Source organism: Anas acuta, chromosome 13 (genome assembly GCF_963932015.1).
Source record: "Anas acuta chromosome 13, bAnaAcu1.1, whole genome shotgun sequence".
NCBI lineage: Eukaryota > Metazoa > Chordata > Aves > Anseriformes > Anatidae > Anas > Anas acuta.
The window spans coordinates 9,824,608-9,896,696 of NC_088991.1; the positions used below are offsets into that span (position 1 = coordinate 9,824,608).

Below are 72,089 nucleotides of genomic sequence, written 5' to 3' on the forward strand. Positions count from 1 at the left end.
GGGGGGGGGAGGGAAAGGGAGGGGAAAGGAGAGAGAATAAGGAAAGATTTCAAATAATTCTTCCTGACAGTTATTAAAACACAGGTTTCCAAATATTTCTGCACTACATTTTCAACTCCCATTTGCTTTACAAGTCTCAAATACTGACCTCTCTGACCAAATTAGTTGTCTTGTTTTTCTTGTCTTCAGTTGCTGTTGGAGTTGCTTTGCTTACTTTTCCAGACTGAGTACCACTTGGAATTTTAAGTCTGCAGAATTTTTCTACCTACAAACAAAAATCAATCTGTATCTGCTGTATAGCAGATAAGGGCAGCACTGGATCCTTCAACAGTCTCCTGATAATGTGCATTATTTTAGGTGTCTAGGCTAACAGTCTCAATACAGCAGAAGAGAAGAGATGAGATGTCTTTCTCTAGACAGACTCCTCATCAGCCTTTCAAACTCCTACTGGAAAGTCACTGTTTATTCTCTCCTCCTCACCACCTACTCAGGCTTGTTGCGCCTCAGTTGCTGCTGTAAAATTCTCCCCTTGATGCTAATGCATAACTCACATCTGCATTAATCCGAGTACACATGTAGAAGCGGTGAGGGGGGAAATATACCCTCTTGTGAATTTGGAAGCTCCAAGAGCATCTAAAATACGTGTTATCATTTCCTTGAATATACTGGTAAAACATCTCAAACACACCGGATTCAATTCAAGATACTCAGACATCTGAACTATGTGAGTACATTTTCTCCCTGTTTATCTGGTAATGTTCATGCCTATCTGAAAACAAACAGTAAATAACCGCAATACACTTCAGAGAATATTTCTGCACTGGCATACAAAACTAAAATGTGAAATATTGCATACAAACCAGACAACGAAATTTTGCTCAAAATGCCATGAGTCAGACACGTCACATACATTTCCAATAACAGTTGAATATTGCATTGACTCCCAAACATACATAAGGAAATTGCAATTCAAGGGGGAAAAAGAGAAAATTATTTTTCTTCAATAAACTGCAATTAAAGATGTTACAATTTAAAGGTGTTACAAGAAAAAAATGAGAAAGAACTAATGTCACATCTTTTCTTGATTTTGAGACAAAATTATCTCTAGGTGTAAAAACAAAATAACTGTATTTAAAGATAAAATTACTAGACTGAGAAAATCAAATAGAGCCATTGTCACAGGGCAGCTAGGCTCATCCTTTTTTAAAGAGACAATTTTGTAACTAGTAGCAGAAACAGAGGTGTACACATACTTTTCTTGCAGATATTTACTTAGTGACTTGAGGTTTGGTAGAAAATAAATTCCTAATTTCCCACACTCAGAGACTTTTCCCAAGGTATCCACAGTATGAAACTAGATCTTCCTCACTCCGTGTATCTCTTGTATTTTACTAGGTCTGCTAAATCCTAAGCACTGGTATTATTACAAAAAGCAGCACAGCACAGTAGAAATGCAAGTTCACAGCATCCATTGATGTCAGTTTGTCTCTAAAGCAAAAAGGGGAGAGTGGAGAAAAACAAAAGAAAAGAAAACAAAACAAAAAAACAAAGAACAGAAATCTGACAAATATATTCTGTTTACTCAAGTTCACAGAGGATAAAAGATGAGCCCTAGAACCAAAAGAGAATTCAATTCATCACATAAGGCAAATGACCTCATGTGATGAAGTTATATCTGTCATCTTTTTAGGTGCCTTCTTGCACATAATATAGCAGTCACGTGCATGATGATCTTCATCACTGTTCTGAGGACACTGATGGATTACAGAACCGACAAGGTCTTTCTAGGACTTAGACGTGTTAGAAGTATTTCTGCTCCATTTGTGAATAAATCAGAGCAACATCTTCAGTGGAAGGCAGGTGTGTCCTTCCCGAGTCCCTTTTGTGCTGCTCTCTGCATACAGGTGATTTGTAGTCTGCTCACCAGCTTGATTGAAACATGAGACAGTTCCAGATACAGGCTAAAACAAATGTTTGCTGCATGGATATTTTCAGTAGTGAGTAGTTTCTTTCCATGTATCTTAAAAGGTATAAAGTATTGAAAGTAAATAATAAAAAAATAAATAAAAGATCTTAAAGTAGAATAACTCAAAGGTCACAATACCTAAGAGGCAAAATACATGTATGTTTCCAACATGTTTGGAAGTTTTTGTGTGTTTAATTTACTATACAGTTTTAACTTTTCAGATGTTCCCTCTAGGAACAGTTTGTCACTAGAAATGCTCCCCTGTCACCAAAAAGGTACAGCAGACATTAACATAATGTCTGCACCCACCATTAAGAACTGCAGTATTAATGGGATGATTAATACCCAGAAGTGAATGACAAATAAAACTTGTATTGGCCTGAAGCCAGATATTCTAGGAATGATGGAACAGTTGCACAAAGAAAGACTGTAATTTAAAAAGAAGCAGCAATGAATGCCTGGTTGGAAGGAGGGGAGGAAAGAAAAAGGAAGCTAACTACCTTCAGTCCTGAAAATAAAGAGCTATCATTTTATATGGCAGATAATGTAGTAGATCTGGCTTCGATGGGTGTTGCAAAAATGTGGAAAAAGCAGAAGACAAGTGAATGAATCAAAAAACGAATGGGAAAACTGACACACAAACAAGTAGACTTGCTGTTCTTTTCCAGGATGAGTCCTAAATACATTATAACATTTTACACTTAAAATACACCAAGGACTTTTGCGAGAATTAAGGGAAATCACATTTAGGCAGCACACATGAAGTAAAGCTGAGACACATGGCTTTTGATCTGAGGCATTTTGCCTACAGTCATGCTGGGAAAGGCAGAACTAATATACAGGTCTGTGAATTCTTTTACTATCCATTAGACCCCTTCCAACTTGAAGCATAGCATTTCATAGCAATATTCCTGAACCCATTGATTTACACCAGCTTTGCACCCATAACATTTGGTAATACCCTCAGCTCTTTTTGCTCTATTTTCTATCCTCATAATCCTAGCTGAAGAATTTCTCAACCAGATTTTTCATTTTTATACAACCACATTTCCTCACCATCCTCTGCCTTTCCTTAATTTCGCTTTTACCTATTTATATTGGTGCTCTGATTATAAGATTGTTTTACTCATTTTCTGTTTGTCTCTCAATCTAATAGATTAAAAACCCTTAGGCCTTTAATATGACATAGTTTTCTCATGTTCTACATTCTCTAACATTATATACTGATTTTTCTCTGATTTTTATCTCAATAATCTTCTCCTCAATGCATCTCTATCTTCTGCCTGCTTCTCTTGAAAATATAACCTTAATCATTTGAACGAAAGGACAATGCCTCTTTCTTAGATGAATGTATATGCTGGGAAAATTACCCCTGCTTTTATATTAAATTCCCTTCTCTGTATTCTTCTGTAGGAATCAGCTTCCAGCACAAACCCAACATTGTTAAGTGCTAATGCTCACTGTGATTAAGCGGTAGCCATCCTTAGGAGCTCTTGAAAGAGCCAGACACAGTGTGGTCTACTGTTTGAATGAAATATAATGATACATTTAGGAGACAATATGTTAAGATTGTCTTGTCAGTCCAGAGAATATTTGCTGACATGCTGAAGGACTCTAAAAAAACATTGTCATTTCCTATTACACCACATAACAAGGATAAAGGATTATAAAAACAAACAAACAAACAAACAAAACTATTAAAGAATTTCTGCTTTACTAAAAAAAAAAAAAAAAAAAAAAGTCATACCAGTATAAAAATAATACAGCTGAAGGCAAAGATCTCAGATGTGAATTTATCTTTGTTAAATGGGTATTTTACTAGATATATTTTGTTGGAGAAAGTCAAAGACTAAGGTTGGGAATTGTTCAAAACTCCTGAGCACTTCAGATGTGCATTTCATCCTTGGCTTTGCAGAATGTCATACTAATGTAACTGATTTAAGTCTTATATACAGACTCACTCCAGCATCTGAAATGTTAAATGTCAAGTGTAATATCTGTGTAATATTACAGATAGTGTCTTCTGATAAGGACACACCACTATGTGTAGGTACCATAATTCATCTGCCTTCCCTCAGTGGAAAAATATTCTATATTCAAAAGTATATTTTCATGGTTATTTAGGAAACTGTTCAATCATTGTCTTAAATATCAAATATCAGCAGTCTTTGCAAAACATTTTCATAGATGAATCAGACTACAACTTATTAGAAAGAAATCAGACCTTCAAAATATTACATAAGTAGCAAACCCAGAGTGCTCTCTCTCTTTTATTTATTTATTTATTTATTTTATTTATTTTTTATGCATGTCAGGCTCCTTGTTCCAATACTGAAAAGGAATTTGTAAGAGAAGTTTTGTTTGGAAAAGAAATGTCAGAAAAGACATGTATCTACCACTCCCAGGGAATTAGAGGAAAATATGAGATTCATTACCTGGAGGTGACACACTGACTTTTTAAGGAAATTCATCTATTTATTTGCACATTGAAAAAGACTTTTAAGTTGACAGATTGGATTCCTTTGCACTTTCAAGACCCTGAGCTAATCCTCTCATGAGAAGTAAAAGAAGAATTATCATCAAAGCACCTTTCTGCGATGTTTTTTTTTTCTTCTTGACAGACTTTGATTTATTACAATACTGTGTAATGCAGGACTCTTTAATAAGACAGACAGATTTTTCCAATTTAGCAAATTATACTCAAATCTGATTTCTTGGTATGGTTTATTTATTTATTATTGTGCTTACTTTATTATACTAAATTTTGTATGATAGGGCAAGGCACACTGAAGACATGTATAGTGTAAAAGTATATGCACAGTACTTCCAATTCTATAATAATAAAATCACAAAAATACCAGCCTTTCTCTTTGCAATTATTCTCTTAAGCCTTAATAAATAAGGTTATGAGACTACAGGGAATAGAGTAAGGATAAGTCTCTGGTGTAATATTAGGATTGTGATAGTGGAAAACATGAACAAGAAATAATGATTTCTTGAAAGCTTATAAGAAAAAAAAAGGAAGGGGAAAAATATATATATAACTCAGATTCTACCTACACAAAGAATGCTGTATTACTTCCTCAGATAATAAAAGTGCCCCCAAAACAAAATCTGTACAGTTGCCAAAGGCAGGATAAGGAAGATTTGTGTTATCCCTAAAAAGACTGATGATTTTTAGCTCTCCCTCATAATCATTTGTAAAGGACTATGAAGTGGTCTGACAAGAGCTTTTATTATGTATATATGTTTAATCTTAACTTCTTGCCTGACCTATTGTTTACATCTCTCAATTTTTCCAATGGTATTGTCAGGAGCTCCTATTAGGCTGAAGTGTGGTTTTGTTTTCAAACTAGCCATTTCAGTGTATTTCCTTTCATTTTCTGCCTTTTGGAAAGGATTTCAACAGGGTAAAAACATCGAAGTGCTACATGATGTCTTTTCATTGGCGGTCATGACAGACAGAAATGGTAGGGCAAAACTGAACGTTCCCATTTCTGATATGCTCAGCCAAAAGGCCCCTCAGCCAACTTCGGAACTGAATCTCAAGCACAGTGGAATAAAGGACATATACTTCTGCCTTCAGAGGAGACAAAGGGAGGAGGAAAACACTTGATCTGTGCTCAACACGTACAAAGGCTGCACTGCGAATAGCCAAGCAGGACAAGAACACAGCAGGACCCCCTGCGCAGCTGGTACCAACAATTAGTACCTGTTCACATGAACAGATACATAGTGCTTCAGGTAAGGTTAGTTCATGTGAAATGGTCTGACAGGAAGTTTTTATTTTAGTTATTTTTAAATTTTACTATCTTGGCTGACCTTCTTTTTTTTTCATCTTTCACATTTTGCACTGATGTTAATTAAGCTTGTCATCAGCTCACATTCACGACATCTTTCTAGACAAGTTACCCAAAGTTAATTTTTAGCATAATATTCATGCATTCATAATTCAATATTCACATTTTCCAAAATAGTTTAAAGCAAGGTATAAGCAGTAAGAGGATTAGCATTGAATATTCAGATGTAGGTAAAAGAAGGACATCACTGTGCACTGTTAGGAATAGAATCCTCTGTAATTGTTTCCAGAACAAGTCAGTGTTGAGATTTTGTTTATACCTGTAAGGTTTTATATATAACTTTCTCATGTGCATAGAAAACATTCTAGCTCCAATAAGCTTTAGAAGAGGCATGTAAAGCTAGAAATGGCATCTTTTGCTCACAAATGTCAGTGGTAGTCCTTCTCTGACTGAATCTTCTGAATTCAGTGACATCTACTAGTAATCTCAAATGACATAAACTACATTAATCTGAGGACTACCAAAGAGGTTAGAAGGATTCATAGTCCTAAAATGTACTCCCTGCTGTAGAGAAAATTAGAGTTTTCTTTGATACCATTCAGTAGGAATTCAATCCACAACAGGCAGTGCGGTCAGCATGTTTACACGTCATCTTTTCAATGAAGATATGAATTTTACCTCCTTGAGTTAAATTAAGTGTAGCAGGGGCCACACACACCAGAAATGATTCAAAGTAAGAAAAGTTTCATTATGAATATATGTAGTTGTTCAGTGATTAATCTCAAGATGTCACCCAGAAGCCATATAACACACAGTTCAAAAGTCATTGTAAAAAAAAAAAAAAAAAAAAAAAAAGGGAGAGAGACAGAGAAGAGAGGTCTGACTGAACCTGTTTTCTTGATTATGTCCAGTCCAGGGTATTAACAGGTAGACTAGTTTTTTGAAAAAATGTTGTTATTTTTCTATTTTTGTACTGAGTTTTGAAACATTCAGTTAAAAGGAATTAGCACCTTAATAAATAATTGCATACAGCAATGAGAGCCAGGTTATGAGATGTAAATGGCTTAACTTTGCTCTTTTCTGCTTTTATAAATATGAACAAGGGTCTTGGTTAGTTGTTACCCCCTACCAAATGGCATTGAGTTCTGTATCTGTCTGATTCAAGTCAAGCCCAGGTGCCCCAGATAATTTATCCTTGTACTAGGTCTTTAGTCTCTGAAAAATTAATCAATAAATAAATAAATCAAAAAGAACCACTAAGGAGAGACCCAAAAATAATTATGAGATAGCATCAAGCATGGCAGCAGCATTTATATTTGAAACTGATCTGATAAGGAGAAAAATGGGAACACCTGTAACAGCTGAAGTAAAGCTCTGAGGAGTTAAGAAAATTAGAACAGAAGGAAGATGGCAGTATTGATGCTGAACCAAAAGCCCAAGGAAAATCTCTAATCTGCCAGAGTCTGCTTTTCAGAACTTAGAAAACTTTTTTATAAAAAACATAGGATAAAGTGCGCTAACAACAGTACTGCTTTAGCCCATTCTGTTGTATCCTTGAATTGATTTCTTTTAAAAGAATAGCATCCTTCATCCCCCATTTAAACTTAATAAAATAAATGAACCAAGAAACATGGGCCTTTGCAGAAACAAGAGCCCTTCTTGTGCTTGTTAGACAGAAGGTAAGCAAGACAGTTTAATGATCAATTCATTATGAGTATTTCTGTAAGATTTACTATGCAGCAAAAACAATGCGAAGAAGTAAGAAGTTGGGAGTCAGGACAGAAAGGAGAAAAGATGCATAGTCAGAGTATACAAAAGTGAAAAATTAACTAGGTATATATCCAACTTTTATTTTGTATCTTTCATTCAAATCAGGAAAAATAAGCATGGGTTATATTACCTCCTTGCATGGATTTCAAGCTTTTAGAAAATTGACTTTGGAAAGTCATAACTACACTCTAGAAGTCTCTGAGGATATTCCTCTTTTATATCTTTTATTTATCCCTTTTATCTTTAATTATTTAAAATTTCTTTGTAGCTGCTTGAGAAGTCAAATAATTGAGAGATACTGTACCTGGAGAATCCTCTACATCCACTTCTAATGGAATTTTGTTCTCAAGGCTCATTAGGTCCATTCCTTCAAGAGCTCTGATGACCTCACCCAGGACATACGGATAATGTGACATAGTGAGCACTGTAGACAAAAGCTTATTATTAACACTGGCTGTTAAACAAATAATTAAAAAAAAAAAGTGTGTCATTGAATCTGTAAGATCAAGAGCTGTCGTGAAGTAGACAGAAGGGACAGTGCATTACAACCAGTATAAAGGCTAAGTTTGAGTATTGTGAACTAGATGGGCTATTTTCAGAGACAGAACCAATGCTTCCAGCTGTAAATGAAGGAGCTGTCATGACCTCAACAAACAAAATGTGAAAAATTGCCTCTTCTCACTGGACACATTTGGCAGGTCAGGCAGAAAGTGTATACTGCAAAGTGAATGAGGAGGCAAGAGAGAGGTGAAGAACACATGGAAGATATTTATCAAATTGCAAATGGTTGCCTACCACTGACAGACAGGGATACAACAACTATTTCTCTTCCACTGCTCTCAGGCAGATCCCCCAGCAGGCATTTAGTACAATCCTTACCCTGCCCTCCTGATAGAGTAGGAGATTGCTGCACCCATAATTCACAGATACAAAATTGTTTACACGTACTTTCAAAATACATCTGCAAACGATCCAAGGTACAGTAGGGTTGTTCTAGTAGCTGATGCCTGTGAGACCACAAATGACACAAGGTTTGCAGAGGAGAGTTAATATACTTTCTTAGAACAAATGATTCAATAGGAAAAAAATGGACAACTCTGAGGCGCACTTCTAGAGGCACAAACCTTTCTTCAGGTAACAGCAGTTTGAACAGCAGTTATTTGTACTAATAAAGATGTTTCCTATTCCTACAAACCTCTCCTGGCAAATTTTTTTAGAGAACATCTGATTCCCTCCCAACACACACTGCTGTGTTTTAATTCATATCCAGTGTTCCTGATGTGATGAGAAAAAAAAAAAAAAAATCCCAAATCTGTCATATCTGCTACAGTCTTCCTTTGTAACGGTATTCATTATTGCTCAAGTCTGTATAAGGAATAGATAATACATGTTTTGTTTTTTTGACAACTACTCATTTCATCAGGAGTTTAGATGTGTAGAACTGTGTAGACATAGGATTTAAGCAAGCACTGTTTAAATCAAATTTTGTTTTTAAAAGCTTGATTGACAGGACACCATGCCATGTGACTGCTATGCAAATTATAACTTGTATCCACTAGAAAACAAAAAGTAGAAAAAGTTTGAGTTTTCTTTTGGGCATGCCAGAACAGGCAAAAAATGTTTCCTATTTTGAAGAGATTTATTTTAGATGCCAGAAGCAGGACAAATTACTACTGAAAATATAAATCAATAAAAATTTTTGTGTAATTTCTCACTTGTGGAAGCTTTTCTGCTGACCTTTTAAAAGCCACTTTACATGATCTCTACATGGCTTACAGTGACCATGATAACAGCAGTTCAAGTACTGTTTGCTCTGGGGCAGGGTCAAAACTCAACCTTTACTTTCAGAGTACCAGTGAGCTTCTCTAGGAGTGACAGTCGAGATGCCCTTCAGCTGCAGATGATCACCCGGGATGAAGGTGTTCTTAGATTGTGGCTGTGCAGATAGGCTTCCAAAAATCAGCTCAATTGGTACTGAAAGTTATCCTGCAATAGTTTTCAGATTTTGGCCTCTCAAAAACAAACAAGCAAAAGGTCACATACAAAGATATAAAAAGGAGTCAGGCATCCCAGGTATGAACTTGGCCAGAAGAAACAGAACAGAGAAAGTTTTATTCCCATGGTAATTGTATCATCCCCTCCTTTCAAAAGACTTTTCAGGCCAGCCAATGTATCCCTCGCCCTGAGTACCTGTCTCTTACAGATGGGAAGAAGCAACAGCTGAATTACTTGGGTTATGACTGCTCACACAGCCTGCAGGCTCTGACAGTCTATCTGCTTAAGTTATGCAGCTCTGACCTTTCTTGCACTTCAAGGAAGGTGAGGACCTCTGATGTCTCCCAAAATGTCTCGACATCACTACCACAGCAGGTTTTGTGCCAAGGCTTCTAACTAGTGGATGAACCGGAATCTTGTTTCACATTTTCTGAGTAAGTCTGGTTTTGGTTTCCTCTGACAAAGTAAATTTTGATTTTTTTTTTTTTTTTCTTTTATGAACAACAGTGACAACAGAAGCCTCTCAAACTCAACTTTCCAGTAATTTCTGTATCATACCTACTGATACTCTGTAATGGCAGTCTTAGTTCATAAAATAATGAGTTTTTTAGATGTATGTGTGGGTTGAAAGTTCTTGAGACAGACTCCAGTTATGTTGGTTTGTCTCTCCTCTGGTGTTATCCACACCTTCTTTTCCCACACTATATTAGATACAACTTTTAGCATTTGTGCCTCTTTACCCACTGTTACTTCCTCTAAAACATTTGCATCTTTCTGACATATGGCAACAGTGCCTTGGCATATGCTTTTCAAGGGGAGATGTCACCAGTTCTGCAACTACAGGTGGGATGCCATAAAAGCAGCATCCTCCCATAGTGGCACAATTTCCATGCTTGCAGCTGGTGCCTGGCATTGCGGATTACTGAACTGAAGTGACACCAAGGGAAGGATTGATCTTTACACCTTACAAACGATAAAAAGGGAAGAGATGTGGTTAGTTGACAGATTCCTGTTTTAAGCAGCATCCTCTCTTCCAGCTTCAGACTTGTTCACTGGTTTTACCATCATGGCTGCTTTCTTCATGAAAGGAAAGGCAAACCAGTCCCAAAACACTTCTTAAACACATTATTAGAGCTCACACTGATTATCAAGCTAAGAAGAAACCACTTCTCAACTCACCCAGAGGAACTGTAAATGTCTTTTTTGCAAACTCAGGGTAGCATGGTACCCTCAGGAATCAAACACAGTGTAGGCCTCTTAAACTCCCTCTAACTGCAAAGTCAAATTGAATTACGGGGATTTCCGGAAGGTAAGGCACATATGCACAAAGAGTAGGAGAGAGAGTAGGAGCTGCCATGCAATTAGATGACTGGCAGTATGAGCTTCTAGAATAATTTTAGGTTCAGATTCTACCTATGTCACTCAGACTATGAAACACATTTCTGATAAAGGTAAATGCATCACTCCCTTCTAATAATTCTGTAGGATGATGATTTTTAATTTTAACCTCTAGCTATTGAAAGGCAATAAGACTAAGAAACCCACAATACATTTTTAAAGTTAAAAAGTTCTAGAGAGTTCTAAAGTTCTTCAGAGCTAGACACGATTTTTGGAATTTTCCTCAAAATTTAAGTACAGTGCCAGAATTTTTTTTTTTTTTTTTTTTTTTTTTTTTTTTTGTGCTCAAACCTGGCAGTGCTGTCAGACCTCCAGTTTAGGATTCAGACAGAACAGACAACATGAAGTTGTGCACAATGGACAAAGTGGTGCAGTAGCTGAATCAGAGCCAGGAATCTTCCCACTTCTGCCAATCCTACCACCCTGAGAATTCCCCCAGCCCAGAAATTCCCTGCTATTTACAGTAATTTACAGGTGTCTGTGACAGGAAATTTAGCTAATAATAGTGAAAGCAATTCTGTACTTAACTTGTACATGAAATTTGGAAAGAGATTTTTTCACTCCAAAGCTGTTCCCAAAACAAGGCTGAAAAACAACCCAATTATATCATAAACCTGCACTGTCAGTCACACAAAAACAAGGGATGAGTCTAATTAAATCCTTTACATGCACTTTTTTCCCCCATGTCAAACTCAATCATTAATGCCGTAACAACCAGTCATTCTCTTCCAGCTGACAGTGAAGAAATGATTGTACTTGTGGAAGAAAAGAGACTGCAGTGTAGCTTAGAGGTCTGCAATCTACCAGGAGAAAGATTTCAAAGGAGAAAGATGGGGAATTATACCATTCAACCAGGTGATATAATGGGGCTTGTACTCAGTAAATGCTGTAAGGAATATGCCACGTAGACCAAAGAAACAGAGCTGGTCTGAGTTCATATTTTAGGTTCTTTTCTTGATTTGGTAAGATAGTGTATTATTAAATAAATATATCAATATTTAAGTATACATTAAGATTGAAATCTATTTTAAAATTAGGTTTACTTTGTTTAATGATTACCAAAGATGACAAATCATAAAATATAAAACAATACACATTTTTTTTTAGGATTTTCATATAACTTTAAACCTTAAAATTTTCATTTTACATTCACACTAACCCAAGCCTACAATTCATTCAACGTATGTTTTACTGTAGAGTGCTTTAGGAAGAGCAATTTCTTGCCACAGCTCAGGTTCCCAGTCAACTGTAGACATCTTTAAAATATAACTCTTCAGTAAAGACAGGATCCTGGCAAGCTAAGTATTCATATTTGCAGCTGTCACTGCTCTCACAATCACTTCTTCACTTGCAATCTTAGACTGCTAAATCCTTCCCAGATATGCAATCCAGAATACTACAAAAATGACTGGTTTAAATGCTATTTTCTCCACATCCCATTTGGATACAATTAAGTAACTTTAAAATTCACTGAAGATTTATTTTTTTATTTTTTTAGCATGCCTTTCTACAAGCAGTTTTTTTGCGAATCCCTAGCTGATACACTACTATCATTACACTACTAACTGGGGTGATCATAATTTATGAGAAAATGCAACTCTATTATGATGAAAACAAAGATAAACTCCGTTACTCTGTGTTGCTGAATTTAATGACATGGTTATTGTGTACATGTAAGGTGTGTTTACCTGTACTTCCTTCCACAATACAACCCATCAAAGTTTTGACAAGGAAGTGCTTTGCAAATTGCTCTTACGTGGACTTCTTTTAAATCAAATTACCTGAAATTGTTATATGTTCTGTAATGTGGAAAAATACTCTTGCCAAAATCCAAGCAAGTGTTGATCTTAGCAGTTTATCCAAACCTATGTTTAGCAGGACTGTCTTTACCCAAAAAGCTTGAGAATATTTTAATTATTAATGCTCTTCAGAACATTTTGGATGATAATCTAGAGACTTGGGGGCTAAAAGCTTACATGGAATGGTCTCTGTGCTACTACATCTATCACATATACTGGAGAATGCCTTGCTTGAAACTCCACTTTTAAATCCCATTCCACAAAATAAGCAGCAGTGACTTTGATGTGGAAAGAGATGATATCACAGTTAGAAATGGTAGCAGTCAAGAAATACTACTTCATAGATGTGTAACAGAGGTTTCCTAAGTACTCTTCACTGAGGCATGTTTTGTAACTGGCTATAAATTTTATTTATCAAATGTGAGATAGCAGATACTGTTTACTGAACATTTAAAACAAGGCATGTGACTCCCCAGAAAAGCAGGAAACAGCTTTCTCATACCACAGGTATTTTTGAGATTTCTATAGTTGTGCATTATGGCAAATGTGTTTTTTGTTTGTTTGTTTTGGGAGCAGGGGGAATATGATTGTTTGATTTTTGTAATGAAAACTAGAGGTCTCCTCTCATTCTTTGCTTTAAAAATCATTGTATTTTTCAAACGTTTTTGAAACTAACGAACAAAACCCGATTCCCAGGGGATCTGTATCTCATGGCTGAAGGAATCTTAAGCTGAATTATTCTTAGGCTGCAGCATGAGTTCATCCCTTATGACACTAGGCACTGTATCCAGAGAGAAATATCATTAGTGGCTATTTAGATAGCTAATAAGGGCATCATTTTACACTTTTAGGAACAACAAAGCATAAGCCAGCACATACATAAATCTCTTAATTCATATACAACATTTAAAATGCTTATATATTGCCAGCATTTGTTAACAGGGTGTGATAAACGAGTTCAGAAAATTTCAGCAGTGAGAAGAATGGGTTGTTGAAAAGTCTTCATCTCTTCCTCCTAATTAAATGACATCCTTGCAAGCTTGAGCTGATGTTGAGTCTGGCTACAGGTTTATGAAAGTAATAATCAGTCCATAAATTAAAACAGTAAAGGTGTGGAAATAGTACCAAATAAATTCTTATCATTTTTAAGTGACAGGTCAATAGCCTGTTTGGTGGGGGAAAAAAAAAAAAAAAAAAAGTTTGTATTTTTCTATTAATGTACACCAAGATCTCTAAATGGCATGTAAATGGATGTCAAATATGTTTTGCCTTATTTTACAAAGACACATATTATACCTAGGAATCATATGAAATTATGAAGTCAGATTTTCCAACAAGAAATAAATATAGAGGCAATTTATCAGTCCCCACAGGAAATTAGTCACAATATTACTTGTATTTTTCTTATGTATTGTTAATAATCATGCATATTAAAACATTTATGTTATAATTCATGAGATTTAGACACTAAAGAAATTCTGAAAATGGATATACAATTTTAGAAGCTCATAAATATACATGACAAAATCCCCATAAATAGCAACATATCTATCCAGCTAAGAAATGTGCTACTTTAGTGTTTTTATAATCATGCACTAAAATGAGATGAGGTATCTACCAGTAGTTGTTGGGAAATTGGATATATACACACATACCCTTGAATGTCAGAAATGATGGCCAATGGCCAACTAGTGGCACTGGATTGAAAGCCTCTTAAAATCAGTGGAATGAGCCAAACTTCAAAATGCTCAGATTAATTCTTCTGTGACGTTCTAAAAAAGAAAAAAATATATATATAATAACAATAATAATGAGAAAAAGCAGGTATTGGAGTGTTACTATGAAGAGCCACTCAAATTACAAGGTTGGGTTGACTTTGAATTTCTGTCATAGAACTCACCTCATGTATATAGCAGCTGTGTATAAACAGGCTTGAACATACTGAAGTCTTCTTTGTAATTTAAGGCAGTTCTTCCCAATATAAATGAAGAAAAGTTAGCAAAGATATTAGAGATTTCATAAGAAAATCATGTGTTCCTTCATCCCCAAATATTGCAGCTCTGGTGGATTTCTTTAATGAGGCTTTTTAGCATCTTAAATGTTATCATTTTAAGAAGTGATTTCACAATGAAATGGGATGTTTATTTTTTTTCCTAAAAAAAAAAAAAAAGGTTATGCAGAATTTCCAAAACACTATTTCCCTGAAGAAAAATATGCTGCAGAAAATTTCTCTAAAGCTCAACTAGAGCTTTATGAATACTATTTAGTAAGCTTTTAGGTTTTGCTCTAAAATGTGATATTTTCATTAGATCAGAAACAAAAATTACCTGAAAATTACATATTCTCCACCTATGCATTATTTTTGCCTTATTTATATATGTCATGTTAAGACTAATTGAAGGTGTCTGTCAAAAAGAAGTAGAATTCTGTGTCCAGCTGTTTCAGTCAACACAGTCAGGAGCAAGCCTGTGCTACCTGGGTGACCTGCTTTCTGTCTGAGGCCTCAGTCACTTTAGCCATCATCAGAATAACAGAACATGCACAGTGAGTTCACTGAACTGGGAGGTACCCATGAGTAAACCTTCATATACAGTGCTCTAGATACCAGCTCCTTTTATTTTTCCTTATAAGAATAAAACAGACACTTATTAATGTCTTTTTAAATTAAACAAGAACATACTAACAATTTTATCACTTTCTTTTCCTCGTTTATGCATGTATTCACATATGTCACACACACACACAAAAAAAGTAATTTATCAGTCATGCAACAATGGAAACTTCATCATCAGTGGAATCTCAACAGAAAATAGCTTTCTTCTTCTTCTTTCTGTTTCAATGGGTTTTGAAAGTGCAAATTCTCTTACTGTGTTGCCCTGCTAGCACATATCCTTTTGCTTTTCTATGCCTTTTATATAAGATACACTCCTGTTCAGTGCAGAGGTCTGTTCACAGTACACAACGAATGCTTATGAGTGCAAAAGTCAGCAATATGACCCTATGGCACATTGTATAAACCGAACCAAGCAGGCACACAGTTGAAAAACAGTAGGAGGCAGCAATGCAACCTTAGCAGTCCCTACTCATGCTACTCTAATTTCTAGTTCTTGTGTGAGGTTTATTGCTCCTAAATTCTATCTTTGTTGATTTCTGCTTGTAGGGTGGTACAGGTTTATTGCCTGGCATATCTCTGACACCACTCACAGCAACAGCTCTATGCAGACAGAAGGGTTTTTTTCAGGGAAGACAGAAGCCTCTTCAAAGTAATGACTTTGAATCCTTGGTTCTAGTGAAATCCCAATTAGGAGTGCACTGATCTCCTTACTACAGCTAGGACTTCAACCAACCACCATGAGTCACTGTAAAATTCTGTACTTGGTAGACAAGTAATTTAATCAATAAATCCTCTAGAGATTTTTGCTGTTGTTTTGTGTTAGTTTAAGTTAATATGCACAACAACATTGCTGATCAGGGGGTCCTGCAACTCCTATGTTATCTGTACATTTCTGCTCTTAGAGAACTGGTTCAAGCATGCATGTAGCTAAATGATAAACCAGTCTGAGGAAATGATCCATCTGATGATCCACTCAGAAAAATGGCAACAACAACAACAAAACTATCAAAGGTTACAATGAGGAGGATGCCTACTTCTGCCAGTAGAGGTAAGGAATTAGGCTGGAGAGGGAAATAAGTGGCGCCACATCACAGCTTCAGCAGATTGGACGATCACAGTGCTGTTCCTTACCTTATACCATTTCTTCCACATTTTACTTCTTTTTACTTCATGATCTAACAGGTGCCTCTTCCAGAGTTTCTGTCTGTAGATATGACAATTAAGGACAATTAAGAAAATGTGTAAGAAAATAATCAAACTGTGAGCTTGTATTTCACAACAATTCACTGTTCTTAGAGCTGTACATTCTTTAGAATCTCTTCTTGATGAGATACAATGTTAGAACACACAGCAAAATAAAGAAAAGATTCATTTTCTTGCAAAAATGCTCAAGCTAGAACTAGGACCTTATAAAAGTCTTAGAAAAATCCTGCAAGGCACTGAAAAATGTTCTGAGCAGTCTGATTCTAAGGTCATGCACCCAGCATTCTAGAAGACTTTGGTTCAGTCTCTCTTCTAAATTAGGCAACACAGAAAGCTGGACCTGCACTTTCTACAAGCTAGGTAACTGCCCTAAACATTGTTCTCCCAGCTGCCTGGGGAAAGGATGGGCCTTGCTGTTTCGTGCATTGTTCTCCACTAGAAAACTTTTGGTGAAACTCGTACATCACCACAAGAGCTTTTCAGTTTAAATGAATCTTTGCTTTCTGATGAATCTTTTCTTTTCTTGCCACTAAGTCAGGAAGATAAAAAGAGATACCACCGTGTTCTGAAAAACATGAGATGTTTATTGTTCAGGTTTGACAAAGCCTGGCTTGGATGGAAGGTGGAAAAAAATGAACAACTGAAGTGTTTTCACATTTCACAAGGAAAAAGGAGTTTATTCCCCAAACCAGCCGCATCCTCTGCTCTATTTTGGTGGACCCAAGAAAAAATAATAATAAAGGAAATGGAGGGGACAGGTGAGAACTGTTCTTATTCTGGCTTTGAAGCAGAGATAGGAAGCTTATGAGGGACTTGCAAGATGCAATGTTTCTACCCATACTACTACACATGGATCATCTTAGTGACGAAACATGGCCTGTATGAGAGAAAATAACATAGCTTCAGACGGCCAGGGCTTGTGCAAGAAAATGGAAGAAGTATGTAGAGAAAAAAAGGTGGATGAAACTCAAGGCTGGTAACAGAGGTTCCATCACAGCCATTCCATATATCCCTCATAGGAGTCACAGGCAGTGAGCTTGCATGGGGAAGACTGACAGTATTGCACTAAGGCCTTGGATGATTTGAGGCTTGCCATGTTTGATGGCTGGTAACCCTTTTGACTAATGCCTCCTCCAACAGTGTTTGATGAGACTCTTGGGAGGGCTATCTTCTCTAGGTCCTGGGTTCTTGTAAGTCCATGGTGCGATCTGCCTCATGGGTGCTTCTCCTGAATGGTCAAATCAAGGATAACATCACATTTGCCATTCTGAGGAAATGTTTAATGGTTCCCTGAGGCTCTCAGATTACCTATCTTGAAGGCTAAAATGTATCTGCAGTCTGACAGTTATTACTGAAGGAGTAACAGACAGCGAGGGATCATTCAGTTGAATTTTGGAGGAGTATAGAAAAAAAAACAAAACACACACACACAAAAACAAGAATAACACAAGCAGAAGTGGTAGCAGGAACTGTTACTATGTGGCACTTAGAAATCATAGAATCATAGAATATCCTGAGTTGGAAGGGACCCTTAAGGATCATCAAGTCCAACTCTTTGACACCGCACAAGTCTACCCAAAAGTTCAGACCATGTGACTAAGTGCACAGTCCAATCTCTTCTTAAATTCAGTCAGGCTCGGTGCAGTGACCACTTCCCTGGGGAGCCTGTTCCAGTGTGCAACCACTGTCTCTGTGAAGAACCCCCTCCTGATATCAAGCCTAAACTTCCCCTGCCTCAGCTTAACTCCATTCCCGCGGGTCCTGTCGCTGGTGTTAATGGAGAAAAGGTCTCCTGCCTCTCGACACCCCCTTACGAGGAAGTTGTAGACTGCGATGAGGTCTCCCCTCAGCCTCCTCTTCTCCAGGCTGAACAGGCCCAGTGCCCTCAGCCGTTCCTCGTACGTCTTCCCCTCCAGGCCTTTCACCATCTTCATAGCCCTCCTCTGGACACTCTCCAACAGTTTCATGTTCTTTTTATACTGTGGTGCCCAGAACTGCACACAGTACTCGAGGTGAGGCCGCACCAGCGCAGAGTAGAGCGGGACAATCACCTCCCTTGACCTACTAGCGATGCCGTGCTTGATGCACCCCAGGACACGGTTGGCCCTCCTGGCTGCCAGGGCACACTGCCGGCTCATATTCAACTTGCTGTCTACCACGACCCCCAGATCCCTCTCTTCTAGGCTGCTCTCCAGCGTCTCATCGCCCAGTCTGTACGTGCAGCCAGGGTTTCCCCGTCCCAGGTGCAGGACCCGGCACTTGCTCCTATTGAACTTCATGTGGTTGGCGATCGCCCAGCTCTCCAACCTATCCAGATCCCTCTGCAAGGCCTTTCCACCCTCAACAGAGTCCACAACTCCTCCAAGTTTGGTGTCATCAGCAAACTTGCTCAAAATACCTTCTATTCCTACATCCAGATCGTTTATAAAAATATTGAAAAGTACCGGCCCTAAAATGGAGCCTTGAGGGACCCCACTAGTGACCGCCCGCCAGCCTGACGCAGCGCCATGACCCTTCATATCAACAGTCTGACTAATGCATGACTCAAATTAAAAATAATTGTTTGGATAAAAACAAGTTGCATGGAACTTCAGTAACACGTATACAATTTTTTTCTGTACAAACTAGAAGCCATTTATTTCATTAAACCTTATAAATTATTGACCTTTGACCAAAAAGTGGACATAATATATTACCCAGTGGTATACTTCAACCACTATTTTATAGCTGTGACCAAATTTAGATCTTGCTTATAGATTTGCTCTTCTACTAACATATCTTAATATTACAATCAATTCCTCAGAAAAGGCAGTTCAGAGACTTCTGCAAACACCAAGCTGAATTAAATCTTAGTAGTTCTAACCTCAGAGCTTAATTGATTACAGTGAAGATTAAAGCAGACATATTTCAGCTCCAAGATTTATTGGTTACTATACCAGAGATAGGTTTCTATCACACTAGGGTCAATAAAGACTTCATACGCTTGCAAATAGCAAGGAAATACAATATAATTGTATTCAGAGTTAGAGGAATATCAACAAGAAAGAACTGTGAATATGTGTAGCTAGCAGAAAAGGTGTTACAGGTTTAAGAATTGAAAAATGAATTGAAAGCACTACAGAAAAATGATTCTAGATCTATAAATTGCTTCTGATTTAGAGCAAGCATGATGCACACAAATGGGTGAGATATAACCCAGTTCTCATAACAGAACTTAAATTACTTTGTTGTTGAGTTACTGATTAAAATACCATTCCATTTAAATATTAAACAATATAATAACTTGGTACATTATAAATAATAAGGATGACTTTTAGAAACCAGAGAAATATTTAGAGGCTTTATGCTACCTGACCCTTACCGCAATGCATTAGCAACCAAGAAGTAACCTTAATCAGCTCAGCAAATGCTTTCAGGAAAAGCCTGCCTGAAAGGAGTTTTGCAGAAGCAGATGATTAAGTTATTTCTTTGCCAGTCTTTCAGTGGCTAACAGTGGCTTCATCTGCTTCTTGGACCTTTGCAGAAAGTGAATGTTTGAGAAACATTTCTATATACAATTTGAGAATTATCTGTGTTTTGAATATATCAGTATTCACATACAATAAATGCTGCCAACAGGGCTACATTGGCCATTTCCCAATGAGGATATCCCCTACAGAAGATAAAAAATACTTAAGTGCCCATCTGGTTGAAAACAAACTGGGATGACAAGCTGGATGAAATTTAAGGATGTCACATTGTCTGAAATCACACAAGAATAAAATATATGAAAAAAAAAAAAAAAAGCTATAGAAATGAGTATTTTAAAGTAAATGCAGGACTGATACAAGACTGATACAATTGCAGTAAAAAGACCCCAGGAGAAAATGGTTCCCAAAGAAAGCAGCCACAGCTAGTCCCTAATAGTGAAGAACAGTCACATCCAGGACAGGAACATTCTGTCCAAAGAATATCTAATGATGAGAGAACTGGCTCAGAAAGTTGTACGCAAGTCTGTTTATAGTGTTTCACCCATCTTCCTATTTTTCTTGAATTAATTAACATAAAGAACAGTCTTTTATTTTTATTTTTTTTATTTTAAAAATTTTTATTTTATTTTATTTTTAGCCAAATACAGTGTGACAAACCTGTCAGGTCTCACAGAAAGTAATGAGATTAGGAGCAACTACTATGTAGACTTCTCTGAGATCATCACTGGCAGCTATTTTTACCTTTGTCAGAGATTTAAATTCCAATGCATGATATTTAATTTAAAATTCTTAAAACTCATACATCTTTTTTTCCTGTGTTTTTGTTTGGTTTAGAGACTTGCTTTAAGCATATGAAACCTCCTTTTACTGTTGTGCTGTTAAAAACTGTTCTTTCATAGCTATTGCCTACCTGTAGTGCGAAAACAAAGGTTAGCAACACTGATTACAGTTTTTATAGTCACAGGATTCCAATAATAAAAAACGACAGTCCCTGTCCAAAGACATTATAAATTGAGTGAATGATTACAATCTAAATATAAACCAGGGCATCCATGATAATTGCTAATGTTTTCTAAATTAGATTCACACAAGCATATACTTTGTAGGTAGTGTTGAACTCTCTCATAGGAGTGCATCCACCAGAAAACAGAACAGCTCAGAAGATGTGAATGATTCACATGCATCATCAGGAACAACAACAAGATCCCAATGCATTTAGTCATATTTCACTGCCTCCTACATAATTAATTTAATTTATTTGCTATACTCTCAATCCACTTCTCTATTAGTTCCAAAAGAACTGAGGCTTGAAAGTCATTGTTGTATGCTATCTAGTGGTAGATCTAGGTTCCAATGGATAAAGGAATACGTCATGACAGTAAAATATGCAGAGACATGATGTGGTGGGAATTGTTTCAGCTAGCTGTGACCACCCACCTTTTTGCACCAGTTATTCTGGCTCCTTCTTTAGTCAATGAGTCTCTCTGAGGAGAGGAAGAAATGCCCTCTGGCATTGATTGTGTGTTGGTTTTGGATCCTTTAAGTCCCTCTAATTCCCTTTGTCTGAGCATGCTGAATGAAAGGCACACTAGGCACAGAGCCTCTAGTAAAATTTAGGACATTGTAGTCTGGGTCCAAAGGCTTTCATTTACTAGAATCAACCTTATAGACCAGAAATAGTTTTGGAATGGAATGCAAGCAAATTTCATTTTATTTTAGTAATTTTAGTTGCTAATAATACCACAAGTTCAGTTCATTATCAAATATTGCAGTGGGACAACCAAGACTGGGCGTTTGTCAATCTGAATGTGTTATTGCCAAACGAATAACAACACGCCCAGTGCCTGATTTATTTTTCTAGTAATAAACTACATTAAATTACTTCGCCATGCACCTTGACTTTAAAAGCTGTTACAAACTGCATGGTGGCACAGAAAATATGCTTATTTAAATCACAAGTGACACTAAGCAGGGAGGGGCTGCAAGCATATTGGAGGACAGGTTAACAATTCAAAATGATTTTGACGCATTGAGAAAATACTCCATGAAAAAAAAATAAGATGCCATTCAAAAAAGACAGGCGTTTGACCCTTGGGCAGGAAAACCAAACTACGAACATACTGGATAAGGAGCAATTCACTAGACAACAGTCACACTGAAAGGAACCTATGAACTGTAATGTTTCAAAGACTGAAACAATAATTCCAAGCTACTAAAAATAAAAAAATGATAAGGTTAAAAGGAGATGCCTAAATCAGAATATTTTCTATTGGATATGGGACAAAGTCCTCCCACTTCACAGGCTGAGACCACAGTATCAGCTGTTGTTCATTTTGAGAACTATACTTAGGAAAGGTAAGGATAATGGTATGTAATGGTATGAAGTGTAATTGTCTTATTCCTCAGTATGTATATTTCTTTTAATTCAAAAATGTCCAGATTTTTTTTTCTACAAAATGCCATTGCTAACTATATTTCTGAATATTAGAAAAAAATCACCTTCTGAATTATTGTTTCATATTTAATACAAAAGTGGCCAAAAATTAATCTTCTGTCACAACATCCTGGAATTTATTATTGTTTTTAATCAAACTTGAAATAACTGTTACTGCTATATCCATTCTATGCATAAAATAACATTAAAAATGCATGTGAAAATAGTGGAATACTTCATTCCAATTACTGACCTGAAAGGAAATTTTTAATTTCATCCAGACATTAGCTGAGCTGGCCTATCTGAGTCACTTTGTTGTCCAGAGGGAACCACAAAACCATGTCCCTCTTTGGCCAGCTTTCAGTTCCCATTACTTATTGTTGGCTCAAACAGACAAAAGCTAAGGTCGATCAGAAATAAATTATTTCCTGACAGTGAATTTTACTGACATAGATTTTTCTTTTGCAGAAACTCTGAAGTTAGAAGAAAACCAGTTTAGTGCTGAGAAAGCATATGAAATGAAACCACAGATCTTCAGATTTTTCTCTTCGAGGAAAAAAAAAATCTTCCATCATGACTAATGTTACTTATCATCTTCCAGAGCTAGAGGTCTATCTTTAAATCCTTATGCACGCAGACTCGCCCACATGAAGCTTAGATAAACCAACAATGCTAGAGAATCTTTTTTTTTCTTTTCTCTCTCTCTCTCTCTCTTTTTTTTTTTTTTTTTCTTCAAAAAGATCCTATTCTGTATCATCTCTTCATCACCCTGCTGACTCATTAAAACAGAAAAGGTCACGCTATGAATTTGGTTTGAATGTAACAACAGCTTTTGGGGACTTCCAATTCTTTTCCAGTAAGATTCAGATTTTGCAGCTTGAGTGTGAAGGAGAGCTCTACCACTGACTTTCAAAGGTACATTTGCAGATCAGCTTATTATAATTTGCACTGCATTATTAATGCTGAGATGACTGATTAATTCAAAACGTGTGTGCTGGTTCTATCAGAGCATACTGTGCTCTACAGAGCAAATGAAATCGGAGCAGATTGAGAGGGGCAGAACTTGAACAACTTCTTTGCTGACCCCTGCAGGCACAAGCTGATTCTGTCAATTTTTACTTTTGACTACATCTGTTTTGTACACTTTTTGCACAACACAGAGCTCAGGAGGAAATTAAATATGGCCTAAATCTACATTTTAATACAATTCTAATGCACTGCACTATTCCTAGTAATAATCTCCCCCCCACAGAAAGAACTGATGCATGTTATCAAGCATGAATATATTTAATGATTTGAAATGAAATGAGTTCATTAAAATATTCGTTCACCTCAAAATAGTATTAAGCCAGAGGAACAGAGAGGAAATCATTTTGCCAGGTTTTTCAAACAGAATAATAGAAATTTAGGCATCTGATGTAAATTCTGATATTCACATTTCACTTTTCAAAATTTAAAGAAATGTTTATTTTTTCTTTACATTTTGATGAATCCACCCTTTTAGGGTGTATCTGTATCATTTGTACTTACCATAATGAAGATTTATGTTTCCCAAACTTTATGCTGGCTGGGCTTCTTCCCTGGCATCCTCTTCCTGCACTGTTTGCCACTTCTTCCAGCCCTTCTGGGCTGCCTCTCTCCCTCCAACTCTAGAGCCACCCCACTTATTTGCTTCTTTAAATTCATGCCCCTATTTCTGCAGGGAGCAGAGACAATAGTGCTTAATTTTTCTTAGGTATAGTAATAGGCAGACATTTGCTTTTGTCTCCATATTGATATATCCAGATATATTTTCCAGATATATCTCCACATATATCTTCCAAGACTCCTACTGTTCCTTTCTCTACCTTCACATTGCATTTCCTTCCTACTCCTCCTGGCAAATGTGTTTAACTCTGGTTCAGCTCATCACACCTGCGTCTCACCTTACCTTGGGACAACGCACCCGGCCAAGCCCACTGCTGGACTGCTGAGCCCACTCTGTCCCAGTGCACTCTGCACAGTTACCACTACTTAACACCCCCTCCCTAGCAAGCAGCTACATCCACTGGGGAGAGCTCAGTAATCATCATCCTTCGATGATATTACTGTGAGGCCATCATCCTCTGCTGCATCTATTTTATGCAAATTGCAAGTAGATGGATCAAAGTAAACAACTGAACATTTGACAACTTTTTTTGAGTTGTAAAAGATCAAGAGATCTTTTTAATGGAAACTCCTACCCATAATTTAGAGTGGCAGCTAAAAACCAACCAACAAAACCAACAAAAAGTACCTGACGTATTCAGCTTGTTTTGGAAGCCAGATATACAGTTTTACCAGAGGGAAGAACCAGTGTGAATTTCTAATGATATACATTTCCTCTGGGAAAATACATAAAGCAATGTTATTTTTACAACAGGAGGTATGAAATCTTAGAGAATGAAAAAAACTTTTTTTTTTTTGTTACTGTAAGAATCTATATGTTGAAACTGTTTACATCATGAAACTTGGTACCTTTCTGAAGCAGATGAGTAATAAAAGACAAGTGACTGTGATTCCTTTCTCCTTAAGTGATCACAGAACAATTCTTCAATGTACACAGACCTCTGAGAAGTTGGATTTGAAGAGCATTAGTGCCATACAAACAAGAACACATTATTAAGACAAGTGTGCATGACATAAATAGGCAATGGCCTCATTAGCTTCTTGAAACCTGGACTGTTATTTCTCAGACACTTACTCTTTCAATATAAATCACAATTCAGGATAAATCACAACACAAGATAACAAGAGTTTAGTATAATTATTGGTACTATCTGTACGTCAGCAAAGTCTGGGTTGCTACTCCATATGAACTAAATTCATTGGGGAAAAAAGTCCATGTAACTATCTAAACACAGTAAGTCACTGAAGAACAAATGTTATCTTGAAGTACAACTGAAATAGATGGATAAAGATACTAGCCATTGGACAAAAATATTGTAGCTTTAAGTAATTTTAGAATCATTTTTTCCTGTAGCAACAAAAGAAGATTAAAATATTTTTTAAAAATTAAGCTGTGATTACATCTTAGAAAAATGAAGTTTTCATGATTCCGCAGGTATACCTCCATGTGGGTATACCCATATATACATATATGTGAGGAGGACCAGTCAGATCTCAGCTTTCAGTTGGCGTTTTTTACCTGATTATTCTACTTCCTTCCTTTGACATTGCATTGGACTAGACACCACATTCAAGGCAAATATAAAATTACAGCAAAAGAAAACTTCAGTTACTATATTTGGATCCATCCTCACATGAATAAAAATGAAAATTCACTGCTCACAAATCAATCAGTGCCTGAGTCTCTTTGACTGAAGGCAAGATTTCTTGATGTAAGCAAACAAAGGTGAATAAATTTATGGGCTACCTGTAAATCCAAAAGGTATTCATACTGAATTAAAGCTATGAAAAGGAAAATTACTTCTGAAACTCAGGAAATATTTTAATGTGTTCTGTTAAACAAGGACAAGCACACCCATGAAAGCAGTGTTTAGTTACACTTTTTTAACTGGGTGGGCAAACTAATTCTAAGCATCCTTTAGTGCTTAATTTTGCCTTGGCTATAATACAGGAATGGTATTTTGCTTCCCATTGTTTCTATAATTCTAAGATGAACTTAAAAATTACTCAACTTTCACCACTCCTGTCTCAATTAGCACTTTTCTATCATGCAACTTACAGCTTATTTTTTAACATCAGATACTAAAACTGAATATATCACATACTACATTCTCATTCCTTGGTGTTTCATGTGAGTTTTTCTTTGTCAAATCTGTCTTTTTGTCAAGTACTTTTTACAGAAAATACCTGCTCCGAGTTTTCCAATGTGAAACAACTTGTAGGCATGCAACAGACAGCAGGAAGATGCGCACACAGCTGAAAGTACCTTTTAGAACCATTAGATACCTAATGGCATCCTTATGAGCTTAAAACCAGAAAAACAGAACTCAAATGTCTTCTCCAAACTTTATAGTGGCATCTAAAAAAGTGTAATTTCCTTCTTCAGAAATGTGTTTATTTTTCCAAGCAGTATTGCACTTTCCAGATCTATTAGCTACTGGACATGGAAAAATAAATAAATATATAAATTTAAAATAAGGTTAACACTGTAAATTTTCACTAAGTAATTACTTTTGTACATCCTCCTTCTCTGTCGTTACTGCCACGGGTCTTAGTCCTGGTCTATGGCAACGAACTGAAAACATCCACTTAAAGGACCATGGCTTGATCTACAAGGACAAATCAACAGATAAATGCTTTCAGAAATTCAGTTTATTGTGTTCTCTGGGAATATTTCTATTGTCATTTCTATTGTCTTATCTTTTTATATGTGCATTTCTCTAATTGTTCAATTTTAACATCCTCTCTAAGCGTATCAGTCATTATTGTATAGCTCTTCACCTTATGAAAAAAGAACAAGTTCCCAGTCAAGTAGACTCTTACAAAAACAGACAAAAGAAGAAAAAAAAAAAAAAAAAAAAAGGAAAATTACAAGATAGTAAGACAATGCTAGATAAAATAACACAGTTCTGTGAGAACAAACTATATATAGTCTTTGTCCTTGTAAATAGCTGCAATCTCCTTAGGATATTTCCCTTTGTGCCTATTCACTCATACAGATGTAACAAAACAAACATTTTATTTTATTAAACATTTTATTATTATTATTATTATTATTATTATTTAAATCTAACTCCGTATTTAAAGAAGTTGGGAAAAGAGGTGGAGAGAATAACTTATCACATCACTGTTCATTTTCCTGCAGGGCAGGTAAAGAACAAACTGTTTTTCTGTAGATTACAGTCACCAAAAGTTATGTATGTCAGAAGTAGTAAATACATTGAGGTTCCCTGTCTATATTTACATCAAAATTACTAGTTATCTCAGACTATTTTTCATTATTTCTGATATTGCTATTTCAGTATGTTGTTCTTCTGTTCACTAATTAGAACACTATTAGAATTTGACTGCTTTTATTATTACTATTATTTTTTTAAATAACTAAAATCTCATTGACTTTGATGAAAGCAGGAGTAAGTCAATAATGAGGGATTCAGAAAATCCTTATGTCTATCTCAAGAGCTATTCATTACTGGACAGAACTGATGCAATTTGGTGTCATGTTCTGACTAAATTTAGAATTATGCACGACAAATGAGAAAAGGGAAAAAAATAATGACTTCATGAATTTACAGAATATTAAAGAATTAAATACCCTTGAAAAACAACATCCCAGTGCTGTAAATCTCCATCCCACAAAAGTTAAAAAGGAAATTAATGAGAACAATATGCAACTACTCAGGCAAGTGTACCCAAAACAGGTGTATTCATGCATATATATCTGAGTAAATCCTCAAACTGAAGACTTTCTCTTATAAACACACCTAGAAAGTGTTGTTGTGAACAAAATTTCAGTTCAGGAAAGCAGTGGATCAATCATACTGTGCCAATCAGAATGGTGATCTTTGACAAAAATATAGGAAGTTCAGAAACCATCAAAGTTTACAATTCAATTTAAGTATGTAGGTATTATTAAATGATTTCATGAAAAATGTTTTAATTGTCCCAGTAAGTTCTGATGGTTTAATTAAAACTTAGATTGAGAATAGTAATATATCTCAATACTTAGTTTCAACAAGTTGGAGATAGCGATGCACCAAGTGAAATGCTTCTCTAGGCCTTGTCAATAACTTTAGGACACTGGATGTGTTAAATCAGGCAGGCTAGAGGAGATGATGGAAGAGGTGTTACAAGCACTTGTTCACTGACTAAAGCAGCTTTTCTGGCTTTAAACAACCTGATCCAATATACAGAAAACTTTCCTACTGTGACTGAACCAGAATTTTAAACCTACCCTCAAGCATTCAGAATCAGAGGTAACATAAAAAATGCTTTTACCGTAACTGAGGAAAAGAGCATCAAAACTTCAGACCTCTGCCAAAGAAAGCAAACAAATGGAACTCCCAGATCAGAATTATACTCGATGAAATCTCACATTAATGCTTAATCTGTTAAGGCATAGGGTATCTTTTAGGCAAGTAAGCTATTTTTTTTCTGAACTGCAATTTCCCCATGTATAAAATGGGATAGCAATGTTTGCTTACTTGCAGTGGTTGTGGGAATTTGAACCCTGCACAGATCCATGTTTTTCAGATACTAACAAACATCTGTTTGCATGGCAGTGGATGGGGAAGGTATCATTAATCATGAAGAAAAATAATCATAAAGAAGAGATCAACAAGTTCTCTGAATTGTTCTGATAAAGGTTATTAATGATAAAAGCCAATATGGGACTTCAGTCTTCTTACACTTCATTTGGCTTTGGGTGTCTTGCTGACCTGCCTAAACAAGAGGCATCATCACCCTCATCTCCATCTGTATATAGCCTTTTGGGAGGGAGCAATGCTCCAGATTGCATTCGGGGTCCTGCTTGGCATGAATCACCCTCTGCAGATGCTTCTGATCTGCACACACAGCCTAACAACAGCACTTCAGGTGCTTCAGTTGGAAACTACGTTAGGTAGGAAGAATTCAGGCAATAAATCCAGAATTTATGGTAGTTATCCCAATGTAAGGACCAATTTTGTAATCTCCAAAACATTCGCTTCATTCCTAGTAGTACTGATACTTGTTTTGCTGTACAGATGTATGTTCTCGCACTAACATTGCATTACAACCATACACGTTGTGTGTGACAAATCATGCATTGAAAACTCCAGCTTAAGGATGGTTTTTACCCCAGTTTTATCCATGCTGCATGTATATCTCCTAAAGCACGTATATTTGTTCAGATCCATTGTGCCACAAACCTAGGCATATAACATGGATAGTTTTAGTCTGTTTAATAATTTAAAGTAAAGCATGTTTTGAGGACTTGTACAATTGCCTTAACACTACTGTGCTAGGATATGTGTAACAAAGGTTAGAATTTTCTTTATTATCCAGAATGACCCTAAGCATGGGCCATTAGAGAAACTCTTATGTCAGGTTAACAGTGTTTTCCTGCAAAAGCCAATTACTTCAGGCTACAGTTATAACCTATTTAACAGTAATAAGTCAGGGTCACAAGCATTTCCATCTCTTTGTAATTATACTTTAGGAAATGGGTGAGAAGAAATACAAGAAGTGTCACTGATGATATAAAACACCAGAAAGAAAAACATAGATGTAGCTGGTCTAATAGGCATATCATTGGTTGCTAAAAGGAGGATGCCTTTACTATTATAAAACCTTCTGAAGACAGAGATGGAAGGAATAAAAATATTTCAATGGACATTTTAGAAAAACTACTAAAAATAGCTTTCAATTGTTTTCCCCATCTTCAAGCACTTGTTTTGTTCTTCACTGACCTCTCCAGTTTCTTGTTTTTTATTACCTGGCTATTCCAAAAAGAAAGACTTCCTTTTTCTAAACTTGTTAAAAGAAAATAAATTTTGTTTCATCAACTTGTTCCCTTCTTTCCAAAAAGTACATTGGTATAGAGGAGATCACATATTTGCCATACAGTAGAGGCCAGTTAAATCCACTGACCCATTGATTTTTCAGCTATTAGGTAACTATAAAACCTCTGGGTTCGTAGCAACACACAGAAGGAGAAAAGAGTTCTAATCACAGTTTCCTCCAGTGAGATGTCATACTTGGAAATAGATATGATTTGAAGGAATACTGGAAGGAAAAAAGAAAAAATGACACTTCAATCTTTTCTCTTCCTTTCTACTATTGTTCAGGTAATCAGGTAATCACAACATTCCCCAAGGGCAGTTCATCAGCTCTCCCAACTTCTACAGGTTCCTGCAACAGCTTTAAAAAAGAGGCAACCTTTTTTTTTTTTTTTTTTTCTTTTTTTTTTCGAGAGAGAGAGAGAGCAAAAGAGAGGAAGGTTTATGAAGCTACAAAATGTACAAAATGGCAGGAGAACCAAAAGCAGTTGTAGCATTTGAAACTATTTTTACCTTTCTTAACTGACCAGAGGTCAAGTTGCCCTTGGGCCACCAACTTGGACTCACTTAAAGTTTTCTTAAGGCAATTACTATTTCCTTTCTATATCAATAGTGCTGATGCAATACATATGTGAGTTCCCTTATATAGCACTGCACCTATGTGTGATTAGTACCTTTGATTAGTACTCTAATCTAAAATTCCTAAATAATAAAATCTTGGCCTCACCAATATTATTAGATTTGCCACCAATTTTTGAGTCCAGAAGTGTTGCAATAATACATAATATAGGATTTATGGTGTTTTAAAGATACCTGCAAGCCAATGATTTCCATAATGACAGTATGAGCAAAGTTGTAAATATAGCATATATTTAAATAGTACTCGCACAGTTTCTGACTCCATAAGCATTTTAGCAGACAGAAGGAGAATCAGGCTATTTTTTTTAGTTTACCATATATGATTAATTGTGCTCTGAATATATGATGATTATTCATCATAACTTTATCACTCCTTTCACAACTAACTGATTTAATTACATATTCTGTTTTTATCCTTTATTTCTTTTTTTTTCTTACTTTTAAATTAAATATATATGTATATTTTAAACCCATTAATCTAAAATCATCACACAGCTATTAATTATTTATTTAACAGGATTAATTTAAATAATATGTAATATCCCAGAATGCAGATTAGATGATGCAAATATCTCTGTGTTTCTTACATCCTACAAAATACACAACAGCTACTTTACATCAAAGCAGGCTTCCCTGCACTGTAATTCAAATTACTTTGCACATAGCATCCATGCATGATGATATAGTAGAATAGAATTAGAATTTATGAAGTTAATCACAAGGAAGCCATTTAGAGTTTATCATTTACCACTATAACAATTTTTTTTTTCCTTTTTTCCCCCTGAGAGCTGTCAGCATGACATTTTTTTTTTTTTTTTTTTTTTTTTACCTTTTTGCCTTAAGCTGCATGAAAAAGGAAATATATTTATTGTCTATTAGTTAAGGATCTGCTACCTCCAAATTTACCTTGTTTTGCTTTATCACTTTAGATATATTTTTGGGTGTCCAAACCATAGATTTATTTTATACCATCATGAAGGCAACTTCTGGTCTTACTACTCAATTTTTCCCTGACCAGTATGCTCAATTATTTCTTAATCAGGGAATGCATTTCTCCTTCCTATACACAATTTGTTAACTTTGTAGCTTAGACTTTTCTGTGTTCTGCAGATATTAAATCACACACACACACACACACACAGAGTTCATAAATTTTACAAGTAGCCTGTTGTATGTTTCAGTTGAGATGGTTTAATTATGAACAACAGTAATAGAGTTGCCTGTGAATTATTGTTTTTTTTTTTTTTTTCATCAATAGAAATAACTTGGTATGGAAACAGATAACAGAAGAATATGATTCGCTCCACTAAAATAAAAATGGTTAAGTTTGCCTATGCAGTAAAAGCTTTTCAGTCTAACATGTAAATATTAAGCGCATAGATGTGTCATTAATTGAGAAGCAAAAACAAGACAGTGCCTAACTGGTACTGCTATCAATATTACACTGGGTGATTTTAAATCCCGTTTAAAAAAATGGCATTACAATGACTCCAGGATGAAGATAAGTCTGTATTTCATACCCAGATAGAAGGTGATGGCATTTAGAAACAAGACTATACATCCACCCATACCCAGAATAGAAGAAACAGCGACAACTGAACAGAGTTACATTCCAGATACTATTTATTACTGTCAAATGCCCTGCTAGCATCAACTGTTGTGTACTCATATGAAGAGAAAGCACATTCTTTAAATTTTCTCATTTTCAACTGTTTGGAAACAAGCAGAAAAAAACAAACTAACTTAAATGAGAGTGAAAGTTGAATATTTTCCTTAGCCCAAGAGGTTAACTATTGTTTATATATATATATAATATTATATATATATACATATATGCCTATACTCAGCAACCTGTGTTCTATGTTAGAAAGACAGAGCTAATAAATCTGGATGGTGTATATGCAGGGGAAGTTATTTGTCAGATTGGTAAAGGGGTACTGAGGCATCTTTCTCTCTTTCTCTCTCTCTCTCTTTTTTTTTTTTTTTTTTTTAAGTAATTTCTAGTGATATATTAAACTGAAATTCAATTACAAACCAAATATATATTGGCTAATATGAAGATTGGCTGGGCTAGCGAAGAGAAAGAAAGGGAAGATAGATTTGCTGAACACCAAAAAGATTGTCTGTTGTGAAAAGCCTTGCTGCAAAAAGGCTTGTTTCTAAGTTCTTATACTTGAAAATCTAGGTGGCACTTAAGGAGGCAAAGCAGTTGTGGAAACTATATCTTAATATTTTAGAATAAACTCAGAGCTAAGAGAACAACTTTATAATGATTCGTTATGGTACTTAGAGAGAGATACAAGTAAATAAAAATTAAATTCTTCATAACCTCAGAAACATGTGATGTAGTAATATTTGTTATACAGACAATACATTGCATGTATGATCTTCAGTTAAAAACAGGGAAAACTAAATGTATATGAAATATGACATGCCTAAAGAAACTAATAATTACATAAAGCTTAAAATGTCATACTGAAGGGTTTTCTGGGTTTAGAACAAAGAATTTTTTTTCTGGCATAAATGATTTTTAAAATAAAATTTACTTTCTGGGAAAAAAAAAATCAATATATTGTTTTTGGGCAAATATATAGGCCTGAAATAAGAAAGTTTACCATGGAGGTGGAGAAGGTAGGATGGGGGTGGAGGTACGAAAAGAAGTTCATGGTAGTTCATTCTCTTCATGACCTTGTTTGCACACTGAATGTAATAGGTACACTCCATGATAACTGACTCATAAACTTGGCTATTTGGACAGCAACTAATGTCAAAACAAAAGTGAAGAAAACAACCAGGTCCCTCTCCAGCTTTCCTGTAGGCCCACTTTAGGTATAAGAAGGCCACTATAAGGTCTCCCTGTAGAGGCCAAGCAACCCCATATCCCTCAGATTGTCTTTGTAGGAGAAGTGTTCCAGTTCTGTGATCATGTTTGTGGCCCTTCTCTGGACCCCTTCTAACAGGTCATATGTTGGAGCCCCCCAAGCTGAACACAGTACTGCAGGTAGTTAGCCTTAAGGATGCCTGAATGTACAACAGACAAATTCCACAAAATTCATTTCACAATAAAGACAGATACATTAAAATATCATCTGGCATATACAGCTGAGGTTCTGCCAAATTCACTTTGTGTAAATTTAACTTTTGTGTTAAGCCAACCAAAATGAATTATTATCACAGAACAACTGAGAGATGACCAAGAAGTGAAAATAAACATGAGGTTAATTAAATTTTGACTGGTAAGAGAATGGATAATACATTTATTTGTTGGCCATGCTGTTCATACCAGAATAAGAGAAGCATTCAATATATTCCATTTCCAAAAGAAGAACAGAGGTTATAAATTTTAAGACAGTTATGAAGCAGTTCTAGGAACAGTTGGCAGATCATATCAGCATTTAAGTAAAATCATTTGGGAATCTTCTATTATAATGATTTTCTGACATAAAATTCAATTTTGGAAAGAACAAAAATTCTCCCAAAAGATGTTGATTGTCCACTGGAGATGAATAAAAATCTAACATTTTATTGAAAGTCTAATTGACTGGGATATTTTGACAATCTAACTGCCTCAAAATATCTCACTTCGATTAACCAAGTATCAGACACCATTTTGTTATGATATATCTCCTAATGTATACTGCAATTCTGCCTCACCCCGCCCCCCCTTTCTTTTGTAGTTTGTCAGAATGATTAGAAGACATTTTTTCTATGAAGTACTGCATCATTTTCATAACAGTCAAATTCCACTATGTTTCATGGAACCACGTGTCAGAGATGCATTAAATGAAATTGGATCCTATTAGATTAGGAGTAGAAACATTAACTATATCTACATTCTCATCAAGTAATAATTGTATTATGATAAAGGTGGATAAAACTACTTTTACTACTACTCCTACAACTCCGACTACTACTACGCTAATCATTTAGATGTTATGAATACCAGAATATTTAACTTCAGTTAACCTTTGGAGAAGGACTCTTTACTAGTGTAGATAATGGTAGGACAGGGTGGAATAGTCTTAAACTAAAAGAGAATAGATTTAGACTAGACATTAGGAGAAAATTCTTCAGTGTAAGGGTAGTGAGTCACTGAAACAGGTTGCCAAGAGAAGCTGTGGATGCCCCATCCGTGGAGATGTTCAAGGCCAGACTGGATGGGGCTTTGGGCAGCCTGATCTAGTGGGTGGCATCCTGGCATCCTTGCTTATGGCAGGGGGTTGGAGTTAGATGGTTTTTAATGTCCCTTCCACCACAAGCCATTCTATGATTCTATGATACAGAAAATATATACTTCAGTATTTCCAAATGATTTTTTTTCTCTCTCTCTCTTTTTTTTTTTTTTTTTTTTTTTTTTTTTTTTTTTTTTTTTGTGTAGAAATTAGTCTTTTTCTTCCCTTCTTTTAGGCTATTTGTTGCTGAAAGTTAGCATTGTCTGCTGAACAGACAGTGCAAACAATACCAAGTCCAATGGCTTCTAGTACTGCTCCTTACTGATCTTAGACAGAGCTAACAAAAATACCTGACAGACAATATTACCTCAGAAAACATACGGTAACAATGTAGAATCCAAAGTGCCTGGTTACAGCATTTAATTTTACCTGAATTTACCAGCATGAAAGTATCTAGTCTATGGTAACTGCCTGGATTGTGTCTATGGTTAATGAAAAGAAGCAGTGGGAGACCCATCCTTCTGGGTGATTCCTCTCTCTCCTCTCCGTCTCTTTTCCCATGATAGAATGTGTCTCTAAGCCACTCTATGAGATACCTTATTTTCAGTTACATAATTTAAGTCTAGGCATCTTTTGAAATAGCAACTTTTGAAAATGTTGCCCGTTATACCTTTTGATAAAATCATTGTCCTCCCATCAAACCTGAAAAACAAAAGAAAATGGAAAAAAAAAAAAAAAAAGTACTGTTAGGTAGCTAACATAGCTACCATCACAGTCACTTGGATTGAAATTTCCATTTTAATCTACCCAGAGTAACTTCCATGAACTGTCTCTTTCTGTTGTTCCTCTCACTTTGAATTAAATAGCAGTTTCTCTTGAGTGACAACCAAATGCCACGTCCTACAGAGCTGGCTGTATCCACTCATGCAATTGCTAAGTCACCTACCAGAAAGGGATCTAAACACCTCTCCTTTTCTTCTTTTATGTTCCTTAGTCACTTCAAGCTGCAGCTGCAATTCTGCTAAGGTTTAGTTATTTCTCTCCTCCCTCAAATGGTTATCTTTATATCTGTCTTTATTGCTATTTTCTAAGTTTACTTTTTACTGTTGAATTTTGGTCCTGTTTCTTTTTTATACAGTGGTCTTTGCTGAGCCACAGTCTATAACAGCAGCTTTCTTTTCTGCCACTCAGTTCAGCACTGCTTTTGCTTCTTTGTTGAGAGAACAGCCTGACTCTTCTTTCTAGGTTAGCATTCTAATCCATACTGGTGTAATCAGGGGTTAATATTTTGATTTTATGTGAAAAATTTCATATTCTCATGAGAAGAGTATGGTAAGACAAAGGCAGCATTTCAGTGCTATAAAAGAAATTTTACTGGCACTTGTCTTATCCTGTGTCTTTCATTCTCTAAATCTGAGTGATACGCCTGAGATGCTAAGTGTTAGGGATCTCATGCCTTTCCATCTTCTGCACAGAAGGAACTAAATCAGTCAGTCAAAACTATAAAGGGTTCTGGGATTTAGATATGAGCTAAACTCAAATATCACTGAACTTACTAAAACCCCAGAAGGAGCTGCATAATACAACCTGTCAAAATGTCAGTCATTTAACAACTGACCAAAAGAAAATTATACCAGATGTTAATTGCCAGGAAAAGGCAAATTCCCATACTTTCAGGCTCTCTTGTTTAATTGCCTCATTTTAAATCCATAACATGAATTTGTCGGGTTTTTAAAAGGTTAAGATTGCTAGCATGAAATGCAACTAACTACAGATGCTCTGGGAAAGCAAGCATTAGCTGCTTCCAGACATTTTTTTCCAACAATTATGTGCTTGAAACAATGTAATTCCAGTCAAGACAGAATCTACTGATTGTGCTTCTAGTGTCTTTTGTTAAAGAATAACAGCAGCCTTTCTCTCCTCTATCCCTCCTCCCCCCTTTTCTTGCATGAATCAGATTTTTGGCAAAGGGGCTGCACCCTCCTCCTATCTAAATTTTCTTCCCATATGCTGAACAGGATTTAACCTTTTGTACCCATTTATTACATCAGCAGGCCCACATCCGCTGTTGTACATGGGGAAAACAAGCAGTACAACACTGAACAGAATGGTAATTATAGTCCTGGCTCCCACCCCAAGCCTTTCTACAAATGTGCACACACACACACAAAGTCAGAGGAGGGAGAGAAACATTGATAGTGAGAAAGTAGCTACAGTTTAACAGAAGTGACCCACAGAATTCACTTTTTGAACTAATTTCTTCAACGGGAGTTACCTGACTCTCCTCAGGTACACTTGGTGGAGATTTATAATCTGATGAGGCTTAATTTCATACACTAGCGTTACCTATATATTTTTTTTTTTTCATGAGGATGTCATTGTCCCATGAGTGCACAATTCACAGAAGCTGTATCTCTGTTATAATCCGAACTCACAATTTACTTTGCAGTAGATCAAACCAAAGGTCACCTGTTCCATGCAAGAGGCTGCAGCACTACAAACCAGATCACAAGTCAGTTAGAAATTCAGCCAAAGAACTCAGGCTGGCAACCAAGACCCTATAACTGGCTTAACTACTGTAATGGGGTTTTGAAAGAAACAGGGGCAAGATTTCCAGCAGACAATTTTGAGAAACTCTACAGTAAAAAGTCATATTCATAGATGTAGGTTCCTGTTTCAGTTCTCAGCATGACAGCCAAGAAGATGGATATCACATGCATTGACTGCTACTTGAACTGTACTGAGCCACCAGATTTGTAAATTTTATCTTTAATAAATTGGAAATATATAACATGCTGTCTATATCACCTCACAAAAGCCTTTTTATAAAGATTTATATTAACTTACTGCCTTCAGATATAGGGACTAACTAGTTATATTTATTGTAAATTTGCTAATACAAAAGGTTATCTTCCAACATGACTCCAAGCTTGCTGAAATGCTCATATCTGAATTCCTCAACACAACTTTCATTAGTAACTGCTTAGAGAATGAGGGCTTAGTTAGTCTTATGAAATGCTCTGCATCTAGTGCACCAGAGTAGGTGATTCATGTGACTAGCCATCTACCTAACAACGCAGAATTCAAATATTCTATAGGACAATCTCTTTGGGAAATAGGCAACTGCCTTACACAGACATCTCGATAATTTCTAAAAGAAAATAAAAATCAATTGCATCATAAATCGTGTATTTTTGTAATTTGCAAATTGAAGATGTGAAATGTTGTGAATAAATAAGAAAGACAAGGCACTGAAAAAGACCTAAAACTTCATTTTGAGAAAATCATTTTTTCTAACATATTTCTATCTTAGACACCAGGATATCTAAATAATCCTTTAAAAATACAGATTTTAGCCCAAAACTTTCACTCTAATTTCAAATGTTAGCTTGACTATGGAACTAGGCATCTTTATAGAGCTTTCTTATGTTTCTTACCTACTAGTCCTGACAGCTAGATTTCTCTATATTCTGTTATGAGAAGCAAATTAATTATGAACACAAGGAAGACAGCTGTGAATAACCTAATTCACTGCTGTCTGTTATTGTTCTTCAGTAAAGGTGGGAAAAAAGATATTAGGGAAATATTTCAACAGCAACAACAAAAATCTAAAACTGCACCTTATTATTCACAGATATAAAATAAAAACACAAGCTAAAGAAATTAGTTATATTGTCCTAAGCAAAACAGTAAAAGCCTCATGCATGTGTCTTCAGAAATATATAAGTAAATATTCAAATTAATTTGGGTTGATCTGTTGCTAGATAATTCTGCTGCTTTTATACACAAAATAATTGGGAATAAGTTGGTATAGTTATGGACAGAATTTAAATATTAATTTTCTTCATGATGGTATTAATTTTACATTCTAAATAAAAAACAGAACTGTTGATCTTATTTAGGGAACATGCCCTAAAAGTTTTACAAAGTATGACTTTTCAGTGATGAACTAAAGATCTTCCTTTCTACTTTTTTTACTACAAGATTGACCCACTCTATTTTTTTTAACTTTTATTCTCACTATATAGAATATCTTCTGCCTAAAAGAGTTCCATTCACCATCTTTTTTTCAGCCTACCATCAGTGAGTTCTAAGCTAAAAAAACAGTTACAGGTTTCTAACAAGTACATTATACAATTTTAGATGTTTATACTCAGTGATTTAGTACTTCTGCTTGCATTCATCTATCTGCCTAGGTCTTCAATAACCAACAAAAAATAAATCTTCATACCATAGAGCACTTTCACACCCATCTCTTGCTTGTAGCCACTGGGCTATTGCCAAATCAGTATCTCCTTTCTAAATCACATGGTCTCAGAGGTATTACATCTGTTGGATATGGTTTCATCCCCCAAAAACAGGACAATTAAAAGGAATGGTACATCTGCACCCTGTCCAGTCTAAAGGCAAAGATAGCTTTTAAATTAATATTCTATATTAAATTAATATATTATAGCCTGACTATGAAGCTATGAGGTACTTTGGACTGGGTTTCTATTGCTGACTCCTGCTTAAGTTATTATGCTGCTGCAAATAAATAATTTCTTGGACTTCTCTCTCCCATGTCCCAGCTGAATGCCGTAACTGCTAGTCTATAAAATCAGTTTTCCATTCTTCATCTTCCATTCTCATCTGTGGTCCAACAAACGTTTAATTAAACACACATTTAATAGCAATAGCAATTGCACTGGCAATCAGACTTAGTCTGAAGCCACTGGAAACATAAATCTGTCACTGGGGCTCAACTCAGAATAACTTTTAAAAGTGTTTTAGTTTCCTCTTACATACTATCATATCCTTTATCAGGAATGTCTCTAGAAAAAGTATGCAAATCAATCTTGCCACTGGAAATTAATAATGCTGATGTATGCAAATTCATAAGCCTTGTTCATCAGGATCAAACACACAAGCGTGCTCATGTACAAGATGCTGACACGGAGAAACATGTGTATAAATTACTCATTAATGGTGCGGAAAAACAAGAAATTATTTTTAGCCTCTATATAATAATAAGAATAATAAGTACAATCACCCTACAGTCTGTATATGATATCCAGGGTTGCCACATCCCAGGTGCAGAATCTGGCAATTACTCTTCTTGGATTTCTTGCTGTTGGTGATTGCCCAGCCCTCTGATTTGTCAATATCTCTCTACCTTCAAGAGAGTCAACAGCTCCTCACAATTTAGTGTCATGCACAAACTTATTTAGTACACCATAAAGTCCTGCATCCAAGTCATTTATGAAAACTTTAAAGAGAACATCATTATGTTAAGTAACGGTATGCACTTGTTAACAAAAGATAATTATTTATCTTAAATTTTGATATTATTTAATATACTATGAAATGCTTTCCAGTTTAACTACCATAATAAACTACCAATGCATACTAGTCTCAAAAACTTTATTTACTATCAACCTCTCCTGCAAGCTTGTGTTTTTCTGCTAATAGGGCTGTATATTTAATGAAAATCTGGGATGACATTCTGGCCCAGAGAAGTCAACAGGATACATGGTATTGACTGTAACAAGGCCAAGATTTAACTTCCTGTACTTAAGAGTGGAGTCTGCTTAAGATCCATTTTGCATGGACTAATGAAGCTTTCATCAGAATCAATAATATTTGAAGCATATGCTGTCAGTCTGACAACTTGCTATCTTTGAACTGCTTATCAAAACATCAAAGAACTGCTTATCCTTGTTCAATATGTTTAATAGCTATGTGAATTTCTGATAATACATCTTGCAAATTGTTATCTCCTTTCTTCTCATATCAGTGGCATATTAGGCTAACCTCTCAGCCTCCACCAAACAGTTTCTTTTGAATCTGTGACAGGGAAGTGATGGAAAAGAATGCCAAAAAATTGATGCAGTGTTTTGAAAATGTAAAGCTCTGGCCTACTTCTTGTCAGGAATAGGATTTCCCTGTCTTAACTGGGATTATTTCTACAGACTACAAATGTTTGTCAGAAATAGAAGTGATGAGAAACATTGGTTTAATTGGTTCAATACAGCTAAATCTTTGCTAATAAACAACACCAATTTGATTTTCAGTTCAGTAATTTCCCTTACCCACAGAAACTACAGGCTGTACAGACATCAGAAAAGTTAATTTCATCTGTCAATTAAAAAAATAATATAAAAATTCTCTCCTCATTGCAGCTGACACCAGTAAGACTAATCAAGCTGGTAATTTTCTAATCTGTGCTAATGACAACAATGATTAGCTGCAGTCCAGCTGAGTCATCAAATAGTTGATTTATCGTATTTAAAATGAGAACTCAGGAACAGAGGCCTTATAGTTATGTCTAGTCTCCATAGCTAAAGGTTAAACCTGACGTTGGGATTTTGGTGCTTCTTTCGTTCTTCACAGAGAAAAGCTGATGATCTCCATGTTCATTGATGAGAAATATGGAAGTTCCATCCCACAGAGAAAGTTCAGTTCCGCTTGGAATGGGAACTTCATAAATTAAAGCATAAAGGAAATGTTTCACTGATTCCTATCCCATTTTATTCTCTTCCTAATCACCACATAGTGGATACATCCCTTCAGCTGTCTTGTTAAATTTACAGAATCCCAGGTTAATTGGATTTCAAATTTTCATGACACTGAACTACGATTAATAGAAATCACTGCAACTTTAAATTGCAACCTTCTTCCAGTTAGGCAATCCTAATTAGTGCTTCACTTTTGCAGTAGCATGAAAATCTTTATTTTATATCTTGCACAGACTTTTATAATGTTTGTTTGGATAGTTCAATAGTCACAAATTGGTTACATTACCTAATTATATTGGAAGCTTATGGCATTGAACAAAATTTATATAAGAGATCAATGAATTATTAACCTTTTTAGAGGAAAATAAAAGGAAGAACAATGTCATGCATCTTCACCTACCAAATAATCCAAGGAAATGAGATTTCATCCAGTTATTTTAGAGACAGCAACTAATAATGAAACTTATTTTAATTAACAGTAGCCTATCTCTCTCTCAAGAAACAGCACTTTCTGGAGAAATATTACATTTCTTCAAATACTAATGCCAAATGATACAGCTGTCAAGGTGTGGGGTTTTGATTTACATATTTTGAAATTCCGTTGGATTGAGGAGAAATTTATTTTTATTCGTATATTTACTTTTTTTTTTTTTACATGTAGAAATATGGTAGCTTCTTGGGACAAGTGACAGCAGTATCAGGAATAATCCAAACTACATGAATTTTTCCCCGTTTCCTCCTGTTGAAATGAATTTACGAACACATTTTCCCCAGTTTTCCATATGCTAGTAATCTGCAGGAAGTCAATGTCTTTGTGACTAAATTAACTCCATCTTTAAATCTCATTTTTCATCTGCCCAGTCAGAATAGGAGTGTTGCTAATTCAAAACAGAGAATACCCTCCATGAAGAATGTTGAGGCACTAAACTGAAACAGTATTTTGCATTTTTTCAAGATGCAACTTCTCATTTTCATTTTTTTACCACCATGTTTTGCTGCTACAGTGTGTTCTTCACATTGAAGTGCACAGTTATAAAAGGATGTGCAATGAGAACACAATAAGGGCTTTTGCATAAGACAAAGATGTACTGCAGTATTGTAATATGTATATTAGAAGGAAGACAGGTTATGTCTCCACTAACTGTAGAAGCAAGAAATTAAATTATTTACCTAGTTTTACATGTCCAAAGTTCGACAAAGGTAGACAATTCTGCTGAGGTATTTGCATCCCAGTACTACAAAGTACTTGAACATTTGCCAGCCTATAAAAATGTAAAAAACCAAATGGCCTATTTAGATGTTCCAGGGCAGATGCAAGTTTAAGTTCAGTGCTGAGTAATATCATTCCATCCTTGTCTATCCTTAACCCTCAATCTTTACTGTAGCTATTTAATTCCTGTGAAACTAGGCAACCTATTTCTTTGTGTAAGAAAAGAATTGCGTAACAGAAATATTGTCATACTAGGTTGAAGCCAAGCCTACCTACTTCATCATCTCCACCAGCATCCAACACTAGATTACAGAAGGGAAGCAGACAAATATGAAACAACTATCACTCTCCATTTCTCCAGCTATAAATACCTCTACAGGTTGAAGATGAAGGTTCGGTATTACTTGTACATTATCATTATCATTATTATTATTATTAATTACTTTTACTCTGAATACTCCAATTATTAATCTACATATTGCACTGCTTTTTGCACCATAGAGTTCAACACTGTTGGCATATTGCATGGTTAAAAAAAATATATTTAATTTTTCCAGTTTTGCACTGAACTCCTATTTTCCCCATGTGAACTATCCCATTTCTTGTCCTCTTGACCACCCAAGCCAAACAGTTTTGAAAACAGCAACACAGCCATTTAATAAATTGAATTTATAGCACTGAATCAGAATGACTTGTTATCAAAATACCTCGGTGAATAAGACTAATTATCAATATATGTATTCACAGACAGGATTATGTGAATGCTTAAAAGCCTAGTCCCACTTCACTGAATCCACTGATCTGAACTACATGTTTCTATGAAAAGCTTTGAAGATTAAAGTCTAATATGATAACAGTTAAATATTAATCAGCGGCATCCAAAACTTCATTTTTTAAAGAAAAATAATTTCTTAAATTAATTTAATTACTGTTACTAAATACAGTATCAATGGTAACAAGTTAATACCTACCTTCTAGAAATAGTTTATGTAACTGTCCTGCTATTTGAAGAGGTGAGGCCTGGGACCTCAACAAAATATCCTTTTTTCTCTAGATAAAATCCCCGTAGCACAGAGGTAGACACATTCTTCTTAACATTGCTAAAATTAAAGTCTTTTAATGGTATTCCATCCCACTCCAAAAAAAAAAAATTGAGACTCACATAAAAAAGAAAACCTTCCATCTGTCTGTGGCTGAGTAGGAGGCTGAAAAAACTGGATCAATTAAGAAGAATAAAGAAAAACATCTACCAACATAATTGAGGCACTGGCACTATTATCAAGAAGATAATCCAATATTATCTTCTGACTGTCTTCAAAGAAGATGCTTTTGTCTGCAGATATTTTAAAATAACTAAGTGCACTATCAAACTACTAAACCTTTTAAAGTAGGATGCTGAATAAGCCATTTGGGATTAGAATAAGCTACTCTAGGACTCTGTAGCAGTCACAGAACATTCTACATTATGCTCACAATATTTTTTTTCCTCAGAAAGGTTGTGCAATGTACCCTAATGGAGTGGAAATTTGCATACCTAGTAAAGAAGTCTAAGTGAACAGTACTTAAATATTTTTCCTACCAATGATCAACTTCTTTTTTTTTTTTTAAGAGATACAATGCACTACCTGAATGTTCATCTACTGATGTACATGGATTCTCATGGAAATTTATCTTGAATATGTATCATAGCAGTTAGTGTGGCATGACATGGAGCACCAGACATTTTTTAGGCTACTTCCAAGTATACAAAACTTCCCCCAGTTATCAGAATGTATTATAGCATTGTAACATCAAGAAAAATTTCTGGTGATGCTCTTTGAAAATTGTTACTACTGTAAATAAAACACAATTCCATTGAGAACACATCTCTAAAACAACCCCACTGTGACATAAACTTACCCTGTGAATTCTGAGATTACAAGATAGGGAAAAAAAAAACAAAAAAAAACCCACCCTTGAGACAGCAGGGAGAAAAAAAAAAAAAGAAAAAGACTTTATATAGTTTCCAATGCTCTTGGGTGCTCACTAACTAATTAGTGTTCTTAAACTGTTTAATGTACAGAGATCTTCTTCAGGTCAAGCGAAGGGATAAGATGTTCATGCTGACCTCAGCTCTTCAAAAATTGATCTCACTGCTGCTCCAACTTTACAGCCAAGACAAAATGTCATAGTGTTCAAAAGCCACTCAAAAATACTTCATGTACTACTCCAAAAGAACATACTGAGAAAGCAACTGGGCAATTAGGAATATAGGCATTTTTTCTCATAACAATAATCATACATCATTACAGAATCACTGAATAATTCAGGTTAGAAAGTAGCTCAGGAAATCATCTAGCTGACCCCCTCCTGCTTAATGGCTAATTCAGATGATGTAGCTTAGGTCTTTGTCCAGTTTTGTTTTAAAGAATACTTTGGAATATTTTAAACCAGGCTGAGCCAGAGAAAAAAAAATCCTGTGTATGTTAGACAGAGATGGACATGGTTAGTGTATCTATGGAGTTATCTAAAATTTAGCAAACTCAAAAAATATATAATTTTAAATAAAAACAAAGGTTTTTGCTTTATGGCTCAAAATCTGTTTAGTTACACAAGAAATATTGTGGGTATATGAGAGAAATAGAAGAATATCATAATAACAATTCTTCTTTATTAAAAGAGAAAGAAAATGTACTAATTAATCATATAATAGAACAATATGGAATTGAGATAAGAGGATGCATACAAAAGCTATGGAAAAATGTTTTATCAATAAAAATCCTTTCCCTGGCCAACAATGGACTAATTACCCATCTATTTTTGTGTTTTAGCTCCTGAGTGAACCATTAGATTAAATCTACCAAATTTACTATGTTTGGATTCACAGAGCAAAGAATCTTTGAGCCTGTGGATGAAAGTGAATTAAAAATATATATACCATAAGTCTAAGTAATGTGCTGATGTATTTGTAGAAAGCAGTTATGTGCCCTCTATATTAATATTTTACATCTAATTTTAGTTAAATGTAATTATGCTAAAACAAACAAACAAACATCATTTAGTACTTAGAAAATCTTCTAAATTTGAAAAGCCATATATAAATTTTGCGTACATTTGCTAGCACTAGCCAAACAGCTGGATGTCTGATGAAAGGGCTAACATAGGTATTTTCAAAAGCTCTTCATCATATAAATATATATTTATTTATAGAATGTCTACTACTGTCCTAATGAAGTGTCATGGAAAACACCAGAAATAAATAATAATTTTATCCAAGAAAGAACAGTGTTCATGTTACTGTTTTCAAGTGACATTTTCCATACTGATTATTAACCTTTCAAAAACATAATGCTTAATAAATTAAGATAATTTCTCAGTCATGATACTAATTATGTTGAAAGAAATATTTCTATCTGAAGTCTTGATTGATTACTTTCTAAGAGGACCACCAATTGATATATATGGTCTGGAAAATTACCACCCCCACAATGACAATGACCTTGGGGTGGGGGGGGGAAGTGAATCTCAAGTACCTTTCTCAAGTACCTTTTCTCTGCTATATATAACATACATCATCACAACAGAAGTTAAATATAATTTCCTTAATGGAAAAAGGATGTCCTTAATTGCTTTATATAAAAATCAATTTAAATAGCAGAAGATGGAAAACGTCATTAAAAAAATGCCCTTAAAAACTTACTAATTATATTTCCAAATATGATTTACCATATAAAGTTCTGTTATTGACAGGTTTAGAAGACAGAGATAATTTCATGAGTCCAGGAGGACCACTAGTAACTGTTGTTACACAAACATATAAATGGCATATAAAAGCATTATATTTGTAAGAGATACCACAGTCCAGTCTATTTAAAGATAGACTATGACTCTATCTAAGTCTATATAGCATTTGTCAAAGTCCTTTAATATTTTTCACATTTCAAAGTTACTTTGGAGCTGGATGAAATATCAGATTGGGGTAACGAGCTACTCATAGATTTTATGATCAGATGAGAGTATAAAATTATCTAGTTTGATCACGTGCTGTTGTGGATTATAATACATATGCACATATTTTGAAAAATAAACACACATCACTTGTAGTCTTGAGATTCATGGAAGATGACACCCACCTTTGAAATCTTGGCATTTAACACATCACAGGGTTACTGAGAAGTTCTGGTAGCATGACTGTAATTCACTGTCATTTTAGTAGTCCCCATATTCAAATAAATGAACATTTCCTGTTTAACTGTAAATACCACTGATAACGTAACAGTCTCTGTTGCCAATAATTTCAGAATTCTCTTTAAAAATGAAAATATAATCTCCTGCTTATTTATATTGAAATGGCTTATCATTTTCCTATATTTTTTTCTAATAGTTTCAATAACAAAGGCGTTCTTCTTAAAAAGAACAAACATAAAACATTTTATAACATAGCAATCCACACTATTAAACTCACTGACCAAGCATACTGCTTTGATCAAAAGTGTAAAGCAATGAAGCATGAGATCAAGTTGTATTCAGGAAAATTTAAATCAAACTATCTATGAGGTTAAGTCCAATCAGACCATATTGAGGTACTGGCAAGAACTGAAATAGGTGTACAAAATAGACCTTTTGTTATGTAAAAATACATACGTGGTATTACAGGAACTCAAATAATGTGTATATTAGAGCTGTCATGGACAAAAAAGAACTTGACACTGAAGAACAGGTCATCTTTATCGTAAAAGTCTTCTCTGGCTGCCAAGCGTTCCCTTCATAATTATAAACAACTCAAAAAAACAACACACCCTTAAATCTGGCTGACGTGTGCCCACTTCTACTGTGTCACAAGCCTGAAGCTAGTGTGAACACTGCGGATTCAGCGCCTTCCTGAATTTGCTTCAGACACCAAGCAGAGTATTGTTCAGTCAAAGATGGAAAAAGCAAAACAACATAAAGTTTCAGTTAGAAAATTAAGTGATAATTTTCTCTCACCTAATCTTACCATTTGAGCAGTCCTGCTGACTGAAAGAGTCTCTTCTGTCTTATACTGGGGAAGATGAGGCTTACAATATATTTCATGAGAATGACTAAGCAAGGAGCCTGAAATCAATAGTAAATCTTGTCTGGAACAAGAATGATAGCAGATCCAGGGTACTAAGGCTGAAATATTATTCTTTTAACTTGATTGGTTATATGCTCTTAAAGCTTTTGGGTGAGGGTTGTTATATTCTTGCTTTACTAGCTGTTCTTCTATATCAGACATGCTGTTACAGTCTTTGTTCCCTACAAGCATTTTATATAATGATTCAGTTCCAACTCAAAAATACATCCCCTTGTACCAACTGATTGTGTTTTACAGCTGTTCATGGAAAAAAACCTGTCCACCTAGTGATTCCCTGAAAGTCACAAGACATTTCCTAAGACCGTGATTCATCCTTTCACACCCTGCTCTTAGAAAGCCACCTTTCACCTCTGCTGTAACTAGTTTCCACTTCACTTCATGCCTCAATGAGTTTTCCTTAAGTGACTTTTTTTTTTTTTTTTTAAATTCAGTTCCACAACTGAAAGAACTTGATAGCTATGTACTCTTTATTTTAATCAATGAACTTTCTCTTTCATATTGGACCACCTTCACATAGCATCTCATTAGATATCATTGACATGGATTACATCCAAAAGCTTCACAAAAAGGTATGAGAACTACAGGACACGAAAAAATGAAAAATTAGTCCAATCTCAGAATTCTGTCTCCTGCCACCTATGGACTGAATTAAACACAGAAGTATGAGGTTTTAATGTTACCTCTGGATATTCTTTTCATTTATTTAACATTAAATATCAGCTAGCAATCAGGGACATACAGCTTGTCTCTGATTTTTGTCTCAGGTTATTTTTCTATGGCTGTTTCTCCAAATTAATTCCTCAAAGATCAGCCAGTCTCCCGACCAATGTCATCTATATGGACTTCTGTAAGGCCTTTGCCTTTGTCCCACAAATCCTTGGATCTGAAGGGTGGACCATTCAGTGGTAAGGAGTTGGCTGGCTGACCACACCCAGAGAGTGACAGTCAATGACTTTATGTCCAGGTGGAGGCTGGTGATGAGCTGTGCCCCTCAGGGTTCTGTCTTGGTACTGTTAAATACCTTTATCAATATATGAGATATAGAATATGGGATCAAGTGCACCCTCAGTAAATTTTCAGATGACACCAAGCTGGGTGATGCAGTCAATATACTGGAGGATGCCATCCAAAGGGACCTGGACAACCTTTAGAAGTGGGCCCATATGAACCTAACAAAGCTCAACAAATCCAAGTGCAAGGTGCTGCACCTGGATCAGGGCAATCCCAAACATGAGCACAGATGGGGAGAAGAACTCATTGAGAAGAGTGGTGAGGCATTGGAACAGGCTGCCGAGAGAAGCTGTGGATGCCCCACCGCTGGAGGTGTTCAAAACACAGTTGGATGGGGCTCTGGGCAACCTGATCTGGTGGGTGGCATCCCTGCCCATGGCATGGGTTCTGGAACTAGGTGATCTTTAAGGTCCCTTCCAACCCAAGCCATTCTACGATTCTGTGGAGATTAGCCAAGAGCTCCCCTCCCATGCTCTGTTGCAGGGCTGTGGCATGCAACTGGAATTCCTTCTGTTTTCCACCTTTCACACCAGAGAGCCTACAGCCAGAAAACTCAAGAAATGGAGAATTCATCTACCACAATGTTATGGACCTGTCCACAATGGACCTGTCCAGAAACATGAAAACCATGCCTTATGGTTAGAAAGAATGAGAGAAAGTGAAGGAAAAGACAATAAAGCTGTGTGAAAGATAACCAGGGCAACAAAGAAATTATTTGAGTGGGGCCTGAGTCTTTTTTCTATTGGAAACCCTTTGGCAGTCTATGGATTTTCTCCCCATTTAGTGGTTAGTTTATGCGTTCACCAAGAAATGATGAACAGATAATTAAACAGTGTTTTGTGGCACAAACACCAAATGCTGCTCTGCTAATGACATCTCTTAATTATCAAGTGTTTACTTCTTGTACAATTCTTATTCCTTTGCTGCTTCACTATAGAAAGTTCAGTTAAAGCAGGATGCGCAACAAATCTACCTCCTTAACAAGCTCCTGTACAGCAGGAGTCTTTGCAGGCTCTGTTTATGTGGACAGCAGCATTTTTAGTTAATGTCATACCAGTTTTACCAATCTTCCATGGAGAAATCCAAAGCACAGGAAACTGAAAACATATTGTTTGTGAAAACCTCCATATGCTAAGAGCAACTTATTTCTTAGAGCAAGTGGCAAAACAGTTGGACCATTTTTCTTAAAGATGTGACAGCCAAATGCTGAAACAGAACAAAGACAGTGATTAAAAAAAAAAAAAAAGACGAGTGTGGATGAATATGGTCCATCATTATGAACTAAATTCACACTGTGACTGGCAGGTGACAGACCAGATTCTTTGTAGTTTAAATTATTTTGCAAATGTTCGTGACAATTTATGTGCTTTTCATATTACTGATGTTTTTACAGTTGCAGCATTATAGCCAAGTGTTAAAATTAAAACATGTCTATTTCCCTTTATTCCAAATAGATCATGCTTTCACTGTTTGGACATGTGTAGAATAAAGGAAAATCTTCCCTTTTCTTTCTCCTCCTCCTGCACCTTTCCATCCTCACAGTTTCAAACTCTAGATTTGTACTTCGTAAAAGAAAATCACAATAATCACAATCTTCATTAATAAAACTAGGAAGAATTTCATTTAACTTCTCCTATGATGGTTAGAATGAATGATTGCTGTTGGTGTATTCACTGACTGTGTGTCACAAAACAAATAGAGGAATAGTGACCCTAAAGAAAAAATTCTGGTCTAAATTTTTCCTCAGTTAATACATCCTTTTCATGCTAATTGCAATTTTTCTTTTGGTTAAAATTAAATTTCATATAAAACTGTTATAAATTAAATTCAGGAAAAAGTTATGAAGCTTTTATGATGAAATGGTACAATTCAGAAACACAGGTCAGGTTCTCAAAACCATATGCCACACCTCACTGCATTACTGATCAAGAACATTTCTTGTCCCTAGCTCTAATTCAAACAGATTACCTTGTAGCAAAATAAACACAATAAAAACGTTAGTTGACCATATTTACAGCTGTAGAATCAGTACTTCTTGCCCTCAGAAAGCAAACATTAACTAGTCTCCACAACTGCTGGGGAGACAGGCAACTATTGTTTCTCTATGGATCTGAGTCAAAGCAGTAAGATGTCAGAAAAAGGAAATTAAATCTTAACAGAAAATATAATGATATAGAATTCAGAATTACATAGATTTAAAATATACTAGAGTGAACAACTGCATTATACAATTAACATACTAGTCAAGCATAATGGGTAGTGTCAGTCTTTTAAGCTTATTACTTAATAATACTGTATCTTAAAATACATAATATTAATATTTGAAACAAGTTAGATGTATTGGAATAACAACCAAAATCAATTGAATGATATTTGAATTTCTTGTGTATTCTTATGAACTACTGCTTCACATTGGTATCTAACACAAAGGTTCAATTACTTGCCTTAGAACAATGCATTATTTTGGAATGTCTTGTACACAATATATTTGTGCTTTCACATTGTCACAAAAACAAATGTAGTATAGGAATAGCATGGAATTGCATTCACTCAAGAGCACAAGAACTGTGCTATAAGAGAAAACATTTAGTTCAGTTTTGTCCCTAACATGCACACCCAGTGGCTGTTAGGGGAAATTCAGAAAGAAAGAAGCATGAACAAAGTGGTCCTTTCCTTTAGATGGAAATTCAAACTTTAGGGACATCTGCAACTGGGTATCATATCTGGACTACCTTATTTTGCAGTTTCTGAATGATCTAGCATCCACTAATCTGCCTAATCTCTTCCTTTGAATTTATTTTTTTTAGCTTCTAAAACTTCCCATGGCAATGCTTTCCCCATGCAAGTAAGCGTCATGCAAAGAAGTATCTTCTACCTGATAATTTTGGAGGCATCCCCTAAAATTACTGTATATGACAGCTCTGCTCCCTATTCACTTTCCCTACAGAATTAATTGAAGTCTGCTGCATCTCCCTGTTGGATCTTTAATGCGGCTCTGTCTTGAAGCACAGTCAGAGATAACACTTCACAGAAGAACAGAAGACACAATTTTAAGCCCTAGATCATTCATAATATAATTCCAGTAATGTTTACCATTGCCTTGGGAGTCTTTTCAGTCTTTCCCAGCAGAGCAGACTACATTAGTTGCTCAAAGAGGAAGCTGATTTACATAATGCCATGCATTAATATGAAAGGTTTTGCACTTCATTGGCAAGTTACTGTTATCATAAAAGCTGGTTTATTTATTTATTAATATTGCAGATAGGCAGATATCAGCTTTGGTGGTCAATGTTTGCTTCCTGTGCATGCAACAGAAATGTATTTCTTCTCTCCTTCATCTCTTCCTGTTTGACCCAAACAAAACCCTAGAACAATTTTATAGACAAGTATTTTGTGAAACTTCCACTTTCCAATATAAACAACAACAAATGAAACAACCCTAGAACTTTTCTGTTCATGAGTTTATCTTTAAGCAGAAGTGATGAGAATAGACAAAATAACAGACAATCCTTGGTCTTCCATCAGTGAAAAAAATGGCTTTTTAATTACTCTTACTTAAACTACACCTCTAACACCTTTGGTTATATAAAGGCATGTGAAATTTGTCTGTTTTAACAAGATGAAACTTAGGAATCAGACAGGGCAGGATACTCAGCTCTTTTTGAGAAAATGGTCAGTAAAGCTTAACATGATCTTGTGAGTTTATTTCTAGTTCCCAGAAAGTCACTTCTCTCTGGACAAGAAGTTGGAACTTTTGGTTTCTGTATCAATCTTTTAATAATGAATATTCAATTCAGATGGTAGAAAGGAGAAAGGAAAAAAAAAAAAAAGCAATATCAGGAATTTCATGATTATGAAGAAAATGATAGGAAGAATCACTTATTAGATGACTGAGTGCATGATTGCAGGGAAAAAGATCTTTTCCAGCATAATTATATCAGGAAAACAAAAGTTTATGAATAACTTTCTATGCCTATGAAACCCCATAGTACTGTGGAAATATGAGAGAAGACAGATCACAGCTGAGCAGTTCTATTGTTGTTGGTTTTTTCCTCCCCTATTTTACTCTTTTTTTGGTTTTGCAAAAGGCAACTCTGAAGAAAACCCCTTGGTGAGAAGATTTTTTAAAAATTATTATTCATACAAACTAAGAGAATGATCATAAAGTAAAAATGCTTTCTGTTTACAGACTTGCTGACATTCATTCTTTTCAGCATTCTCCTTAGGTGAGGCATTATGACAATCTTAAGGAAAATAAATCAATTCCCATATCCACTAGCAAAAACACTAAAAAAGAGAAAATACAAATAGGCAAATAGGTAGATTTAAACCTGTGAATCAATTCATTTACTTGTGGTTGAGATTAGGTTCATAAAAATATAGTTGTCAGGGCCCAAACTGAATGTAAAGCTTCTGGCAAGGGTATTTTTTTCTGACAGCATGACTAACTGCTGACAGTGGCTTCAGTTTTAGTTATCAGTAGTCTGGTAATGAACTTCTGGTCTTTTTGATTAAATGTTTGGAAGCCACTTACACTTACAATGGGCCTAATTGTTACATTCCCATGTCGAGATCAAATTTGTCTTAAAAACATTCCTAGAGACAGGTATATGGGTAACCAGAAAGAAACAGCGTTTGTTGATAATTTGCTGACATAGACAGTCAAGCTCAAAAGCAGAAGGAGAAAAGTTAAATCAAAGTATGTATTCATCAGGTGCAACAGTTACAACTGAATGTGATCACAGTATTGTGAGGTAAATGCACTGCAGTTAAACAAGGAACCAATGCTTCAAGTCATAGAAAGCCCTTACTCCCTATTTCCTCCTCCTTCTGTTGAAGCAGATAGTTCTGCCTCCTGTTTATTTTTTTAAAAAATATTATTATTATGCAAAATACTACATTAAACACCTATCCTTACCCTTATACACCTGTCCTTAACCTAAGATAAGTGCTTTCTCTAGCAAAGCCTCTTCAACAAAGAACTGCATGTTAAATTTCAATTTTTCTTCCTATATATCTAGCTATACTCTAAAAGAATGGAATAATAATAGTTTAAAAAGGATGCTTTGGGGGAAAAATATGAAATCTTTAAAACTGGTTAAAATCCAATTTATAAGTTTTGATTGGTGATGTTTGTTGTTTTATTCTCCTCCACCTAACAAGAAAAAATTCCAAGTTTGTTTCTTCAGTCTTTCCACCTCTACACTTCTGTGCAGAGCAAGTATTTTTGCAAGCAGTAGAGCAACAGACAACTTTGTAACCCCACCAATCATCGAAACAGATCTGTTACCTTCCCAGGCCAATATCCCCCAAAATCTCCAGACCACATCCGAAACACTTGCATAAGACCCACAATTTCCAGCCCTGAAAGAGTAAGCTGACAACATTCCTGTTCCTCAGTGTGACTCTCCTACTATGCATGTATTTGTATTTCATATCCCAAAGCACTGTTTCTAAAAAATTTCAAGCTAGGATGTAACAAAAATAAATAAATAAACTACTGCTTTGCCGTGGATACATATTCGTTGCCATGGCACAGTGCAACAGAATAAAGCTGGCTCCTTAAAGTTAAAATCTTTGCAAGTTTTGAAGCAGGCAGCTCTATCTCAAACCCTGCACAATCCTGTGGCACACAAATTTTGATACTGTGCCAGGTACTTTGGCATATGACAATCACAAAACATTACATGCGAAGAGATGTTGGTAGAAGTTCTCCCACACAGGTGTTTTTTTTTTTTTTTTTTTTTTTTTCCCAGAGCAAGAAATTTTTTTTCTAAGCTGGAAAATGCCCTGGTAATGGAAGTAATTCTTTCTTCATTTGGCTTCCCACGTGGGAGATTTAGTTTGCTGGTTCAGTGTTGCTTCCAGTGGTCAAACTGGTCAATGCCTGTCAAGACCTCCTACCAAAACATATGGAGTGATTCAATGTTTTTGGTCTGAATCCATCTGTATAAGATCAGCAAATACATTCATTAATTTAGTTTATTTTATGTATTAGAAAATTATAAACTCATTGAGCTGAGCATTGTTTAAGAATCTTTAAGGGTCATTGTGTAGTGTGTTCTTTGGCCATGCTACAAAAACACATTTAATTATAGTTCTGGTCCCTAATGGTTTCCTCTTATCAGTCATGCCAGGAATTTCAGAGTGTTAAAAAGACTCTTTGTATTTCTATTTACACCGTCTCTCAAGGCCCTAATTTATACATTTTGTTTTGCCTTTTTTTAATAAATGTTATGTTCACAACTGCTGTGGCAGATGAATATCCAAATTTTACCCAGATGCTTGTTCTCAGTCATGTAATTCAAAGTGCACTACAGGAGACTGCCATATCTTCTCAGAAGTGAACCCTTGTGTCTACAAGTGTTCCTCTAAATTAGATTTTTAAAAATAAACCTCACAGTCCTCCTGCAGTAGGGTCTCCATACCAACCACAACATTATTGTAATTTTCATTTTCAAGTCCCTCATATCCTCAGACATAAGAAAAAAAAAAAGCAAAATGTTTACGTATTACATGATTCATATGATTCCATTATTATGGATCTTCATCCCAGAGCACTGCCATCAATAGACCCACTCTGTAAGATCCTGAAAGCTCTAGAGCATCTACCACCACAAATGGTTTCAAGTACTCTTCTGGGACCAGGAAAAATTCCCAGATCAAAAACTCCAGATTTTATCCCAGAAAGCACTGTGACCAGCAACTAAGTGATGACAAAAAGAAAGTAGGTCGGAACTTCATATGCTTAAGTTCTGACTTAAGTTCTGTTACTCATGAATGTCCTTGATTTCTACCTCCTTAGGACATACTAGAAAAAAGCTGGCAGATCTCCTGAATAATTTTGCAAGGCATGGAAACAAAAATACAGATAAAGTTTTTTTTATTTTTTTTTTTAATTTTTTTTAACCTGCTCATCAAGAGCATTTTCCTGAAGTCTTTCAAGGTAATACCTTAACAAATAATTCTTTATAAATTGTTTGCATTCCTTAATGTCTTATATCATGACTACTTATCCCTGTCTCCTAGCAAGAAGTTTCATCAAAGAGGGATTTGGGAGTGAAAGTAAAGTATATAGAGAGTCTGCTGCTGTGAATACAAAGTCTGAAATGGGACAGAAATGAGGGACAGACAAGCACAAACACTTCCATTTAAGGTTAAAAAAAATACCCACCCCCCCCCAAAAAAAAAAAAAAAAAAAAAAAAGCAATGATTTTATCCAGAAACTATATACTTTCAGACAGACATTTATGTAAATACTTAAAAGGACATGTTGCAGATGGCCAAAACATTTGCTCATTTAGGTCAGAGGACCTGAACCCCTTATGATCAAATTTATAGCACCAGTCTCAGCATCTAGAAGTACAAGCATACATACTGACAAAGTGGCAATGCAGAAATGAAATTATGCATAGGTTTATATAAATATATATTTAGACGTGTAAATTAAACATTTTTTTTCACTTTAGGACTGAGTTTGCCCTATGCCTAACGTGTAAACTGTATAGAAAGTGGTATAAAGTAATATAGAAACTGGTGTAAAGTAATGTAGTAACACATTAGCTTTGATATGCTCGTTATGTAGTAATTTTAGATGTTATCTGAAGTATTACTATGCTGCCTACCTTAAAATATTAATCCCGAGTCTCAAAATTGTTCTCAGATTCATAATCCATCTGCAAATATGATGTGGTTTTCAATTAAAACAGCTTCTGATTGCATGAGTTGGAGCACATTTCTTCAACAAAGCTACTAATAAATGCAAAATTGTAGGGGAAACTGAAATTTGGTGTTTCATAAAAGCAAAGCTAACTTTAAGAGAGTTTTCAGGGTGTTCTCCTAGAGAACTGTGCCTTGTACGTGGACGTTCCACTGCTGAAAGACAACAGAAGATTGTAAAGTAAAGAGGGTGACAATTTTTCTTATGGTTGGTTGTTTCTCTCATACCCATGCTGAGATTCAGCAACAAGCCTCCACATCAGCCATTTGCCAGTGTAAATAGATCTTATTGCAGAAGTAGGGTGGTAATCAGCAACTTATAGTGTCCTGCAATTAGGAAGCTGAAAGTACAGTCATAAAGCTGTATGCTCCTGCAAAGAGTTTATTTGTCTCCTTTCACCCAGTCTCACACAAATCAATTTCTTTTATCCACAGTTTCTTTCTTTTTTTTTTTTTTTATTACATTTGTCTTTTGAGATGAAATAAATCTTTTATCCCAAGTCTCATAATACTGCTGTCTTTTTCAGCTGATGCTGTAAGTAATTGATAGAGTTCTCATCCATTTAAAGCCAGTATGTCGTCATCAAAGCAAGCTCTAGTTTAAGACAATACATGCAGCTTCAATACAGTGCCTCAAAGGAGCAAAATTAAGCAGGTGAATACATGCTCACAAGACTAAGTCCTAATCATTTTTACCCTAGGGTGCCAAAAATCCATCACAAATTTGCTTTTGATACAACTTTATGTATGTATGTTTATAGCTAATTTTTTCTCTGTGTGAATAATTTAGCACATATTTATATCCCTGGAAATGGTGCTTACTTCTGAAAAAATCTCAAACCACAGCTGCGCATTGTCATTAAGGAAAATTCCCAACCAAAATTGTATAGATTAATCTTATTATAAACTCTTTCAACCAAAAAGCATTTTGTACTAGGCCTACACATTTTCTTAAATTCAATATACTGTTATGCTATTTCCTGCAGAATCATCTTCATTTCTCCTCATCGAGTTCCACACAGCTTTCTCAGAACATTAACTGTAGATGTTGTCCCTAATTAACTGACCCTGTAACCCAATGGATCCACCCACAGAGAGACAGCTGCATAAGCAAATAGTTCCAAACCTGGTAATGGATGTAGTAAGTAGTTTTGTCTTATCTGAAGCACAATGATTTCTAATACAGTATTTATCATTCATTGTTCCTTTTCACCACTTCTAAAATTACTTCTAGTGTAGTTGCAGGGAATTTGAAATCTAATTTTCTTTCTCCATCAGAGTACTTACATAGGTTCTCAACTGGAAGCACAGGACTAATCCAGTTGAACAGGATGAGTTGCAGACTAAATGTTAAGTGCATGTGGAAAGATCTTGCTGAATGAGGGTCACTGAGTACTCCCACTGAGAGACCAACACTGCTCCTGGAATAGAGCCCAGGGCTGATGGTGAAAGCCAGCTGGAAGTCTACATTTGCAATTCCCGTCAGAGAGAGACTTCTGCCCTCCAGAATACCCACACTGTTGAGAGCTTGCTCAAACTAACACTGCCAGAAGCTTTGGTGCCTCTACTCATGTAAGCTACCCCTCACCGTTAAGTCAGTATGAATAACAGGAACGTAAAGAAAGGGGAATGAAGGCAGCATGGAAAAAAAAATCTGTCTCCTTGAAAATGACTGGTTGCATTCTCAGTGACCTCCCTGGGGCCGAAAGTGCTTTTTCTTTTTTTCTGAGGAGCAGAACATAACCAACATTTTAAACCTTCAATATGAGACATAACTTGGTATCACACTATTTTGCGCGCTTAGGAAGACCTCCTATCCTACCGTCTCTAGTAGCTATTTAAAGGAGTGCCTAAGCAAGCTCCTAACTAAGGACACTTTTCTAAAACATATTTAAGTAGACTTCTAATTGGCTATTCATTTGGCAGGTTTTATCCACCATTTTTTTTTTTTTTTTACACAGGCCTCAAGAACTGTATTTTTAATGTCTTTTCCATTATGCAAGTTTCTTTATCATTCTTGAAAACAAAACCAAATAGCTAAGACTCTTATCCAAGAGTTTGCTCTTCAAAACTCGTACTTAATAGCAGTAGCTTTTAAGGCGTTCATGATAGTCACAAGCATAGTCACTATTTTGTGTGTTGTTGCTTGTAATTCAGTGGAGACATAAAAGTTTTTTTTTTTTTTTTTGTAACAATATGGCTCTTGGAATTATGGGTGTCTTCAGGTAATTAAAACAACCAAGTCAAGAAATAAAGATATGATTCGTGAAATGCTAATTGAAATATATTCAATATAATGATACTGAATTGCTATCAGAGCGTAACACAGTGATAGGATGTGGAATACTAAAGGTGATAAAACAATCTATATTTGCTTGTTTACAAGAAACTCTTTTGCTTGTTTATAATTATTATTGCTTGAATAAAGAACAGTGAGAAATCAGTGTGCAGCTGTTATGCTATCAGATCATACAAACCTGCCAGTGAAATTTCTAAAAATAGAGTTCATGTATTTCAAATTTTGCTTAGCATATGCATAACATTTTTGCTTCCCTACAAACAATTATTTTAAGTTCAGGCACATTTCAGGAAGACTAGAAATTCTGCAGTCACTTATTACATACTGAGCTTACACATTTTTGTAGCAATCCAGAGATGCAAGCATAAACTGTTTTTGACTCTCGCACTGAAATGAGATGTTTCATGGTAATGAAAAATGAACAGTAAAAGAACATGCTGGCAGTCCTTCCAATGGAAATAATTGACACAATGGCATGGTCCACCTGATATCTAGCCTGAACAGATTGTGAAAGAACATTGAAAGGAATGAAAGGGGCAGGGAGTACAGACAAGAAACCAGACAGCGACATTAATTACAAGACCACAGCCATGAACTATAAGAATATAATATGAAATTAATACCTTTAAAAGAAGTGTCAGAAAGGCCTATGCTCCCATAAAATCTCTTCATAGTTAGCATAATGTAACATTAACCTCACATAAACATATGTTCGCACACATAACAACTGTGATATATAAACAGCTATTTAAAATATGCTGCTTTTGCGGTAACTAAATTTTAAGATCTTGCAAGCACTATGATCCTCTAAAATATATTGTGATAGATTAAGAAAGAGCAATTGTCCAGTGCTTTTTCCTCATTAGCATCATAGTACTTGGCATAGACAAGACAGAATGTGTGTAATTGCAAGCTACTTAAATATTCCATACAGATCTATTTTAAGTACTCATATTTCAATCAATGGTGCAGAAGGAAGCTGCAGTATAAATACACTCCATTCAACTAGATTTGCATATTGGTGTCAGTAGTTTGATTCAAACCAATTAGACCACGTAGTTATCTATGGAAAACATATGGCAGACTGATAAAAACCCACTTCTATGTTTAAAATCTACACTATTCCGTTTGCATAGCAAAAAGCAGCTGAAGGAAGATGTTATTCTTCAAGGACTAGACAAACTGATACAAGAAGAACTCCTTGGGCTGGGTTCTCAGCTGCTATAAATCATGCTGAATACACTGGTGAATTGAGATGGAGCTACTCACTCTGAAAATGATGTATGCTCACAGACATTGAATTGAGCACTGATTTCTCTTTGTTCATAGTTCCTTGTCTGTAAAATGGGACTATCCCACTTCTTCAACCATTCTTTATTCCATTAGACCAAAAGCTCTTCAAACAGAATATTGTCTCTCACTTTGTGTTTTTAAATAAATTGCACAAATGACCCCATCTTGTTTGAGCAACTGCCCTAGCATGAATAATGCCAATGGTACCTCAACCTTGTTATCCCTATGTTTTTCCTTTCCTGATGTCCTAAAATATTTGTTTATCTTCAGCAATAAATCATGTTTTCATTGTATCTCTGCACCTTTGGGATACAAATAACAAAATGAGACAAATTAAGAAAATGAAAATCTGTTGCTGAGGAAAGAAATAAAGGACAGATAAATGAATTTCAGTGGGAAAGACAACATTGTTTCTAAACATCATCTTTTACTGTTGCTGTTTCCCATATTAAACAGAAGGAAAAAAAAAAAAAAAAAAAAAAAAGAGTAATCCCTTTGAGCAGTGATTTATCTGTAAAAATACCTGGACTGCATAACATGACTCATTAGTGCAAGATTCAGATGACCAGACCTATATGCCGCTCTGGCAAAATCTTTATGCTGAGCATTTACTCCCTTCCTGATGATATAATCGTGCTCCTAGATAGCTCTTTTACTGAATGGAGCCCCCACATGGTATGTTGGATGACATCATTTACAAAAAACGACATTGATGTCTGGAATGAATATCAATAAAAACCAGAATGAATTCACTCTCATCAATCTGAAATTCAGGCTTACTGCTGTAAGTGACAATATATGCTAATTTCTCCCCCCTACTGCACATTCTTCAGGAAGTCAGTCAACTTGCTTCAGATAAATTATCACATAACCACTGAATCATGGAAAGCCAGGGGGCCTGACTATGGCTCAGGACAACACGGTGATTTTTTTTTCCCCCTTCCACATATATGAAGGTCCTGGCATGAAGATTATCATCCTCTAGCCTACAATTAGAGTTCCAGGAGAAAATAAAATGCTGTCAGTTTCTCATCAGTATTCAGATAGCAAATACTGGAGCAAGGGAACCCTGTGAACCCTGAAATAGCTTCAGACCTTCAAGAAGCTTTTACTGAGTTTGTATCATTTAAACTTACTGACAAAAATAGGGAAAAAATAAAAAAGGTTTTAGAATTAATTAAAATATTTAAGTTAAATAAAATTAACTTTCCCTGAATATTGAAGTTAATTAAGAATCACAAGATTCTGAACTGATACCCCAGAAAAGACTGCCTCCTCTATATCCAAATCAAATACTTTCCCAGGCCAGATGATTTCTTTTATCTACTTGTGTGATCAACCTCCATATTTTGGTTTTAGTTTAATCTTGATACCATATTGAAAACAGCCACTGAAAAGCACCCAAAGGGAAATTTGACATAAAAGAAAAACAAATACAGAAAATTCTTTTCATAATTTGAAAACAAGAAAATAGAGAAAGCAAAAAGGAAAAAAAAATCCAATAAACTCTTTTTTTTTTTTTTTTTTTTTCCACTGCACACTTTGCCAAATATATCTTTCTAGCATCTTATAATCCTCCAAGCAATATCATTTGCTTACTCTGGGTGTTATTGTATAAATACTTACAGCAAAGGTGGATTTATTTGAGACTAACATTTACAAAGCAATGTACTGTCCTTACTCTCTATAATTCTTTGATGTTAATATCAGTTAGATGGAAAGTCAGTTAGGGCTGAAATTGTGATGATGCTATACTAGCAGGATTTATTCCTACATTGTTAACCTTTGCTTCCAAAGTGTTATTTCGCGATCATTAAAAAAGAAAAAAAAAAAAAAAGTCACCACTTGAGGCTTCTGTTTTGAAATGTAACATGCAAGGTGTTAGGCTACAAAAATAATTATTAATATAGTTGAATAAATAAAAGAAAAAAAAATAAGTTAAGAGGTCAGATAGAGCAACAGAAACTGAGGCTAGTCACAGTCTTGAAAGGGTGGTGGAGGAACTGAGAAGACAAGATTATTAGCAGTGTTGAGAGCAGAGCCTCAGCACCACCAAGCCAAAAGGCTCTCTTTGATGGACTCTGTTTCATGAAAATACCTTCAGATATCTATAGCAGATACAGTATCTAAGTCTGTCCTACTCCACCTTTCTTGGAAGTTCCCTTCTTACCCTCACTGTTGGAGCTTATTTCTCTGCTGAACTACAGGATTAAGGTAAGCTACAGACATTAAGTTAAAACAGAATTTATTTCAGATACACTCCTGTTGTATGCTGCAAGTTGTGGCAGCTCAGACATGTTTAGAAGGAAATAAAAACTCACAGAGGGCTGCCATCAATAGGATCAATTGAGTCACCATCTCCCACAGCTGATTTCTGATCAACTCATGGGTAACATTGGAGCGATGGAGTAAAAAGTGATGCAGTGGAGCAGAAATCAACTGTGTAGTGCATTATGAGCACTTCATTCTCAGCTACTATAGGTTGAACGCACTTTTCTGTTAGAATATGTAGCAATAGTTAAGCGTGATACACAATTGAATGTATATTTCGTAGCCCTTTGTTTTCTATTTTGTACGCAGAAGTCTCGAGTAATACATTTTTTCTTGAAAAGCATATGTTTCTGTAAAAGTTTGGTCTACGTAATGAAGTCAGCTGTCTCAAGGGAAATAATCTCTGATGGGTGCCTCAGGATAAATGGTGAAAGCAGGATCAAAAAGCTCTAGATCTGAACTACAACTGCAGAAGTGCATCAACAGAGACCATCAGCATCTGCTGGTTTTGGAAATACAGCTCTCCAAGAATGAAATTAGCAGTAAACTCATCTTTATATTTGCAGACAAAATCATTAGATAGTTCAAAGATAAAGGACAATGTAAAAATACTTTCACTAGCTTTTGCCCTGTCTATAGATTCAGAAGAGTTAGAAACTATATGTATTGTTACTACTTCTACTAATCAGAGAAAGGGATACCTATGCTGCCCTTTAACCTGATGAAATGAAACCAAACAATGTATTCCAATCAAAATACACATGTAATTAAGGTTGTCCCACTGTTTAAATCACACACTGCATCTTAAACATACATGTATATGCCAGAATTTTAAAAGAGGAACACCACCAGCTAATGGTTTTAAAGCATATTATAGAGTGTCCTTTCTCAATGATGCAAATCTAAGCAGAAGATAGAAATTGCTTGTCCCCCCTATCACAGGGACAATGCAGAATGATAAATAACAGGAAACTTCCTGGAAACACTTTATTTCTAACAACATAAACAGGGAAGTGCATGAAGTCCCTTAAAACACCCTGGTTCTGGGTGAATGCAAGAAAAAAAAAGGATATATTTTGTGGTACAGAGATGACTGAAAGTCATTGAATACTAACATCTTAATGTAGGTTTTAGCATCTGAACCTTTCAAACTCACAGAAACATATATTTTTCCTCCAGATGTTTTATTGTGGAACAGGGAAGGGTTGACAACAACAGTCAAACAGATGTGGCTCAAGTTAATGAATATTGTTTTTTCAACACAATCACTTCTGTGTGTATATTATATATATATATATCCATGCTTTTTGTTATACTGCTTTATGCACTATTATAAGATACGCTTGAATAAGACAATGACCAATACAGTATATGAAGACAGAATGGGGAGTATCTTTTAAATTCGTAACTATGAATTACAGGACAGAAACACAGCAAGAAATTCAAAGAAAAAACCTCTAGAGAACCACAGTCATGGAGGTACTTAACCTTGCTAATTAACCACCATAAATACAGGTACTAATGTCATTTCAAAGGTAGCAGGGACGTTCATCATTCATCAGCTCTATCGCTTCAAGTGCCTGCTTTCATGACACAAGCTAACGTAGCATAACCAAATATGAAAAATCACAATACCGTATTTTAGCAAAGAAGATGATGAAAAAGCATCTCCATCTGAAAGGCACTTCTAATCTGAAGGACTTTGAGACTTCAAACAGTGAACTATCACTTGACATTCTGGGAGAATGCATACATGTACAGGCACACGTGAGACGAACCACTTCCATACTGTGTGCTGGAATTCAAACATTTGCAGTTACATTTATCTTTAGTACCTATCCACACTCTCATACTCCATAAACAGGTTTACCGTGGGAAATATAAACAAGACAAAGTCATCAAATACCATTGAGATTGTTAGTAACATTAATTTAGGAAAAGGGCCAGATTATTCCTCACTGCTGGTAAACTCCCAAAGCTTGATGCCTCCTTAAGATGTCTTTTATTTTCATTATTATCATTATTACTTTGTTTGGCTGTTTTTTTCTGTTTTGTCATTAAATGTTTTAAACATATTGTTTAAATGTTTTAAATATATTAAATAGCTTTTATTTAATATATTTAAATATATTAAATATTTTTAGTTTTACTGGTTGCAGTGGATGAGTCCCAAAACTAGTCTGAAGTAGGACATGGTTTGCCCTTGATCACTTTTGCAGTACAGGTTCTATCCAATAAAAAGAATTTTGCAGTGGAACTCTTTCTCCTACAGAAATATGAGGATCACAGGCTTGTCAAATCTAGTGTAAGGCATACATTTGAACCTTGTGACCTATATATTAGATCATCATGATGCTCAAGTAACAGAACATATTGGATAGAACCTGTACTGCAAAAGTGATCAATGCCCCAGAAAATCTGTTTTCCTCTAAGGCTCTTTCAGCACACAATGCCTCCTGAAGCAACATGAAAATAGGTCTCATAGCTCACCAGCTACATCTGGCACATCAGGTCCTGAAGCAGGGGATCAGCAGTAGCATAGCACTAAATGAAAGCCAGTCTACACAGCCCAGCAATATTAATTTCTTTAGTAAAGCTAAATACTCCGTGTTGTAACCAGCAATGTCAGTCACTTATCAGTGACCCAAAATATATACTTGTACGGTAAAGGTTGCAGTAACTAGAGAGTAACCTTGTTCAGGTTCATAAACAAGAATGTAGTAAATTTAAATGCAAAGGGGGGGGGGGGGGAAGGGGAAGCATTAAGCAGTGCTCTAACAGTGTTATCGTGACTACAATTTAATAGCAGGCAAAGAGGAAAAAATAAATAATCAGTTAGGCATGGTCTCAGTACTACATACATAAGTAGTTCCACAGAATCTGATAAGATTACTTCCATGAATTAAATAAAGGATAAACCCAGTGTTTGCAGAATCAGAACCACAGAGCACTATGCTGTTTGGTTTAAAATAGAAGAGAAAAGCACTAGGAGGGGAGCTATCATGTTTTTCCATATGGCCTATATTTTCTTATTAAGGTTATCTCATGCAGAGGAGAAAAGATGCAACTCCAAAAATCTGAATTTTAAACGATTTTAGGGACCTCTTGTTTTCCCCAATTACCTGGTGCTCAGACAGATGATACATCCTAGGAAAATGAGAGATGACCCCAGCCAGTGTTACTGCAGAAGCCAGATTTAAAGCCATGTATTTACAGAGAGAAACTTTAGAGAACTAAAGGGAGTTTGATTCCAAATGTTGACTTTGAAGTAAAGGAAACTACACAAGTATATGCAAAAGTTATTGCCAGCTGGTATACATAAATATAACTTATCTTGCAAACAAAATAAATTTTTAAAAGGAATATCAATGTTATATATAGCTAAAATAGTTGTAGAAACTTTTTCAATTGCATAGCTTAGTCAAATATTTTCCCAGAAACATTTTGAAAATGGCCAAGTCCCTAAACATCCCGGTCATTTAAAAATAAACATAGTACTTGCTTCTAACTCAGACCTCTAACTGCCCTTCCATCCCTCAGTTAGAGAAGTCTTCTATGCAACTGCCCTGAATTGGTTTTCCTCCAGGAGCTGACTTACTCTAGGGGAGTATTCCTTACTTACAGATGATATGTATATAAATTTAGCTGTAAACCAACAGGGGGTTTTCATTGTTTTTCCTCTTTGCTTGCTTTTACGTAGGCCTCTACAATACTCTGTCCTTGCTGGTGGAAAATGTTGCAGGGAAAATTTGGGGTCACTGATAATTAAATAATAAAATTAGAAACATCAGGTGAAAAGTAACCTGACCAAATGTGTACAGCAAACAGGGAATTCTTTCCTGAGGAAATTGCTCTGTCAAGAGGGGTGCTCTCCACACTGGATTCCCTAGCAGATAGCATTGATGTACCCAAACTGTTTCAAAAAATTCATGGTAACTAGCTTTTAGCATTAGGGTTTTGCTGAATAAAAATGACTCTGAAAAAGTGGCCAACTGTCAAGCAGCAAAATAAAAATGGAATAACTCTGTTTGGGTAAGCAGTTTCCATTTCCCCTCTTAGACTTCACATTGTTTTTTCTTGTATTTACAGCATGAAGGCAGAAGATGGAACAAACAGAAATTCAACAGTGATCAAGGAAGTATTGTTGGTCTGTATTCTGTTTCAGTGAAGAAGTCACAATTATAAAAAAAAAAAGAATAAAAGTGAATAAAAATCAGTATCTCCGTGAATAGATGCTTAGCATACTTCTATTTCTTCAACTCCTATGTTTTCCAAAATTCTTTTTACAGTTTTATCCATTTCCACTAAGTTCCATTAAGTTTCATTATTTTCCAGAAAAATTTGAGACACCTGACCCCAACATATCCTCGAACTTTATTAACCTGCTGTTGCACCTCTCTTCCAGGTTATTGATAAACTAGTAACAGTGATGGCATTTCTGAATCATTTGGTGTCTACTTTCTTGGATCTATATAGAAGTGGTTTTGTTGTGTTTTTTTTTTTTTTTTTTTTTTTTTTTTTTTTTTGTTTTTGTTTTTGTTTTTGTTTTTTACAGCATGTCAGGAATAACTCCTGGGAAAAAAAAAATTAAAAAAAAAAATATATATATATATTACATATATACGTGTGTGTGTGTGTTTCTGTCCTGGTAGCATGGCATCATAAATTGGAGGTCTACATCTAGTGGGAGTGGACAGTCACAGCATGTTTGCTTTGATCATCACTGCTTTGACCTTATTATGCTGTATCTGATTATTAAATTAAAGCACTGTATCATTTCGCACATGGTACATTGTGGTTTGCAGCAGAGAGAGTATTCAGGACTATTTTCTCTTTTTACAGCAGCATATTTGTAATATCCTGAAGGCACAGCAATGAATCATACTCTATTGCAACAACAGCCTAACATGGACCTCTCAGCAACACACACGACGGAACTGAATACAGTTTGTTTGAAGTCAGCTGCAACAGTCCAGGGAGGATTGGAGTTTTTTTACAGCAAAGCAACCTTTTGGGATGCAGGATGGACAGCATGTGGTTTTACAAGGATAATACACCCCTGATTTTTTCCTGTCTAATATTCTGTCTACTGGTGATAACAGGAATTAAGGAAAAGAAAGAAAAAACAAAACAAAACGAAAAATCCACAAACACTAAAACACGAGAAGAAAAAAAAAGAAAAAAACCTCCCCAAAAGAAACAACCAAAAATTCCCTACCCAGCTCTAAAAATAACACATGCAATGAATACAGGCATTTGTTCATTAACTTCCTTTTCATCTGGTGTAATCTTCTCCCTTTGATATTGTAATTTGGATGAGTTTATCATCAGTAACATGTTTTTTAAGAACAGAAGAAATAGTAAAAAATATTCTGCTGGTTATCCCTTTATAAATACAGTAAGTCATCAAGGCATCACTGATGCCTTTCAACCATTTTTTTCTTTAACAGAAGATTCTCTACCTGCAGAAAGGTAATTCATTTCCAGGCTCTACTAGTCTTCAGTCTCCTGCTGAAATTTCCATAGAGACAATACACTGTGGTGCTAGATTTTATGATATGAGTCTCTTCCACAAGTAACTACACAGAGAGTACAAACTTATTTCACATAGGTCATCAATCAATCATTAGAGAGCAAAATCTTATGGTTACTGTTTTGCTTGTCTGGCCTGAACATATTGATCTAAGGAGGAAGTTTCTGAATGCCATTATTCACTCTTTGAGCCAGTCAGACTTCCATTCAAAACACACAGATTATTTCCTATGGAAAAGCATTGATTAAGAATGCAAAAGATCTACATTCCTCATATTTGCAAGTTAGCCACACAGTAATCTTTATTTATCTGTTAGACAGAGAAGTCATTCACACATTTCTATCACACACAGCATTGCATGATTTGAATAAACCAACCCTGGCCTTTACAAGAGGATATTGGCAACAGAAGGTTGTTTTTGAGACATGAAACATGTTGCTATTGGTATCAATAAAGACATATCCCCAATATTATGTTTTAGTCTTAAGGGACGCTGAACCATCTGGTAAAACATCAGCTGGTATAAGCTGATGTAGCACAACTGATTTGAGAAAAAAAAATCATCAGCAGAAGATCCAACGATGTTTTGGAACAGCACTTTTCCGTCTTGTTATAAAATTAGTTTGCCTATAATTATGAAGGCCATTGGTAGGATAAGATAATACACAGGTATATGTGGACCAGACAAAATGAAGCTGAAGGTCCTGAGGAAGCTGGTTTTGATAGGGCACAGTGATCAGGGAATTTCATGATGACTGGAGAAAAGTAAATACAGTCTATGAAACTCTAATAAACTTGGTGAAAATACTATTCAGCCAAGCATGGTATCTGACAGTGTTCACAGTTTCCAATAAAAGTGGACATTATCAGGAGTAGACATTCTATTTAAATAATAATAATAATAGTGCTTAGCATTGTTCAACAGACATATGATGAGGTTTATTATAGGTTGAGCATGTCAAGCTAAATCTTACATCTTGCTGCTTTCATATCAATTTACTTTAAAACTATTATTGTAAGAACCCTTACAGGAGTAATAGCACAGAATCAGCAGGTCTCGTTGCTGCTGTTGTATCCAAATATATCCAGATGCTGGTACTGAAGCACGAAGATGTTGCAAGTGTTCATGTTTTTGCCCTTTTACAAAGGCATAAACAAGATGAGATCATTCAGAAGAAATGTATTTACTGTACCCAGCTGAAGTGATCACTCACTACCTCGCAGATTGTGGATGGGAGTTTCACAGGCAGCATAGGATCTCCAGCACTCTCTGGAAGCAGGCAGCCATCTGACTTCATTAACTATTGCCATCCAGCAGGGCCAAGGCTGCTGGACAATTCTAGTTTCTTTCACGTTATGAAATTTGTGCATTTCTTCCTAAGAGAGCTGCAGACAGAACTTAAAACGTAGAACTATCAATGGATAAACCTTAAAGGAAGCAACTTGTCACAAATTCACAGGTGAGGCTGAAATTACCTGTAATTTGAAAGGCCTAATCCTGTAACATAAAGGATATTTGCCTATTTCCTATTACTGGGGATGTAGTCCTACCTAGATAAAAACTATCCTTGTACAAAAAGCAACTTACAAGATATTCTGTAGGCTTTGGCACAGGCCTTTTTTTAAACATATATTTTTAAAATCCAGATCTTGGAAAACTAAGCTCTTATTTTAAACTTCATATAATCTTTATGTAATCTCAAATACAGACTATTTTAAAGTTTCTTATTACTTGAATTGTGCTACTGTCATAAGTAGGCTTTCATACAGATAAAATGGAGATGAAAAGCTAATATTTCCTTTGTTTAGCAGGAGGTTTTACGTATTCAAAAATAAATCTTTGCTTCAGAATAACCACAGAAAAAAATATAATCACAAAAAGTACTGAATAACTTAGTTCCGTAAGAAACCTGAAGCCATCCACAGATAACATGTACAGCAGATTTTGCCTATCATAAATCAAGTTCCTTTCACAATTTAAACTATCATTTAAATTAGGAGAAAAATTACATTTTGATCTCATATGATTTCTTTCTATATTAATCACTGGTCTACTGCAGTTTCAAACTTGAAAAGTCAGATAGAAAATTGAACAGTACAGGAGTACTTTTCAAACTATCTGGGCCTCTTAAATTGTTCTGTTGTGGGCTGCTCACTGGATCTCACATAGACATTTTCTAATTTACTTTTTTTAAAGCATATTTTTATTCATACCCTAAATTCTGTAAACAGAAAAAAATATGAAGCTATTTTTTTATTTAAATTAGGATCCTAGCTGCATTATCCTGACTGATCAATAAGGCTTTAGAAATCTGGATACTCCAGCCTGCCTTAGTAAGTACCATATTGCACAATTGTTATTTGAATATTGTGCTACTTTGTCAAGATTACTACTGTACTATCTCCAATTTTACAAAAACATCATCTTCTAGTCAGTCTTTACACTACTGTCAACTTCTGAGCTCAAAACAAGACAACTGAATCTACAAAACTAGAACTAGAGTACGTTATTTAATGTCTGTGCTATATCAGAGCAGACAGACAGAGAAAGGAGATGAAAACACCCTAAGCTTTCTCTGACATATGCTTTCTCTGCACAAAGAACATAACTGGGCTAGTCAGGGAAATAAAGGCCAGGCCCTGTTCTGTTAGAGCACTGCTCAGACACAGGGGGCTTCCTTTTCTTCCATGCTGAAGTGATCCAGGTACAGAAGAGATGGATCATAGACCATAACAGTTAGCCAAGATGATATCCATTACTTCCTACCATAACGGAACATTTTGCTTTTCACCATGAGGATCATAACTCTCAGTTAGTGCTGACTTGAGACTTCCGTTACAAGTATTTAGAATTGCTGCTTGCATATAAAGCATTCTGGTACATTAGCAAGGCTCCTTTGAGGTTTCCGACAATACAGAAATCCCTCTGGTAAACACCAACAGCTTAGTAGGACTACAGATGAAACAGTTTGCACTGTTTTATTCTCACCTCACTGCTGTTGGCTAAAGTTTGTGCCCTTATCCAAAGCAACACCTTGGCACAGGAAAATGTGAGAGTTCCAAGTACAGACAACTATGCTGCAAGTGGCGCAGAGGCAAGAGAGGACACCTTTAGACTGTGGTCGGGTCCTTCCACAAGCTTCAGGAAGGCTGTCAAACACAGCTCTACCCTTGCCATGATGCATTTGCCTCTCTGATCTCTGTTGCCTTTAGCTATGAAATGCAGAAGAGCCAGACTAACACTTCTTTTGACTGACAGTTTACTTTCAGACTCTATGATATTATCTTCTAGCTGTTTCTTGAAAGTAGTGGTAATTCCCATCATTATCTCCTGAACTCGAAAGGAATTCTACCCTCCATCGTCTAGGATCCACATGTGAGTTAAATGAGACATTGGAGGTGAAGATGAGGAGAGGACACCACCATAAATTTGATTTCTATTCTCTCACTGAGATGTCAACCATTGCTGTATCAATTGCAGGGGAGTCCAACAGGGAAGAAAATACATTCTGAAATTCAAATGAAAGACACTGGTACGAAAATGATTATATTTTATTGCCACTAGAGTTACTAGCATTCTGTTCTGATTTAATTTTTATTTTACTTTGGGAAGCAACTCTTGCAAAATGGAAGTTGAACGTGTGTGTGAACATTTGATTTCTTGCCTTTCCAATATAGCAGATCACCTACATCCCTACCTTTTTGATTGATTTATTTATTTTAAATCAAGAGCATGGCAAGCACCTTCCCAAGAGACACAGTTCTCCTTATCAAAATGTACAGGGCATTCTTTACAAGGTTAGTGAATAGAATGTAACCTACAACATCTGCTAATAGCTAGAAACCTACTGTGCTTCTGAATTAGATTCCTATGACAGATGAGTTGTGTCTCCCAGGAGATCGGCTTTTAAATGGACCATCTATTGTTTTTTTAATTTACAGAGGTAATATACATATATATATAGCTCTTCAGATATGTCTTAGGAATTTGTTTCAGGAAAGGAACAGAAAGGTGAGACAGGCACAGAGAGGATGAAAAGCACAGAGACAGAAAAAAGTGCCCAACTCTTGCACAACTATTTCACTATCTACATTTGCTTTCATACCCTGGAAGGATCCAGCCCTTGCCACAAGACATGTGCTAGCAAACTGTTCCAATACCCTGGCTTTGGGCACCTCTTTATCCTCTAGTGGGCACAGAACACTTCATCTCTCTGCTCGGTTTTCCAGGCTACTTCCAATTTTCAAACCTCTTTAGTCAGAAAACTAGGAAAAATTAAAGCAATTTCATTCAACACATGCCAGAACTCCTAGGAACCTCAGGCCAGCTGCAGCTCACAGCATAGGCTGCAGAGGATTGTTTTGCTTTGTAAATTTACCTCCATCCTGTAACAGAAAAAAACAACAGGGAACCCACACAATATTCCTGAAGTTT

The 72,089-nt window shown here is 35.6% G+C and overlaps 1 long non-coding RNA gene across 2 annotated transcripts; it reads right to left on the reverse strand.

Annotated features, from left to right (window-relative positions):
* Positions 1–11,911: 11,911 nt before the first annotated feature.
* Positions 11,912–44,216, reverse strand: LOC137863680 (uncharacterized). Of its 2 annotated transcripts, XR_011101033.1 has the most exons (5): positions 30,429–44,216; positions 16,474–16,546; positions 14,629–14,881; positions 14,384–14,500; positions 11,912–13,789 (listed from the first exon to the last, which is right to left on the reverse strand). It is a non-coding gene; the product is annotated as an uncharacterized lncRNA (long non-coding RNA). The 2 variants fall into 2 exon arrangements; XR_011101032.1 differs by having other exon boundaries at positions 11,912–14,500.
* Between the last annotated feature and the right edge of the window lie 27,873 nt (positions 44,217–72,089).